This window comes from Benincasa hispida, chromosome 2, assembly GCF_027475165.1.
Source record: "Benincasa hispida cultivar pf3 chromosome 2, pf3_genome.v1.1, whole genome shotgun sequence".
Taxonomy (NCBI): Eukaryota; Viridiplantae; Streptophyta; class Magnoliopsida; order Cucurbitales; family Cucurbitaceae; genus Benincasa; species Benincasa hispida.
Window position 1 is genome coordinate 68,890,237 of NC_143479.1, and position 72,089 is coordinate 68,962,325.

The 72,089-nt window shown below is 34.1% G+C and overlaps 4 protein-coding genes, 1 long non-coding RNA gene and 3 other non-coding genes across 16 annotated transcripts; 2 read left to right on the forward strand and 6 right to left on the reverse strand.

Moving 5' to 3' along the window:
* Positions 1-5,658: 5,658 nt before the first annotated feature.
* On the reverse strand, positions 5,659-6,342 carry LOC120071980 (putative invertase inhibitor). The gene has a single exon (XM_039024409.2). It carries the CDS (start codon positions 6,223-6,225, stop codon positions 5,659-5,661), a length of 567 nt encoding a protein of 188 aa, XP_038880337.1. The 5' UTR covers positions 6,226-6,342.
* Positions 6,343-22,455: 16,113 nt separating this feature from the next.
* On the reverse strand, positions 22,456-24,707 carry LOC150038120 (uncharacterized). Its single transcript, XR_016527773.1, has 4 exons — positions 24,191-24,707; positions 24,022-24,091; positions 23,839-23,904; positions 22,456-22,666 (listed from the first exon to the last, which is right to left on the reverse strand). It is a non-coding gene; the product is annotated as an uncharacterized LOC150038120 (long non-coding RNA).
* A 4,594-nt stretch (positions 24,708-29,301) lies between these two features.
* Positions 29,302-31,985, forward strand: LOC120071439 (epoxide hydrolase 3-like). The gene is made up of 3 exons (XM_039023725.2): positions 29,302-30,003; positions 30,832-31,073; positions 31,549-31,985. The coding sequence occupies exons 1-3, from the start codon at positions 29,539-29,541 to the stop codon at positions 31,793-31,795; spliced, it is 954 nt and encodes a 317-aa protein (XP_038879653.2). The 5' UTR covers positions 29,302-29,538; the 3' UTR covers positions 31,796-31,985.
* Positions 31,986-33,572: 1,587 nt separating this feature from the next.
* On the reverse strand, positions 33,573-39,187 carry LOC150038121 (uncharacterized). Its single transcript, XM_090311145.1, has 11 exons — positions 38,816-39,187; positions 37,934-38,715; positions 37,320-37,782; positions 36,909-37,139; positions 35,947-36,243; positions 35,707-35,905; positions 35,445-35,550; positions 35,159-35,351; positions 34,974-35,106; positions 34,376-34,571; positions 33,573-33,624 (listed from the first exon to the last, which is right to left on the reverse strand). The coding sequence occupies exons 1-11, from the start codon at positions 39,185-39,187 to the stop codon at positions 33,573-33,575; spliced, it is 3,024 nt and encodes a 1,007-aa protein (XP_090167271.1).
* A 1,956-nt stretch (positions 39,188-41,143) lies between these two features.
* On the reverse strand, positions 41,144-43,418 carry LOC120070687 (Ribosomal protein L18e/L15 superfamily protein). Of its 9 annotated transcripts, none has more exons than XR_016527504.1 (5): positions 43,305-43,415; positions 43,141-43,228; positions 41,948-42,069; positions 41,682-41,864; positions 41,144-41,606 (listed from the first exon to the last, which is right to left on the reverse strand). XR_016527504.1 is itself a non-coding variant. In XM_090310571.1 (5 exons), exons 1-5 carry the CDS (start codon positions 43,305-43,307, stop codon positions 41,562-41,564), a joined length of 381 nt encoding a protein of 126 aa, XP_090166697.1. In that variant the 5' UTR covers positions 43,308-43,418; the 3' UTR covers positions 41,144-41,561. The 9 variants fall into 9 exon arrangements, 6 of the variants coding, with proteins under 6 accessions (XP_090166697.1, XP_090166699.1, XP_090166698.1 ...); XR_016527505.1 differs by having other exon boundaries at positions 41,682-41,801; positions 41,894-42,069; positions 43,305-43,414; XM_090310571.1 differs by having other exon boundaries at positions 43,201-43,228; positions 43,305-43,418.
* On the reverse strand, positions 42,425-42,505 carry LOC120072396 (small nucleolar RNA snoR53Y). The gene has a single exon (XR_005480457.2). It is a non-coding gene; the product is annotated as a small nucleolar RNA snoR53Y (small nucleolar RNA).
* LOC120072392 (small nucleolar RNA snoR69Y) lies at positions 42,767-42,857 on the reverse strand. The gene has a single exon (XR_005480453.1). It is a non-coding gene; the product is annotated as a small nucleolar RNA snoR69Y (small nucleolar RNA).
* Positions 43,419-69,605: 26,187 nt separating the features above from the next.
* On the forward strand, positions 69,606-69,686 carry TRNAL-CAA (transfer RNA leucine (anticodon CAA)). Its single transcript has one exon. It is a non-coding gene; the product is annotated as a tRNA-Leu (tRNA).
* Positions 69,687-72,089: the final 2,403 nt, after the last annotated feature.

Here is a 72,089-nt window from a genome sequence, read left to right on the forward strand (position 1 = left end):
AAGTGTCAACGAAAAGGTTGATAACTGTTGCGGTCACGCCCTTTCCCAAGCTCAGAGGGAAGTCTGGGCAGGGTGTGACAACTGATCCCTCTAATGAACCATACAACATTTTCCTACTATGTGAGGACACCTCTCAGGCCATGAAAAAGTGTGTGGCGCCACATTGTTCAAGCCTCGGAATCAGCCCTTAAGGGAGCAATCTATCTACTTACCCTTGCTTCGAGGAAGGAGTAAATTCCATCTTGTGTAGCTGAGTTCCCAGCTCCTAAATCAGACGAATCTCCAAGGTGGTAGGTTTGAGTCAGTGATCTGGCCACTCGCACCCATGTAAATCAAAGGACCGCCCTCAAAGGCAGGAGTTCTCAACTCACTCAGGATTGAGATCGTGTTACCTATGGTCATCCTAGTGAAGTGAAGTCTCTATCATGAACGACGTTATATAACGAAATACTTCGTAGTCCAGTCTTATACAAACTCCTTTGTATAGGACGCCCCCGCACGCATGTCTCGACATGAATAATCAAGATCAGACCATCTGTAGCAAGTCACAACACTTGTAACTATTCTACAAACCGGGCCGCATCCGTAGCATTACCAAGATAAGGTTTCCTTTCTATATCCATATACTACATACCATTTTCGTTATCACTTAAGATATGATCTACCTGTATGTCTCCACATACATGCTTAAGTTAGAACGATAACCGGGGATCTTAATTTATTGGTTTATGGTAAAGTAAATAAAACATCCATTGTTCTATAGACAAAAGTAAAGAAAATATCATATATTAATACATCACAAGCGTTTGTTTAAAACTGTGTTTACAAATTACAGGACCCAATGAGAGTTTAGGGCATCATCCCCAACAACAACGTCCTTTGGAAGAGATGATACAGACTTTGAACATTGTTTTGAGGGCAAAATAATCTATTGTTAGGGTTGATGTTCTAAATCTAGTGTATCTCATATTTTATAGTTTTGTTAACACAAATTATTATCTAATAAAATCATAGATATTTTATTTGACATTTAGACAACATTAATTTAATCCAATAAACTAAAATCCAAAGTTATTGATGTCACTTGACCAGTATGTGGTTGACATACAAGTGGTTCATGTTCAAGTAATAACCTAAAAGGTCTGCAATAGTCTTATCCTGATAACACTACAGATACAACACAATTTGTAATTGTTACACGAGATGTAAGTGTTACAAACAATATGAATTGTATTGTTCATGTAAAGACATGTGAGTGGGGCTATCTTGTATAAAGGAGTTTATACATAGATTGTACAACAAAATAACTAGTTTCTCTTTATAACACTTTTACTTGAAGAAACTAATATTTCACTAGGATGACCATAGAAGGCTTGATCTTAATCTTGAGTGAATTGTGAACTCTTATTTATGACGACAGTTCTTTGATCTGTATGGGTAAGAGCGGTCATGATAGCCGACTCAATAAGTCTATCATTTTAGGGATTTGTCTTATTAGGGAGCTGGGTACACAGTTACACAAGATGGAATTCACTCCTTCCATTTCCTTGGGAAAGTAGATAAATTACTCCCTTAATAGCTGGTTTCGGGTCTTGAATAATGAGCCCTCAACCTCTCACTGGCTGGAGATGTGTTAATCTATAGTTGGACTATAAACTGTTTGTTCATTAAAGGAATCAGTGGTATTTAAGAAGTTAGATGTAACTGTAGGGGTAAAATGACATTTTGATCCAACTATAGTTATGAGTGAACGGTTATCGCTTTGTTGATTGGTTATATTCATGAACACAAAAATATATATACGGTGCAAAGAGTATAGCTATCGATCTTTAGTGGAGTGATTGATATTTAATGAATATTGGTTAATTAGATTAAAGGAGTTTAATCAATTAATCTCATATCATTGGAGCTTCTAATCTGTAAGTCCATAAGGTCCCCTTGTTAGCTCACTCAAGGATAGTAATGAGGAATGATTGAAATTGTTCAAATCAAATAAGGGAAATTTATATTAATGATATTATTATAATGGTTAATTATAGATATGATCTATAATCTAAATCATGTAAGAGAGATATAGTTGAATAAGGTTTAAATATTAGATTTATGAATTAGATTCATAAATAGATGTATACATATAATGTGACATTTATTTGTTAATGAATTCCATATTAAATATGATTTAATATAGTTATTTAATTGATTAAGAAATAATGGAGATTAAATATTAGTATAAATATATGATATTTATGATAATTAATTAAATGTATATTAAATAAGATTTAATATATGGTTATTTAATTAATGTGTCAATTAATTAAATAAGAGTTATTTAATTAATTAGCACTAAGGGTATAAAGGAAAATAGTTCAAGGGTTTAACCCTTCTCCATATAAATATATTCTTATAGCCCATTTAGGGCAAGCAATTTTTATTATACAAAATCCTAACCTCCAAGTCTCTACCTTGTCTCTAACTTCTCTCAAGAAATTTTCTACCATTTTCCTCCTCAAAAATTCTTTCTTTAGAATCCTAGAGAATAGCAATGTAACTTTGTTAGTAGTGTTCTTCAACAGTTAACACTTAGTTTAAATATATGAACAATAATAAATTTGAAAATAAATTTTTTTTTGAAAAAAAATCAATATTAATAAAAAGGAAAAAAAATACATTTTTGGTCCATGAGATTTAAAGTAGGTGTCTATTTGGTCCTTGATATTTCATAGTTGACATTTTTAGTCCTTGAAGTTTAAATAATGGCTATAAATGGTCCCTAAATCCACTTGATCGTTAGTTGACCTAATGGATGATGACTAAGCCGTTAAATGTTGAGGTGGACTTGCTTACTTGTCGACATTTACTCTAAAATTAGATTAATTAGAAATTTATTAGGTTAAAAAAAAAATGAAAATTTTCAGAATTTTACAGAAACAGTAAAAAAAATGATGTCTATATAGAAATCTATCATTGATAGACATCAATGATAGATTTCTATTAGTTTATAGATACTAATAAACTTCTATCAACTATCAACTTCTATCAAATAAGATTAAAATTTTTAAATAATTTCTTTTATTTTTTTTGTTTTTGAAAATCTCAAAAAATTGAGATAGTTTAAAAGAATTTTTTAAAAAAGAAGATTTTATTTTTCTTAGTTTGTTATACTTCGAGATTGGAAGAATCTCAACAAGTGATAAAAAAATCTTTGAAATGTCGGGCCCATTTAGATTGACTTGAGAAAATAATGTTTTTAAAAAAGATTCATTTTTATTTAAATACGTTTGATAAAAAGAGATTAAAATACACTTGAAAAACTATTTTGATTGGTTGTCATATACTCCATTTTCTTCCAAATTGACCTAGTTTTTAAATTAAACCGTTGAAAATACATTCCAAATACACCCTTCGACAATGGCTTGGCCAACAACTTCTGCTGGTGACGTTCAACATGTAGCTCAACTATACTATAACCGCAACAACAAGGTTTTTCATTCACTCATATTTGTTTTTCATTTATGTCCCATTTAGTAACCATTTTGTTTTGTGTTTTTGTTTTTTAAATTAAATCTATTTCAAAATGTTGCTTTTATTTTAAAATTTTAATTAAGAATTCAACTATTGTACTTACAAATGATACAATAAAAAATATAGATGAAATATATTTTAATTTTAAAAAACAAAAATACAAAACTAAATGATTAGAGGACCTTAAATTTTTAAATGATTAGAGGACCTTAAATTTTAGCAAATCATGAACAAAATTTTAAAGAAAAGAAAATCTTGTTGTTGCTAGGTAGTCACCAGAAGTTGTCGCTGGCCATTGAGGCGTAAAAGATTTTTATTTATTTATTTATTTTTTGCTGTCTTTTGAGATTCTTCTAAAGAAAAAAATATTTCTTCTTTTATTTTTATCTTTTAGACTATCTTAATTTTAAACTAATAAATTTATAATGGATCTAATCTTAGAGTAAAAATTGACGAGTAAACCACCTCAATGTATAATAGTCTAACCATCAATCTATTAAGCCAACTAATGGTCAAATCGATTTAGAGACTGTTTAGAATCATTATTCAAATTTCAGGGACTAGAAGTGACCACTATAAAAGTTAGGACCAAATAAACATTTACTTCAAACCTGGATAAAAAGCTATATTTTATTTTAATAAAAATGTTTAAATCTTATTTTAGTTTATGGATTTTGAATTTTGTTATATTTTGGTCTATAGACTTTCAAAAACATTTGTTATAGTCATAAACTTTTAAGAAATGTTTATTTTGGTTCCTATTATTAAAATTATATTAACTCTTCAACAAAAATGTGAGAGAACTTTATTTTTTGATGACTAGGCTCTAGATATATTGAACTAAACGAAGATTGAAGTAAAACCAATATACACTAAAGTATGAACGATTTGAACGACCAAAATTTTGAATTAAAAATGTCTTTTGAATTCTCTCACTTTACCACCTTATTCAAAATTGAAATTTTAAATTTTTTAGTCTAACTAATTTTAATAGTCTAATTATCTAAAAATACAAATCATCTTACCATTTTATTAAAAGATTAATAAAATCTTATATATCAAGAACCAAAATATGGTTCAGGAACAAAGATGATCGTTCGTAAAAGTTTAGAGATTGAAATAGAACTTTATATTCTGCGAAAAATGTTTCTTAAATATTTTATTTTTTAAATCTCGAATCAGGGGTGCTGTTGTCATTTCACAATATTCTTCCCCCGGCCCCTTCTATAAAAGGGTTTTGCGTACTAGGGTTTTATAGTAAGTATTCTTCATAGATTCATTTGAATGTTCCTTTCTGCGCCGTTGTAGTCTTTCAAATTTTGGGGTTCAATGTCTAATATTTCGCACAAAGTTCTTCATGGAAATTTGTTTCTTCGGAAAGTCGTTTCCATGATTTTATTTGTGCGTATAGCAAAATCATCCTTTCTGCTTGAGCCCTCTCTTTCTCTTTTCCATGGAGATGTGCTCCAATGTAACTGGATTATATCAATTTCATTCCACCCCATATTATCTTTTCATCTTTTGCATTCTGTATTTCATTATTTTTCCGATTAGTTTAGAATTGCGTGAATTCCCATCTGTAAGCATGATTAACTTTGCTATTTTCCGTTGATTGTTTCTTTAAATGGTTAATCTCCCATGATTTCTTGGTTTTAATCTAGTATCCGACTTAGTTTATATAAATTTAAATCGATGTGTTCCTAGGCGTGAATTGGGTTTTACAGGAGGAATCGATTGTTTTCCCCCCTTTTAAGGGATCTGAATTCCTCTGCTGATGTTAATTTGTTGGTTCAATTCATTAGAGTTCATAGAAATCGTTCAATGGATGGGATTTTATTTCGATTCTTTCTGTAAATGGTTAAGTTCTGATGGTTTCTTGTTTTTCACATTGTATTCAATATATGAAGCTTTCTCGATTTGTTTTGAAACTGAAGATCCAGAGGTATGTATTTAATATTCACTATAAGAAATTATTATGTTTGGATTCTGAAATCCTTTTCATGATGATGTTTATCTGATCTCTTGCCATCATGGGGATCTTGTTTACATAATCATATATTGTATGCAACTTCAAAGTGAAATAAGGCTCTTATTTTAAGAGCCAAACAAAACAACCAAACTGCTTAGCTGGTGACGTTAGTTAATCTTCTCTTCACTTAAGAGTTGAGTCATGGACAAGATAATGTTGCAAATCTGATCAAAAACTGCAGTCATTTGTGCAATCGGAGATTGATAGCCTGGTTTTTCTTTGAACCCCATATCACATGTAGCTGCATCACTCATGGCAGCTGAAACCCATGTCTTAACATCATTATAGGCTTTGAATTCCAATGCTGTTACTGAATCTTCAATTTGATCAATGGCATCCTGATAGCTCTCCAAGCAATCTGTCAAACAGTCATCCAAGAAACTGTCTACCGATGTACCATTTTGTAATTGGTTTATGCTTTCATATATGTTGCTAACATTCTCTGCTGCAATTTGTATTACAATTTGTGCTAGGCCATAGAGATCTGCTCCATTGCTGTTAGGAGATGATAGTAAGATTGATTTGCACATATCATTGTAAGGGGTGCTGCTGCAGGTTTTGGTGATGAGATCATTGCCTCCAGAAGTTGATGGAGTTTGTGGAGTTTGGGAAAGTATTTGGAACTGGCAAAGTGAAAGAACTAAGACAACCATGACAATTGAAATGGGTTTCATTGTTCAACTCTTTTGCTTGAAAATGGGAGTCTGAGTTCTTTTGTTCTTGAAGATGATTTGAGAAGTGTGGATAAATGGGGTGTTTTTAAATGCGTAATGAATTTGTTTGATTGTAGAGAGAGGAGCGGATGGCCTGTGGACGCCAATGGTTGACCGCTGCTTTTGGGCTATTTTCTTGGTGAAGTTGAAGCCTTTTGGGAAATTGTTGTTGGCCTTGTTTTTGTGTTCCATTTTAGGCATTTTTCTAAAATAGTCTTCTTGTCTTTGTTTTAATCAAATGGTTTGTTTGTTATTTTTACGAGGTTTATTGTATTTATTTATTTTTATATAGGGTGAATTTTGTTTTGTTTTTGAGATTACCCCTAACATTTCTGAGGACTTAATTAAATTTTGCAAGTTTTTAAAAATGATTAATCACAAGTTTACTTGAAAACAAAAATCGTAAAATGATGCTTGGTCTATCATTTTGGATTCCACCCCCCCCCCAAGGAATCAATTTTAGAGTAACTCTTAAAAAGTAATTTTTTTACCATTCTATTTCTTTCAAAGTAAATTTGTATCTTTTTTTAAGTGGTCCTACAAGACAAAAGAAATTGAGCGAGAATTTTAGTGATATATTTTGGTTGATTGGTTGATAAAAGAAATTGAGCACCAATAGAGAATTTTAGTGATATATTTTGGTTGATTATATAGGCTAGTGATGTGAAATTGATGATGTAATCAATGTTTAAATGTAGCATCTACTAAATTCATATCTTATGGATTGTTTGGTGAGAATTTAACAATTTCAAAATCATAATTTAGGTTCTCCATGGGTCTTGTAAAGATCGCAAGTGGGTCCTCTTAATTGTTGAGTCATCTATGAGTCTTGGATGAACATGAACTTATGTTTTATAATAAATAAAAGTATATTGTACTTTTTTTTCCATGACCTAGTTTAGTCCTTTAATGGGTAGCATCGACTTTTTTTTTTTGGTCGATTTTAAAGGTGTGTCACTTGTCATTTGTACCGTCGTTCCATCTCGTTTTAGTTTTCAGGCCCATTGGTTAGAGATTGTTATAAATAAAGCCTATCTTTTTAAGTAAATAAATTCATGTGAACAAAATTCAATTTTTTTATGGCATGTTCAAGTTTTAAGCAAGTAAACCCATGTTTGAGTAAAATGTAGGGGTTTCTATAGATGTAGCCTAATTAAATGAGATAATTGTCTAAATGATCCATTTTAAAGGTTTAAAAGGGCAAATAACCTTGATTTTGAAAAAAAAATGTCAAATGCCCCTTAGTTGATGTTATGATTGTGTGATGTTACGGTATTGCCCTTTTCTGACGTTAGGGTGTCTTGATATAATTTTCTTTATTTCTCCAGAGCGAGAAATCTTCCTCTGCATGCCTTCCTTATGTACTTCGATATGTCGAGTACACACGAGTAGCTCAACTCTGGTGAGATTGCTTTTTCAAAAACCGGATCATTTCACATTTTTCGTCTATTTTTGGGTCATCCATTTCGTGGACTCTAATTAAATAGACCAAATTACAAAAATGTCTTAAATTCCTTATTTTTTTTTCATAAATAGTCTAATGAGAAAATATTTCTGACCCAAATATCTATATCACCCTCCATGAATTTTAGACATTTTGAAAAAAAAAAATAGAAATAAGAAAAGACACAAATGTTTTTTTTTTAAAAAAAAAAACATATTCAATGCCTTAAATATTTTTTTTTTCCAAAATTGATTTATTTTCAAAATCCAAACACAAAAGTAAATTTTTCTTAGGCCTCCCTTTGATAACCATTTTCATATGGGTAAACAAAAAATCAAGGTTATACACAGTATGTATATCATTTGATAAACTAAATCAAAATAGAAGAGATATAAGAGAGTATAGAGAATAATACAAATATTTATAGTGGTTCAACCAGAGGTTAAAAAAAACCCTTTTAAAAAATAGTTTGGAGAACACCTACTTGGTTAAAGACCCACGACCTCAACCATTCGAAACTACTTCTGGTGACTTCTGAAATATTATGTTACATTTAAATCAGACGTCCTCGAATACCCTTTGTTAATTTAATTGAAGTCAATCATATCGCAGAAAAACCAAAACTTTAACAAAAACCTACAAAAAAAAGTCCATGATAATCACCTAAATATCACAACTGCTGGTCGATTTCTGAAATAACAACGTGAGGCGGTCGATGGCAAATGGAATGACAGGGATGATGGCTTTGTGCGACAATTATAGGGTTTTTTTCCTCCAATTTTTTAAACTTTCTTTAATTATTTATATGTCATTTTAACCTAAAAGACTTATTTAAATATGTTTATATAATAATAATTACATTTTAACTTCCAAATATGTCCATACGTTCCCTTATCTTTCATAAGATAATCTTCTCAATAAACTCAGTTTTGATTCTAAAAATTTTAAATTAAAATAAATATATTAAACTTCCAAAATTATGAAACTTACATTCAAAATCTCTAATTTAAAATTTTGAAAACTATAATATTTTAATTTAATTTATTGTAAATTTAATTTATTAGATCTTGGACATCTATTAAAGTTAAATTAAGTCAAGTTTTGATTTTATTGAACCCACACTTATTCCAAAAATAAATAAGCAAGACAAAATCCATGATTAAATATGAATTGATTGAAAATAACTATTTTTGAAAGGTTGGGGTGTCACATAAAACCTCATAACTTACATTATAATTACACGGTATGCAAATGAAATAACTATTTTTGAAAGATTAGAAGATACATTATAGAGATGTCCAAGCCAATTAGTTTATATCACTAATGTGAGAAAATTTTAATTAAATAATTAATCATTAAATTGTTTATTATGGTTAGTTTTATATGACAATTTGAATTTAAAGATAAATTACTCAAATTTTGGCCTAAAAAGGCAATTTTTAGTAGAAAAAAATAAATATAAATCAAATTATTCATATATATAATCTAAATTTAAACATTCAATTTAATCATAATAAATAATCAAATTTGAAATTTAAATGTAATATTTATGTAATAATAATAATAATAACATAACATTAGATAACTATACTATGTAAAAGCTAATTTGGGGCGGGGACGGGAAATGCATTCCCTGTCTCCGTTTAGCTTAGGGAAATTTTTTTCCCCATTCTCTCCTCCATTCCTCGCCTAATAGAGGAATCCCGCCCCATTCGAGGCTGGACATCTCTAGATGCAATATAGCGTTATAATTGGGAATCATGAAAAATGATGGTTAAAATTCTTATAGCTTCACATTACAACTACCCTATATGTATAAATATATATCAATTAAACTCCTAACTTCATATTGATAGAATATGAAATAATACATGATAAAATTACAAACGAATACATTGGAAAAAGATGAAAACAAATAAATAATATGTAAAAAAAAAATGAAAAATATTTAGATAAACAATGAATCTTATAACAAAAAGAAATAAAAAAACTAGTTAGATAAAATTAAATCTGCAAAGAAAATAGAGATACGTATGAGATATTTGCAGAGAAAAATCAAGAGCGATTATTTGTTTAAATGGAAAAATATATTAATCAAATTCTGAGATTTATTCGAAGAGAGATATTTGGAGAGAAAAACTAGAAAGGATGATTCATTTATATGCAAAAATATGTTTATTTTTTTGTTTTTATTTAGTCAAATTCGGATGAAAACTAATAACTCGATAGTTAATAATTACACTATATATATAAATGTTAATAAATCACTCATCAACAATTACATGTACTACAAATCAGATTGAGAACAAAAAAAAGAATTAGAAAAAGTCAGATTATGTACTCCACAACAGATTTGCTAAAATACTTATTAAATTTCGATTTTGCCATTTTTCCAATTAAAACCTAAATTTTGCTATATACTCCAATTCCCTTAATTTAAGCCCAACATTTAAATAATAAGATATGCTTGAGTCAAATCATTGGTCCATATTAAGTTTATAGACTTTACTTCCACCTTCAAATTTCTTTTCTATTATCTACATTTTACCAAAATTTATTTTTATTTTTGAAATTTAACTAAGAATTCAACTATTGTAATACAAATCATAGTAGAAAAGAGTACATACCTTAAATTTCAAAAATCAAAAACAAAAACGGAATGATTACAAAATGAGGTCTTGATTTGTAAAATATTTTTATAATTTCATTTGAATCAACTTTCTCTTTCTTTGTACTTGAATTTGCCGGATGTCGTCCTCCCCTCTCATTCACCTAATCCCATTTTCTTAACGTGAGTGGTACATCCTTGGCCTCCCCTGTCAGTGTGGCTTCTACAAGTCCCTTCCCTCAGCCTATCCCCATGGGCAACGGACCCTTTCTTTTCTATTATGGTCTATATATTATATTATAAATATTAATATCTTAAATCTATACTTGTTCCAAATATATATAGAATAAACTTCATATACTTAAAATAAACTTTATCTTCATATCATTATTACTAAATATGTTTTGAATTATTTTTAATATTTAGATAGTGTATTACAAGATCTTGTTATGAAATATAATTAGGGTGTGTTTGGTATGTGATAAAAATAGAGAGTTGAGTTGAATTGAGTTGGTAATTATTATTTAAATTTTCTAGGGAGTTAAATTGTTATGTTTGTTTGCAAAGTTGAGTTGAGTTGGTAATTATTGTCTATATTTATTGTGTTAGTTGAGTTGAGTTTGAGGATTTGATGCAGTTTTTTTTTTTTTGTGAATAAGATTAGTTCTATTTTTTTTTCTGTTTGTTTTTCCATTTCATTCTTTTATTTTTTAGTTTTATGCTTTGCTATTGTTGATTAATTTTCAAATATACACGTATTTTCTCAAATCATTTATGACATAAACGGGACAATCTCAATTTTTTTTTTCTCAATTTGTAGAACATAGTATATTATTTTTCATATATTCTTTTCAAAAACGGTAATAATTTTAATTCTCTTCAATCGATAAAACATACCAAAAAAATATATTTCATATTGTTGCTCAATTAATTGGTATATTGTATATTGTATGTATATATATTGAATGTATGTATATATATTGAAGGTAATTATCCCAATTACTAATTGGTATATTGTATGTATATATATTGAATCTTGCTAACTTAACTTTATTATTTCACATATCATACAGTTTATTTTTATATAATGTGGATAGTATATTTGGGGATCCAAACGGCAAAGATGAAGGAAGGGAGAAAGAAATGAAAATAGAATCCAAAGATTTGACGATAAAAAAAAAAAAAAAAAAAATCAGATCTGAATTCAAACGGCAAAGATGAGGGAAGAGAGAAAGAAATGAAAATATATTGATTTTTAGGGTTAGTTTTGAGGGATTAAAAAGGGGAGTTTTGAGTGGGTAAAAAATGGGTTTTAATAATCTATAGGTTTGACGATAAAAAAAAAAAAAAAAAAAAAAATCTGGTTCCAAATGGCAAAGATGAGGGAAGAGAGAAAGAAATGAAAATATATTGATTTTTAGGGTTAGTTTTGAGAGGATAAAAAATGGAAGTTTTGAGTGGATAAAAAGGGGTTTTAATAACTCATAGGTTTTCTTTATGGCTTACCAAACATGGGTAATAAATACTCACTCAACCCAACAACTCATAATTTAAAAATATTTATAAAATATTACTCGTGAAGTAGGTCAATTCTATAAAATTTTCTATAATATATATATATATATATATATATATATATATATATATATATTTATATTTTGCTATGATCATGGATCGGTCATTTTTTAAGGAGGAAGCATTGGCCCTTTGACATCGGTTTTGAAGGAGTGAGAGCTCCATTCTCTATCCCTCAAAAAGACAAATGGAAAGAATGCTATGAAAAAAGTTGAGCCCCATGATTTTAGTAAAAAAACACATTTTAAATTTATTTTGCTATGGATTAATTTTCGATAAATTAGTCAGAGATTATTCTAGAGATAAAAGTTAAAATATTTAAACTCATAATCGTTAAATAAAAAATTCTAGCACCCACAAAGAAAGAAAAAACACCACAAAGGCTAATTGAAAGCAAAGTTTTAAAAAAAAAAAAAAGAAAAAAAAGAGTCATGGTCATCGTTTTTCAATTTTACCATGAGATGTTCAAGTTTGATGAAAATGAAACTATCAAATCTTTTCACTATGGCCACGATTTGATCATTTTTTAAATGGGATAATGTTGGATTTTTTGTATGGATGACCTCATTTGGGGGCCAAATGAAAAATGCTCGTCTGTTGAAAAAGTAATGGAAAGTGGCCTTCTGCTTATGTCATTCATATGTGATTTTACCGCTTCGCCCCTGAGATGCACCCTACACGACGCTATCAAGGAATCAATCCTCATTGGCTCGTCATTCGATCCTCGATGCACGGTCCCTCGACACCCCAATGCATAGTCATTTGATATGACCATGCCATTCAAGTCGAAATTGCTAATGTCCAATTTCTCTTCAGAAAGTCTTCTTTGGAGAATGTTACAATCGTACCATTCAAACCAAAAGTCATTGCATCCTTCCTATCGTCTATAATTTCCCTCAATAGAATGTAGTGGACCAATGGACTTTTGAAGATAATGTCCATGTCCCCAAAATGGCCAAAATACCATCTTTTTGAAAGGGAAGCTGAGTGAGAGTAAGCTTCTCTTTCACTATCTTCTTAGCCGTCCCAATGTGAGAGGATAGATTGGTCGCCTGGTCTGAGAAATGATCCTGTTGGATCGATAGAGGTGGGTGAATAGGGTTTAATTAATTTTTTTTTAAAATTAACCCAATTAAACTAATTAATACACTTTTTATAAATAATAAGAAAAATTCAATTTATGCAACAAATAAGATGACAAAAATGTTATAATTTAATTCTATCAAATTTTAGCCAATAAATAATAACAAACTAAAACATACAATAAATTGCTTAAATTAATTGCAAAAATAAAAAGGAAAAATTTAGAGAAGAAGACACCGTAATTTTTATAGTGGTTCAGTCAAACTCGACCTACTCCACCCCCCAAGCGCCTCTTAGGAATTTAAATAAAATCTATCCGACTCTTTCCACGAATTAGAGCCAACCGTTACACCACCGCTCCTTTTATGGGTTCAAGAGCAAACCCGATCTTTTCCATGGTTTAGGATCAAACTATTACAAATGTTGGAATTTTTTAAGAACACAATACAACTCTCACTAGAGTGGATTTACAAGTTTAAGCACTCAACAAGTTTATCCTCACAATACAATAATACCCTCTCAAGAATAAGATGAAAAGAAAAAAAATTGGGAATTTAGAGAGAGCAACAATAGAACTTTTGAGTTTTGAGGATTATGAAATGTAAAATTTGGAGAGGAAGATGGTTTATATAGAGATGGAAAAATTTTTAGAAACCACAATTAATTTGGACTATTGGATTTTGGAAAAGAAAAATTGATGGTGGAGATTTTAAACTAAACTAGTCGTTAGATACAAATAAAATATAATATTAAATTCCTTTTCTTTTGAAATTCATTTTCTTTTTAAAATTAATCAAAAAAAATAAAACATATCATATGTCAAAAACTAGCCGTTAGACACAAACATAAAATAATATTAAATTCATTTTCCTTTTAATTCATTTTCTTTTTAAATTCATTCTCTTTAAAGTCAATCCAAAAATAAAAAATATACCATGTGTAAAAAACTAGCCGTTAGACTCAAACATAAAATAACATTAAATTTATTTTCCTTTTAAATTTCTTTTTAATTTCAATTTTTTTTTATTTTAAATCAATCCAAAAATCAAAAGTCCATCATATGTTAATCTCTTAATGATCTACCATTCAACCAATATGCTGCCACATGTCTACATGCAAATGGTATGGTTATGCCACGTCATCCACCACGGTATTTTCTCAATAGACTTGTTTCGGTCAAATCGTCTTCGTTTTAGCTCTGATTTGAGTGATTCAAGAGGTGTTGGAATCGTTGTTCTGAGCTCTACGCTATGGACATATTAAAACACTAAGATTTTCAGTAATTAAAAATTGAGTTTGTTATTATCAAAACATTGATTAATTAATTAATTAAAATTAATTAATTTGAGATTAAGGGCCAAAAAGCCAACAATCTCATGATGAAAAACCATTCAAGAAAAATAGCTTGAAATACATGTAAATCATATGTAGCATATAATAAAATTCAACATATCACCATAAAGATCATTCTTGAAATTCACTCAGAAAAAATAAATTCTCCCCCTAATTAATACAATCAAAATTATAACAAAATTATAGCATATTTTTCTTAAACTTCTTGATTCACTCAAAAAAAAAAATAAATTCTCCTCTTAATTAATACAATCAAAATCATAACAAATTTATAGCATATTTTTCTTAAACTTCTCCACTTTGGAATCATCAAAAAGAATAATTAAGAAAAATTTAGAACTACATAAATGTTTCCCTTAAAAACATGAACATAAATTTAGCACAACTCCCCCTAAGAATATTAACACATGCTTTCCATATCTCCCCCTATCAAAATGCCTTCTAAAAGATTTAACAAGTAAAATTATAAAATCAAGAGGCATCACAACGAATAATACCGAGCTCAAGCCTATTTTTGCAAAAGTTTTCTTCATTCAAAGGCTTGGTAAAAATATCCACTAATTGATTATTAGAGCCTACAAATTCAAGAGTAATATTATCATTTTGCACATGCTCTCTAATAAAGTGATGCCTAATATCAATATGCTTAGTCCTAGAATGATGTATAGGATTTTTAGTCAAATTAATAGCACTAGTATTATCACAAAATATAGATACATTATCAAACTTTAATCCAAAATCACAAAGAGTTTGTATCATCTAAAGAATTTGAGCACTAACAACTAGCAACTGCAATATATTATGCTTCGGTAGTGGATAAGGCAACCGGGTTTTGCTTTTTACTAAACCAAGAAATTAAGGAACTACCAAGAAATTGACAAGTCCCACTGGTACTCTTATGGTCAAGTAAACTACCCGCAAAATCCGCATCGGAATATCCTACCAAATTAAATTCAACATTTCTAGGATGCCATAAGCCTAAATCAATAGTACCAAGCAAATATTTAAAAATTCTTTTAACAACATGTAAATGTGATTCCTTAGGACAAGATTGAAAGCTAGCACAACATACACTAAACATAATATCGGGTCTACTAGCAATTAAATAAAGAAAAGATCCAATCATACCTCTATAAGTTTTTATATCCACACACTTACCTTTTTCATCCTTGTCAAGCTTAGTGGATGTGCTCATAGGAGTTTTTACAATTTTACTTTCATTGAATTTGAACATTTGAGCAAATCCCTTGTGTATTTTTCTTGACTTATGAAAATACAATCCTTGAGTTGTTTGATTTGGAGTACAAGGAAGAAGCTAAGTTCTTCCATCATACTCATCTCAAATTCACTATGCATACACTTAGAAAATTCTTCACACAAAGATGGATTAGTAGAACAAAAAATAATATCAACCATATATATTTGTACTAAAAGCATATCATTTTCTTTAGTCTTAATAAAAAGAGTAGTATCAATTTTACCCATTTTAAATCCATTCTTAAGCAAGAAATTACTAAGTCTATCATACCAAGCTCTTGAAGCTTGTTTTAAGTCATAAAGAGCCTTTTTCAAGTGATAAACATGATTAGGAAAATCAAAACTTTCAAACCCCGGAGGTTGTTCTACATAAACTTCCTCCATGATATAACCATTTAAAAATGCACTTTTCACATCCATTTGATCCAAAATAAAATTCTTATAAGAAGCAAAAACAAGCAACATTCTAATAGCTTCTAATCTAACAATGGGTGCAAAATTTTCTTCATAATCTATTCCTTCCTCTTGACAATAACCTTGAGCTACAAGTCTAGCTTTATTTCTAATGATATTTCCGTTTTCATCCATTTTATTTTTAAAGACCCATTTAGTTCCAATTATAGAAGCATGAGAGGGCCTAAGGACTAACTCCCAAACTTTATTCCTTTCAAATTGATTTAATTCTTCTTGCATAGCTAAAATCCAAAATTCATCATTTTTGGCATCTTTAAAACTTTTTGGTTCAATTTGAGAAACAAAAGCAAGATTATTAAACATATTAAGAGAGGAATGAGTTTTCACATCTTGTTCGGGATTACCAAGAATTAATTCTTTGAGATAGGAAGGAGCATACCTCCACTCTTTAGGCATGGATGAAGAACCAACTTCGTTCTTTTCGATTAAGCTCACCTCTTGCTTACTTGAAACAATTTCCTTGCCTTTGTCACTAACAAGTAAATCTCCAAAATTTCCTTCTAAAACATCACTATAAATAGGCTCATTAGAAATAACATTGCAAGATTCATCAAATACGACATGCATAGATTCCTCAATTACTAAAGTTCTTTTATTGAAAACTCTATAAGCTTTACTAGTAGAGGAATAGCAAAGGAAAATACCAACATCCGTCTTATAATCAAATTTTCCAAGTTTTTCTTTGTTATTCAAAATAAAACATTTGCAACCAAAAACTTTGAAATACCCAATATTTGGAATTTTGTTATGCCAAAGTTCATAAGGAGTTTTATCCAAAGAAGGTCTAATTAAAACTCTATTTAAAACATAACAAGCGGTGTTAACGGCTTCCGCCCAAAAGTATGTAGGTAAACCATACTCATGCAACATTGATCTAGCAAATTCTTGCGAAGTACGATTTTTCCTTTCAACTACACTGTTTTGTTGAGGAGTTCTTGGAGCGAAGAAATTATGAGAAAAACCATTTTCTTCACAAAAAGTTTCAAAAGCATTTCTATCAAATTCTCCTCCATGATCACTCATAATTTTAGAAATCAAAAAACCTTTTTCATTTTGAACTGTTTTTGCAAAACTAGAAAAGTTTTTCAAAGCATCATCCTTATGTTTTAGTATCAAAACCCAAGTAAATCTTCAAAAATCATCAACTATCACAAAGGCATAATAGTTCCCTCCAAAACTAGCAATTCTAGAAGGGCCAAATAAGTCCATGTGTAATAGTTGAAGGGGTCTAGTTGTAGAGATTACATTTTTAGATTTGAAAGAGGACTTAGTTTGCTTACCCATTTGACAAGCATCACAAACTGTCTTTTTCAAATTTAAATTTGGGAAGACCTTTAACCAAAGAATTCTTAGAAATATTTGAAATTAAGTGCATGCTAGCATGTCCTAGTCTTCTATGCCATAACCAAGAATCATTATGCAAAGCCGATAAACATTTATCATTAATAGGACAATCATTCAAATCAATAGTATAAACACTTTCATCTCTATTTCCAACAAATATAACTTTTCTATCACTAGCATTTTCAATGATGCAATTCTTTTTATCAAACACAACTCTAGAGCTTTTATTACACAATTGACTAATACTAAGTAAATCATGCTTCAAACCATCAACCAAAAGTACATTTTCAATTAAAATAGAAGATTCATTACCTATACTACCTTTACCAATTATTTTATCTTTCTTGTTGTCACCAAAGGTTACAAGATCTCCATCCTTTTTAGAGAGAGAGACAAACTTGGATCCATCATGTGCCTCGAGCAATCACTATCCAAGTACCACTTGTTTTTCTTAGAGGGTTTCAAACAAACCTACAAACACAAATGTTCAAGTTCGATTCTTTGGTACCCACACTTGTTTGGGTCCTAGATGGTTAGCATTGACAAACTTGGGAATCCATTTCATTTTTGCATAGACATTTAAGGCATTGGATTTAGACAAGTAACAAGAATAAGTTATATGTCCAAACTTGCCACATGAGAAACAAACAACATTATGCAAAGATTGATCTCTTACAACAAATTTATGCACTCTACTTTTCTTGGAGAAATTATTCCTTGGAGCATTGTGAAACTTTGCCTTTTGAGAAAAATTTCTTCTTGGAGAAGTAGTATGAGCATATTTCAATTTAAACCACTTAGGTCTAATATGGCCTTCAACACCACAATAATGACATATAGACACAAAGTTAGATTTAACATGCTTAGACACAACCTTAAGCATATTATAAGATGCTTTAACAAAGATAGTTTTAGAACTTGAAGGAGTAGAACATTCATCAATATAGCCTAAACCTTTTTTATCACAAAAAAGATTGCCTACTTCAATTATCTTGTTTAATCTTTGAGCACCTATTGTCAACTTTTTAATAGATTCTTTAGCCTTATCGAGTTCTTGCAGTTTCTTTTCTTTGAGTAATTTAAACAAATTATCTTTTTCACAACTATCATGCTCAAGAAATTTAACTTTGTCAAGCAAGGCATTTTTCTCATCACAATCAAAAGCATGCTTGTCACAAGAGATATTCATTTCATCAATATGCATAGCATCATGCTCATTCTCTTTTAAGCAAGCAATTTCTTCAAGTAAAGACTTATTTTTACTAGATAAAACATTGTATTTCTTTTTAAGCGCAACATACTTAGAACTAAGTTTTTCTAAATCATTTTGCATATTTTCAAAAGCTTCGAAAAATTCATTATAAGAAAGAGGTTCTAGAGTTACCTCATCATTTTGTTCATCCTCTTTGTCACTATGAGCCATGAAATAAAAATTGGTCACTTCTTCATTATCATTCCCACTTTCGCTTTCATCGCTATCATCCCAAGTAGCTTTCATTGCTTTCTTCTTGGATTTCTTGGATGATTTGAGAAAAGGATAATCAGTTCTAATATGACCTGGCTTCTTGCATTCATAGCATATTACCTCATCCTTTTTGCTCTTTTCACCTTTTGACTCTTTTTGGTTGGAGAGACGCTTCTTGAATTGCTTCTTTCTCTTGATGAAGTTCTTATACTTACGTGAAAGATAGGCAACATCATCTTCATCAAGGTCATCTTCATCTTGGGAGTCAACTTCTAAAGAGATGGTCTTTAAAGCTATACTCTTTTCTTTCTTTTTCTTCTCATCCTCCATGTTTTTCTTGATCTTTATCTCATGCGTCAACAACGAGGCCATGAGTTCATCAATGGAGAGAGATTTGAGATTCTTTGCCTCTTGAGTGGCGGTGACTTTAGGCTCCCATTGTTTAGGCAAAGACCACACTAGCTTCTTTATCTTCTCAAGATTTGAGTACTTTTTCCCAAGTCCTTCTAAAGCATTGACAATGTTAGTAAATCTAATAAACATATCGAAAATAGCTTCATTTTCATCAATTTTAAATATTTCATATTGATGAACTAATATGTCAATCTTTGTTTCTTTTACTTGACTAGTTCCTTCATGAGTAATTTCTAATTTATCTCATATTTCTTTAGCGGTTTTGCAAATAGACACTCTATTATACTCAACTTCATTCAAAGCACAAAATAAGCAATTAATATCTTTGGCATTTAAAGAGCATGTTTTCTTTTCATTTATTGACCATTCTTCCTTAGGTTTTATAGTGCTAACACCATCAACATCTTTTGTTGGAATTTTAAAACCTTCCTCAACAATATCCCATAAATCATAATCAATAGAAAGCAAGAAAAATCTCATTCTATTTTTTCAATAACTATAATTAGTACCATTAAAGAAAGGAGGCTTTGTAATAGATTAACTATTGGTAAAAGGGATAAAACCTAAAGTTGACATAGCTCAAAAACAATTAAGTTTATCAAGAAATAAATATTTCAAGAAGAGCAACCCGTTCTGATACCAATTGTTGGATTGATATGGCAACCCTAGAGGGGTGAATAGGATTTAATTAAACTTTTTTTTTAAAATTAACCCAATTAAACTAATTAATACACTTTTTATAAATAATAAGAAAAAATCAATTTATGCAACAAATAAGATGACAAAAATGTTATAATTTAATTCTATCAAATTTTAGCAAATAAATAAGAATAAACTAAAACATACAATAAATTGCTTAAATTAATTGCAAAAATAAAAAGGAAAGAGTTAGAGAAGAAGACACCGTAATTTTTATAGTGGTTCGGTCAAACTCGACCTACTCTACTCCCCAAGCGCCTCTTGGGAATTTTAATAAAATCTATCCGACTCTTTTCACGGATTAGAGCCCAACCGTTACACCACCGCTCATTTTACGGGTTCAAGAGCAAACCCGATCTTTTCCACGGTTTAGGATCAAACCGTTACAAATGTTGGAATTTTTTAAGAACACAATAAAACTCTCACTAGAGTGGATTTACAAGTTTAAGCACTCAACAAGTTTATCCTCACAATACAATAACACTCTCTCAAAAATAAGATGAAAAGAAAAAAAAATTGGGAACTTAGAGAGAGCGATAATGGAACTTTTGAGTTTTGGAGGATTATGAAATGTAAAATTTGTTGGTTTAAAATTTGGAGAGAAAGATGGTTTATATAGAGATGGAAAAAATTTTAGAAACCATAATTAATTTGAACCATTAGATTTTAGAAAACAAAAATCAATGATGGAAATTTTAAACTAAACTAGTCGTTAGATAAAAACAAAATATAATATTAAATTCCTTTTCTTTTGAAATTCAATTTCTTTTTAAAAATAATCCCAAAAAAAAAAAATACCATGTGTCAAAAACTAGCCGTTAGACACAAACATAAAATAATATTAAATTCATTGTCTTTTTAAATTCATTCTCTTTAAAGTCAATCCAAAAATAAAAAACATACCATGTGTAAAAAACTAGCCGTTAGACACAAACATAAAATAATATTAAATTTATTTTCCTTTTCCTTTTCAATTTCAATTTTTTATTTTAAATCAATCCAAAATTCAAAAGTCTATCATATGTTAATCTCTTAATGATCCACCATTCAACCAATATGCTGCCACATGTCTATATGCAAATGGTCTGGTTATGCCACGTCATCCACCACGGTATTTTCTCTATAGACTTGTTTCGGTAATATCGTGTTCATTTTAGCTCCGATTTGAGTAATTCAAGAGGTGTTGGAATCGTTGTTTCGAGCTCTACGCTATATACATATTAAAATACTAAGATTTTCAGTAATTAAAAATTGAGTTTGTTATCATCAAAACATTGATTAATTAATTAATTTGAGATGAAAGACCAAAAAGCCAATAGATCGTAGGGAGGAATTTTGAATTGTCTAGCCATACTACATAAAATAACAAAAAATTTTGTTTTATACTCGATGCATGATACTCGATACATGACTGCACGATACTCGATACTCGATGCACTACATACTATCCCTTACTCGCTACATTACATGTGACTCAATGGTCGATTATCGAGCATTCGAGTTGATTTTCCACCTACATGACTTATCCTACTCAAACCCTAAACTCTAGACGATCCAAAATACCAAAAATATGAAAACCGAAACGAAAAAAATTTGAGCTCTAGCCAAACATGCAAGATATGAAAACCGTATCGGTCGAATATCGAGGAACATGCAATTGCATATCGAGGAACATGATGATGCCAAAATATAAACAAAGAAAGAAAGAAACATGCCAAAATATAAACAAAGAAAGAGACAAATGATGCCAAAATATAAACAAAGAGAAGAATGTTACTTGATATAGAGAAAATCGAGAGAGTTTCGACTCAAGAGGTGTTGTTGTTGAGGGATATAAAATTGCAAGACGAGAGAGAATAGTCTGAGCAACGAGTTGAAGTGGTGAAATAATGGACTTCAAATAGGTTAATAATTCAAAAGTTTAAAAGGATCGAGTATAAAGTAATCTAGTATCGAGTATGACATGGCTATGATCGAGTATACACGTGTCGATTGTCGTCATATCGAGTGATCATGCATCGGGGTATCGAGTGACAAGCCATCGAGGATCAAGTGACGAGTCATCGTGGATCGAGTTCCTTGATAGTGGCAGGCGCACGGAGTGCATCTCAGAAGTGGAGCGGTAAAATCACACGTGGATGACGTAAGCAGAAGATAACTTTCCATTACTTTTTCAATACTTGACCATTTTTCATTTGGATCTCTCAAATGAGACTATCTGTACAAAAAAATTCGTTAACATGCATTGAACTTTTTTTCGTCAGTTTTAAAGAGGTATCTTGGGCCATTTCTAAAGAGATACCATGACTCTTTTGTCGGTTGAAAAGAGATATGTAAGGACCCGACCCCTTAGGACTTAGGTAAGGCCGTTACTAAATTAAATGCTTGCAAAGAATTTAAAACGACGCTCAGTTATTTGAAATAAATGCTAATTAAAACAAGAGAAGTTCAAAAGACATTTATTAAATGCAATTGTTAAAAACAATAATAGGGTACCCATAAATTATAAAGGTTAATAAATACATATGAAAAACAATTCTTAATAATAAGTTTCAAACATCAAAACTAAACGTTAAAAGAAACATAAAAAGAACTCTAAATCTCATGATGCGGAAGCGTAAAAACTAGTCCCAGTGGCTCGATCATGAATTCCGCTGCGCCATCGCCGGTGCATCTCTACCCTTACCTGAAACATCAACATAAGAAAGAATGAGTATGAAATACTCAGTAAATAGTCCCACCACTGGGGTTAGGCTAGGCATCTATGTCCTCTAGATACCCGCATATGGCACATAAATACATGTAACAAAGAAGAGACTGAGTCCTATCCTATTGTAGTTAAGTATGCCCACAAAACTGGTGAATCCCGAAGGAAACACAAAACTGGTGAATCCCGGAGGAAATACAAAACTGATGAATCTCGGAGGAAACACAAAACTGGTGATTCCCGAAGGAAACACAAAACTGGTGAATCCCGAAGGAAACACAAATTGGTGAATCCCGAAGGAAACACAAACTGGTGAATCCCGAAAGAAAACACAAAACTGGTGAATCCCGAAGGAAACACAAAACTGGTGAATCCCAAAGGAAACACAAACTAGTAAATCCCGAAGGAAACACAAACTAGTGAATCCCGAAGGAAACACAAACTGATGAGCATCTAACTAATCAATGAGGATATTCACACAGTCTTAACGTGCTATGATTCAACATTGTACGGTTCTAAAACATACATAAAAATCCTTGATACCATGGCTACATCACATACACATAATTCTTAATAACATATTATACATCATCCATGTATAACTTATATCATAAATCCACAACATGCAAGTATGCCTCAACACCAATAGATCAGACATCGACATATGAAAACACATACTATCACATACTAACGATCAAGCACTTAGGTGTGTATGTAAACAAATCAGAATTTGTGCTAGAACATACTTTGATTCAGGTCATACTGTCAATCAACATGCTAACATTTACCATAACATAAACTTATCATGCTAGCATGCAACTAAAACCAAGCCCGTGGGCAGTTCCAGTAGTAAGATTACTTACCTTGAAATTAAATCCAAAGAAGCCCAAGCAAGCTTATCCTTTTCAAGACAAGCAACACTTAAGATAAATCCAATATTTAAATCAATATTTTGGGTCTAACTCCAATTAACCAAATTATTCAAAGACCTCCAATTTTACTTCACTTAAACTATAGCTCGGTCTAAACTTAATTCCAAAACCCACTTCTGTTGGTTACCTGAACATATACAAAGTTCAAAATTAATACCTTAATTCTCCAGAATTAATCTTAATTCAAAATAACCACCCAACAACTTACTCCAAACTTACCAAACTTCAAAAGATAATTGGCCTTTACTTTGATGAGCAATACCCTAAACGTCTCAAGTCTTGAATCTAAAATCCAAACCAAGGAGATGTTAACAATTTTAACCCAAAACCAAAACATATAAAATTTAATCTAACCATCCCCAAACTGATTGGTGTTCAAGAGTAACCACAAGAATTGCAAACCTTATACAAAACACCTGTCGAACAACCTTGAATCTGGTGGATGGTCGCTTCAACAATTTTCAACTCCAATCTAAAGTCAAATAATGCAACTAAGGTTAACACTCATTCCAAACTTAATGGGCATCCAAAAATCCTTTAAGAAACCCAACCCAACAAGAAATGATCTTACCTAAATCCAAGATTCCCTTGAGATCACACAATGGCGACGAGTGAACTCAAGCGATGGTCGAGGCTTCGACGGCGACAAAAACTTCGATGGCTGAATGTGGACGGCTAGCTAGGGTATCGAATGGCCTCATAAAGGCTGAGAAGGGAGCGAGGCACGTGGCTGGACGACGTTAAGCGACGACCGGACGACTCCACTCGACGAGCGACCTGGCGTAAGGGCTGGGCAAACAAATCGAGCGGTAGACGCGCGGATCCGGAGGGTGGGCCTTCGAATGCGGTCGGGCCTCGCCGAACGGTAGGCATCAGCTGTGCAAAACCTCGGCGGCAAGCGGCTAGGGTCGGACCGACAGCGTCTGGATGAAGGGTTGAGGAGATCAGCTGCTGGTCGAGGTCGGCGACGGGAATGATGCGGTGTGGTAAGGCGTCGTTGGCGGTTAGAGTAAAAAGAACTTTAGGCGGGGGGGGGCACCGGATGCTTGACGAAGAAATGGGGGTTTGATTTTATTTTTTTTATAAATAATAATAATAATAATAATAACTAAAAAGGGAAATAAGTATAATTATACTTTATTCTTTTTCCTTATTCCACTTTATACTATTAAATTCCTTTTCTTTTCAAAAGAAAATTAATTCCTGCCATTAATTTTCAAATCGAATAATTTCACGCCAACAATTAAATTCCGCAACTACACTTGACTTCCAAAATTCCACAAATACCTTCAACAATAAAGGGAAATACTGAAATTACATAAAAATATAAAAAAAAATATTTGGGGTTGTTACAAGATACCTTTTTCGTTGGTTTTAAAGATATACTTTTTCCCTAGGCTTAAAGGGGGCAATATTTGGCCTCATTTGTCCATTTGAAAGAGTTATCATTGACCATTTCTAAATGTTCACTTTTCGCTTTAATTTTTGGGTAAATTGGTTCGAGATTTTTCTAGAGATAAATACCAAATGTCTAAACCCATAGTTCCTAAATCTCACAAATGAAAGTGAACTCATGTTTTTAGTTTAAAAAAAAATTTAAAAAAAAAATTAAAATGTTTGCTATGGCTACTTAGTCACTTTTGAAAGAGAGTAGCATTTGGCTCTTTTTATTTTTTTTTATTTTTTTTTATTTTTTTGTCTATTTTAAGAGATACCATTCGGCATTTCTAGAGTATTTCTGCTTGTTTTAAGTTTCGGGTAAATTAGTTTGAGATTCTTCTAGAGATTAAACCCCAAATGTTTAAACCACAAATGTTCTATGAAAATGAACCCATTTTTTTAGTAATTAAAAAAAAAACATCTTTCAAATATTTTTTTGCTATGACCATGGTTTGGTCACTTTTTAAAGGGTATCGTTTGCCCTTTTTCATAGGCTTTCAAAGGTATCATTTGTCATTTCTAAAGAGTTACTTTCTCGTTTTAATTTTTGGGTAAGTTGTTTTGAGGTTGTTCTAGAGATATAATCCTAAATGTTTTAACCCATAATCCCTAAAAAAAAGTTGTAACATCGGAAAAGAAACAAGAAACTTCAAAATATCAAATTGAAAGCATACTTTGAAAAAAGAAAAAAAAACAAAGGTAAGATGAACGTTTTTTAATTTTATTGTATGGATGTCCAAGCTTGATGAAAATGAATTTGTGTTTTGATTAAAAAATAAATTTTAAATATTTTCCGCTATGGCCATGGTTTGGTCATATTTTAAAGGGGGTAGCATTGGCCTTTTGTCGTCAATTTTAAAAGGTATCATTCACCATTTTTAAAGAGCTCCATTCTCGTTTTAATTTTCGGGTAAATTGATCCGAGATTATTCTAGAGATAAAATCCAAGATATTTAAATTCATAATCCTTAAATAAAAGAAATGTAATCCTTAAAAATAAATAAGAAATCCTAAAACAGAAAATTAAAGACACGCTTTATAAAAAAATTGAGTCATGACATCTATTTTCAATTTTACTATAGATGATGTTCAAGGATAATGAAAATGATCTAATGTGTTCGCTAAAAATCATGTATGTGACTGACCATGATTTGGTCATTTTTTAAAAGGGGTAACATTGGTCTTTTTTCCATCCATTTTTGAAGGGGTATCATTGACTATTTCTAAAGAACTCCTTTCTTGTTTTAACTTTTGGGTAAATCGTTAGAGATTGTTCTAAAGATAAAACCTCCATAAGTTTTGGCAATGTTGTTGATCAATTTTATAATTAGTATTGTTTTACCATTTCAACCTCTCCAAATAGTCTTGTTTTTTCTAGATGTCAATAAAGGGCTAAAAGATCTAATGCTTTCATTCTTGTTTCTAAAATCGAGAATATTGTATCACTAGCCATTTTTAAAAGTTCTCTTCTTATTTTAACTTTTGGGTAAATTGATCTGTTCTACAGATATACTCCCACATATCTAAACACATAATCCCTAAGTTAAAAAAAATGAAGCATAAAAAAAGAAACAAGAAACCCCACGACGGTAAATAAATAAATAAAAATTAAAAAGAGAGAGAGAAAGAGAGGGTCAGGGTCATTGTCTTTCAATTTTATTGTAGGGCCTCAAGTTTGACAAAAATGAACTTATGTTTTCAGTTTTTTCAAAAAAAAAAAAAAAAACAAAAACAAAAAAAGACATACACACACTTCAAATTTTTTTTCATTATGGCCATGGTTTGTAATTTTTGAAAGAGGCAGCATTGGCATTTCATCGGCTTTAAAGGGGTACAACTTCCATTTTTAAAGAGCTCGATTCTTATTTGACTATTACGTCCTTCATAGGTCGTATTGAGATCTTTTATAGATCCTTTAAGGTCCTCCATGTGACTGTTAAATTCTACATATTGTCATATTATGGTCTTTCATAGGTTTTTCAAGATCCTCCATGGGTCCTACTGACTACTGAGTTCTTCCATAAGTCTTTCAAGATCTTCCATGAGTCCTACTAAAGTCTTCCATAAGTCCTCCAAGGTTTTCCATGAGTCTTTCTGAGAGGTCTTCCATGTAACTCGTAGGTCCTTCTTGGGTTCTTCTATAGCTATTCCAAGGCCTCCTATGTGGCTTTTAGGTCTTCCACGGATCCTATGAGATCTTCCATAGATCCTACAAAGGTCTTCCACCAAGCTGTCTCATGGGTCCTCTAAACTACCTCTGAGCTCTCTAGGGGTGTCCTGGGCTACCACTAGACTCTCTCATGAGTCTTCTAAGTTATCGCTAATCTCTTTGTTAGTCTTGGTTTGTTATTTCTGGTCTCTATCTTTGTCCATAGGCCTCCTTTCTCTCTAGATTCTCAATCTCAATCAATCTCGATAAATCTCTCCATAACATTATTATTACTATTATTTTTTGCAAACACTCTAGTTTTTTTTTTTTTTTTTTTTTTTTGAGTGAGATGATCAAATTATTGTCTAACAAAATCTTGAAGTTAAAATATCACAATAGAACAAATTTTAAAGTCAAAGACCAAATTGAGATTTAGATCTAAAATAGTTCTCAAGTTTTTTTTAGAGGAACGAGATTTTAGGAGTAAAGATTTTTTTTATAAAATAATTTTCTACCGTATACATTAACGATTATTAAAGATGATAAATTTTTAGACTTCAATCATATAAATTTTCTTCCTCGATCAATTTATAGAATCAACTGACATATCTAAAAAGATAGATTACTTATTCAAAGAAAATTTTACTCATCATTAAATTCAAACCTCAACCTAAAATATTGAATTTGAAAGCTAAAGAATTCAAATGCAACCTAACTCGAAGTCAAAGACAAAAACAATATTTTACTCTAAATATGTCTCTCTATTCTTGCATTTTCGCAATTTTTTTCTTCTTATTTCATTAGTTTCAATTGATTAATTTAGTCTAAATATTTTATTACGCAACCTTATTCATCTATTTAGTTTTGTCATAATTAATGCATAGTTGAATTATTAAGATTGTACATCTCTGATCAAGAAAGTCAAATACTAGAATGTTCTACTCTATATGAACTCAACAAAAATCAAATTTAGGTTAATACTATAAAGTGTTGTGATCGATAACTACTCATTATTAATGGCAAGTAGTTCATCAAATAATAAATGAATAACTGATCAAAGTAAATGTACTTTTCTACTATTAGTCAATTTACTTAACTATTATTAATTATTGGTCATTTTGTAATATTTTACCTACCAACATATTATTTTTTAAATAAAAATATAACCCATAAGAATCAGTATGATATCCCTATGTTCCTAATAAGTTTTTGAAATTTATATATATCGACAATAAGTTTTAAAACTAGTAATAATTTAAAAAAAAAAACCTAATATTAGAGTTATTATTAAAAAAAAAAAAAAGTTTAAATACTACTTTGGCCTCTTGTACTTTCAATTTTGTTCATTTTGGTTATTGAACTTTAAAAAAGTATCCATTTTGATCCCTTAAAAATGAAGTAAAAATAGAAATGGGGAGACTAAAATGGTCACCTTTTAAAAGTACAAGAACCAAAACGAATATTTTGAAAGTATGAGGATCAAAATAAACAAAAATTAAAAAATATAAAGACTAAAATGAATATTTTGAAAATAAAAAGACCAAAATAAACAAAAACAAAAAAATACAGAAACCAAAAGAGTATTTAAAAAAAAAAAATCTAAATGTTTATGTTTTTTTAAAAAAGGAAAAGTCCATTTTTTTAATCAATCATACCAAGTTTTCTTTAGAGGGGCAAAAGGGACATTTCATACACGTCTATTTATCCCCAAATTTTACTCTTTTTTTTTTTTTTTTGGCAATTATCCAATAAACAAGATATTTAAATATTAATTTAAAGGATGTGTTTATAATAACTACATTTTGCTACAATAAATACATATTCTCTAATTAGTTACTGTAAGCACTCTTTCAAAATCCTCATTTGTTACGTATTTACTATTTGCTATAGTTTTTACTATTTTATATTGATATTTTTTTATTCATAACTGTCATTCTTACTGTTCCTTCTCAAACAAAATTAGTTTACGTCTCAAACACAAATTATTATAGTCCATCTAAAATTATAATAACTAATTTTTTTTTCCCCAAATGCTTCCAAAAGATATTGGGTAGTTTTCCTTAAGGCGACGAAAAAGTTAACGCTCCCAAAGCCCCAAAAGCAATACTCCATTTGTCAGCGATCATTTCATCTGTCATAAAAGATTAAGCAGGAGATGAAAACTCCAAGGTCTTCAAGAAACCCATTTATTGCCTTCCATCTCCTTGGCCAATTTTCCTCCGTCCAACCACCGCCCCTTCATTCAATTTTGTTTGCCGCCCCATTATAAAACATACCCATTTCTCTGCAACTGATCATAAATCCAAGAAAACCAAAATTGACCCATCGCCATGGACACAATCGAGCACAGAACTGTGAGCGTTAATGGCATAAACATGCACATAGCCGAGAAGGGTGAAGGCCCAATTGTTCTTCTCATCCATGGCTTCCCAGAGCTTTGGTATGCATGGCGCCATCAGATTTTGGCCTTGAGCTCACTTGGGTATCGCGCTGTGGCGCCGGATCTTCGTGGCTATGGCGATTCTGATGCCCCTGATTCCATTTCTAGCTATTCTATTATGCATATTGTCGGGGATCTTGTCGCTCTTGTGGAGAGTCTTGGGGTTAAGGAAGTTTTTGTTGTGGCGCATGATTGGGGCGCTTTGATCGCATGGTGTTTGTGTTTATTCCGAGCGGAGATTGTTAAGGCTTTTGTGTGTCTAAGTGTGCCGTTTAGGCCTAGGCATCCGTACATGAAGCCTGTTGAGACCATGAGGAAGTTTTTTGGAGATGATTACTATATCTGCAGATTCCAGGTTGGGTTCTTTGATTTTTCTTTTTCTGAATTGTTGAAAATCTTTGGCTTTGAGAGTGCTTTTTGCTATGGTAATAATTCAGTTTTTGAGTCTTTTCCTGATTGTTTCATGTTGAGGAAGATTTGAACCATGGTTTCTCCTAGTTGTCAAATAGTTGAACAATGGAAATAAATGAATATAGATGGCCAGCGAGTTGAGTACCTAATAGAATTGATCACAGGTGAGAGTTACAAGATCTCATACTTTGAAATTCATGGTTATGTATGTTACCGAACCCAATTAGTATGGAACATTTTCTTTTGATCATCTTAATATCTATGTTTGAAAGTGATGTTGGCTTGAGTTTGGGATGACTTTTTGAACAGGATCGAATGGTTTCAACCAGTAAAAATTGTTTTTCCAACCTTTTCATAGTGTTTGGTTGAATAAGGGAAAGTGATTTTGAAATTTGTAAGAACACTTAGAACCCAACTTTTGAAGTATTTATAGTTGAAATATTTAACTAGCACTTCCATAAATGCGCTACTCTGAAAAGTCAAGAACACGCCAAAGTGCATTTATAAGAAAGCTCTTAGCCCCCAAGTACTTGACTAAAAGCACTTCTTTTACACGTATGAACTTGAATACAGGGTCTTAAGCTCGAGATTGTGAAAGACTCTTGTGGTTTTGCCAATAGTGGACTGAGAAATATTGAATAGTGATTTATGTGGTGGTTTTCTAGGATTACAAATAACCTCCAGTTCTTTTTTTAAGGAGATGATCTCTCTTTTTGTGCTTTTTGCTTCGAAATAGAGCTACCGAACAAGAGTTATTTTTCCCCCCTTTTAGAATCCAGGAGAGATTGAAGAAGAGATGGCTCAGGTGGGTGCCAAAGAAGTACTGAAAGGAATATTGACAACAAGAAGAGCAGGCCCTCCCATTTTGCCCAAAGGACAAGCCTTCAGAGCCAGGCCTGGATCCTCGTCTCCCTTACCCTCTTGGCTTTCAGAAGAAGATCTTTCTTACTTTGCCTCCAAATATGAGCAGAAGGGCTTCACTGGACCATTGAACTATTACAGATCGATGGACTTGTAAGTTACAAACTACGTACTTGCTGATTTAAAAATATAAAAACCCCAAGCTTGGGGCTTATTTATGTGTGGTTAGATTGCATTTTTAACCCATATATTTTCATCGTTTTAAAATTTTCATTATTGTCCTGTATCTATACTTCAAAGCTCACTCCAATTTCTCTGTTGAACTTGACTTATATTCTTCAAACGAAAATAATGGCTTAAAATCTAACCAACATTCAAGTTTTAACTTCTATCCATAAAACAAGACATCACATCATGAAATTTATCATCGTTCTTGCTTTCAATTTCTCTACGGTTTATCTAGGGCCTCATTGGCAATACTGATCTAAGTCATAGAGATAATGATAGAAACCTCTAAAAGTATAGGGATTAAATTGACACTTAACTCAAACTACATGTATAAAACATAAAACATAACCTTACTCGTGTCGAAAGTAAAAGACTAATATGTATTTGGATTCTTGTGTAGAAACTGGGAGCTGACAGCCCCATGGACAGGGGTGCAAGTGAAAGTGCCAGTAAAGTTCATAGTTGGAGATGCTGACATGGTCTATACAACACCAGGGATTAAGGAGTATGTCAATGGTGGAGGTTTCAAGAAAGATGTGCCATTTCTGCAAGAAGTTGTGATAATGGAGGGAGTTGGCCATTTCCTCAACCAGGAGAAGCCTGAAGAGATTAGCACTCACATCCATGACTTCATAAGAAAATTCTGAGTCTGATTCAACAAAGATTATAGAAAGTTTTTACTTTTACAAAATACGTGGTGTGTTTTTTCAGTTTATGGTGTTTGTTTCTTCTTTTAAGTGATTAGTATAGTATGTTTGAGAGTCCAGATGGTTGTTTTGTATGGGAGTTACTTTTTACAAAATGTATGTTTTGCAAAATGAAAGTTGTTCCTAAACATATATGGTGCTTGATAATCTTTCATGGACAGTTTGTTTTCTAGATTAATAGGTCATTGTGATTGCATAATAACTATAATAACAGGAGCGTACGGAAAGTCGAAAAAGTATTTAGATAAATAAGTGTACTTCTAGTTGTATAGATATTATTGATAGACTTTCATTACAAAGTATGTAGTCTATTATTTACAAACTTCTAAGGGGTGTTTGGGGTACTGAGTTGGTTATTATATTTAGTGGATTATGATAGTTAGTGAGTTATAAGTAGTGTTTAGAGTGTAAACTATTTTAGTCTGAGTTATTATAGTTTATGTTTGAAGTGTTAACTATTTTTGTTTAAGTAGGAAATAATAAGCACTAAAATTAAAAAAAAATAGTAAATATGGTAGCAAACAATAAATATTTTAGCAAATAGGGTTTTGGAATAATATTTATTATACTTAATTGTAGACTATAAATAGTTGTACACCACTATTATACTTGGTGTCCCAAACATGAAGTGGAGTATAATAACTCAGTCCACTAACTTCTAGCTAGTGTCCCAAATGATTCCTTAATGTTTGTATTGTGATTGAAGTATATCACTAATAAAAGTCTATTATTAATATACTTCAATTATAAAACATTATGTATATCACATAACATGTGATCTATTCGGAATCATCACTAATAGATAACATGATTGAAGTTGGTAGACTTCTATCACTAATTGAGTTATTAACTCCTGTCTGTAATGATCACTCTTAAGGTTGGATCTAGCTCGAATTTTCATGAGAACAATCTAGAAAAAGCATCTGAAAATATATATTGCTTTTTGTACCTACAAATAGGACAAAAACCTCTAGAATCACAATTTTTCTTTTATTTTCTTTTCTTTTCTTTTATTTTTTCTTTACCATATGTGAAGTGAAACAATCGAATTTTTGATTTCGAGGTTGATAATACAAGCACTATGTCAATTGAGCACGATCATTTTGGCTAGAATCACAAGGAGTTGTTTGCTTGATTTATCCAAGTAAGAATTAGTCTTGCTTAGGCGTCTAATAGTTCTTGAAAGCTATTTATATGTCTTTAATCTAACTTGTTTATTATGTATAATGTATTTAAATGTATATTTTATAGGAATTTGAGCAAATCATGCATTTTGGAGGTTTGTGGGCTATTCAGGATTGATTTGGAGCTATTAAAAACGAAATCATGCATTTGGAGCTTCAAGAGCAGTGAAATGAGCATTTTACCCCTAAGGTTGGTGAAGCGGTGTTGTGCGCTATGTTTGAAGGTAGAGGACACATCAGGCAAGAGCGTCGTGACTCTCTAGAGAATGATGAAAGGGAAAAGTGCCCACACGTGCGCAAGCACAACGTGCGAGTGTTGTTGCGTGCCAGGCCTGCACTCCAATAAAGGGTCTTGGCGTCGTGGCGCTCTGCAAGCTTCTATAAATAATCTCTTTGAAATTCTAGGGATTTTTTATGGTGGAAAGTCATGGAGGCCGAGGAGAGACTCAAATCTCTTCTTCTATCATTTTTTTTAGAATAAGTGATATTATTATACAACAACAAGGGGGATCCCATAGCCTGGGATCAAGGCATCAAAACATCAAAGCACAAGCAAAGACAGGGTAACAAAACCCAAAACAAAGCCTACAAGATAAGAGACCAAAACAAAACTAACACAAAAACGCAAACTTGCAAATCACTAGGGGGAAAGCCAGAGAAAAGAAACCAAAACCCCACAAATAAAGGACAACAGCAAAACAAAGAATAACGGAAAGTTCAAAAAGAAAAAACAACCATAAACATACTATATAAGAACAAGAAGATCAATCCGCCAGGAAGAAGTACGAGCACGAACCGTAGAGACCATAAGGTGAACTAGAGCAGATACCTACCACAGTTGACTTCCATGCAGTCGTTGGTTACGCTCCTGCCAGATGTAGTATATGGAAGTACACCAGAATACACAAAATAACTTACTACGCACCTCCTTACCTGACCCCACTCGGCATAACCAACTCAACTCCATATCCCAACCCGCCACCCGATGTGACGAGACCAACTGATGCAATAGACCAGACCACACCTCTCTCCCAAACCCACACTAAAAAAATAAATGATCTCGCGACTCCACACCTCCCTCACATAGAAGGCACCCTCCCTCTTGACACCATACCCCAACTTCTCAACCAATCCCGTGTACCCAACCTGTCCCTCACAGCTAACCACACACAGAAGGAGTGACGCGGAATACCACCCTCGCCCATAAAATAGCAGCCCAAGACACCCTAGGACGACGAGGACGCAAACTCCCTCACACACTAGCGATAGAAAACCGACCACTCGCATCCGGCACTCAAACCCAATAATTTTCCCCCCTCGCCCTAGGCCCCACTACCTGAATAAAACCCCAGATCTCAAGAAGCTCCCAAGACACCGTAGGCCACCTCCAACCTCACCATCCATAAACTCCGACAACCGCGCCTCCAAACTACTCCTTGCATCATAAACCACCATAGACCCATATGAATCCAAAATCGCACCCTCAAGCAGCCAAGGATCCCACCAAACAAAACAAGACCGACCATCGCCAACTAACAAATGAACCAAATGCTTGAATCTATCTTTACTTCGCAAGATAGCCCTCAAGCATCAAGGCCTCCCAACCTCACTCTGAACAACCCACAAAGACCGTCCACGAAAAACATAAGCCTCCACCCACGCCACCCATAATGAACCCGATTTAATTAAGAGAAGTCAGAGCAGCTTCATAATAGCAGCTTGGTTCCAAGAGTCCACATGTTTTACACCCAACCCCCCCTCCCCCCTCGCCCAACGACAAGCACACCTCATCCCACGCCACTCGTGCACCATCCCGACTAATCGCACTACCCTTCCATAAATAACTACGTAACAGACGATCAATCTCATGAGTTACACACGTAGGCAACACGAAGATGCTACACCAAAACACCTGAAAGGATTGTAAAACAAACCTAACAAACTGCAACTCCCAACAAAAGAGAGGGACCGTGCTGCCCAGCTTCTAATACGAGCTGTAATCCTCTGAATCAAAGGTGCACAATCCCCAGCCCTCAACCAACCGCCAACAAAGGTAAACCCAGGTACCTAACAGGCAGCGAACCAAGAGAGAAACCCATAATGCAGCTAGTTCCTCCACCTCCCTAGACTCCACACTCACGACAAACATGGAACTCTTTCCAACATTAGCAACTAACCCAGACAGCCCTGCAAAATATGCTAGGACCTGCCTCACATACTCCAAAGAATCTCTCTCAGCTGCACAAAAAATCATCAAATTGTCTGCAAAAACCAAATGAGTCAGGCTCACACTCTCATACCGATCATGGAACCTAAACCACACAGGAGGATTATTCAACAACCTAGACAAGACCTCCATCACCATCACAAACAAAAAAGGAGACAACAGATCCCCCTGCCTCAACCCTTTTCTACTAGGAAAAACCCCCTCAAGGGAACCATTAATCATCACAGAGAACATAGGCGAAGTAACACAAGCCCTCACCCAACTAACAAACTGAAGGGGCATACCTATAGCCAGCAACACATCAAATAGAAAATCCTAATTGACCGAATCATATGCCTTCTAAAGTTCTACCTTCAATACACAACGCGGCTTCCCTCTGCCCTTGTTACAACCCCCCACAAGCTCCTGACACAGTAATATGTTTTCGAAAATCAACCTACCTAGAACAAACGCAGACTGGTTACCACTGATAAAAGCAGGCAACCACAACTGTAATCTCTCAGCTAAGATCCTCGAGATACACTTATACACAACATTGCAACAAGAAATAGGACGAAACTCCTCCATACGTTCAGCTCCCCGCCTCTTTGGGATAAGAGTAATAACAGTAGAATTAACTCCACCAGGCAGGTAACAGGACTAAAAAAATTCAGCACAGCATCAAAAAAATCATCCCCAACCACATTCCAAGCAGCTCTGTAAAAATCAACCGAAAACCCATCAGGCGCAAGAGCCTTCTCATACTTCATCGAGAATAAAGCCTTCTTAATCTCATCCCAACTCACTAAGTGACCAAACGCCTCCACCCCCTCCTCGGACCAGCTGAATTGCACAATATCCCCTATTCGGGCAGTAAGATCCCTATACCCCACTGGCTGAGACCCTAAACAACCCCGGAAGAATTCTACTGCCACCCCTGCCAGCCTGTCATGCACCGTCTGGCGAGTCCCCCCAGCATCCACGACTGTAAATAACCACTGCAGGTACGCTAAGAACGAACACAGCGATGAAAGAAAGTTGTGTTCATATCACCTAACTCCAGCCACTTCACCCTGGCCTTCTGCCGGAGCGACGCTTCCTCCACTCTCGCCACTGACCAGAACACCTCAGTGGCCCGAGCCGCCTCCACACACACTGACTCTGAAGCAGGATCCCTTTCTACCTTCGCTTGAGCAACTAAGGGTGGAAATGGTTTAGTTCGGTTCGGTTTGGTGGTCAAACTGAACCGAATCAAATTTTTTAAAATATGAAACCGAACCGAACCGATTTATTGGTTCAAATCGAATCGCATATATGCGGTTCGGTTCGATTTCAAATTCAGTTTTGGCATTTTTAAAAAAATCCATGTTATATTCTTTTTTTAATTAAAAACGGTTCGATTTTAAATTCGGTTTTACTCTTTTTTTAAAATATATAAATAAATATATATATATATATATATATATATTAGTTAAAAATGGTTCGGTTCGCTTTCAAATTCGTTTTTCGAAAATGAAATCGAACTAAACCGAATTAATTTGGTTTCAAAATTTCTTCAAACCGAATCGAACCGCATTTTTCGGTTTCACTGAGTTTTCGGTTCGGTTTGGTTTTTAGAAACGGTTCAGTTTTTGTGGTTTGGATGACCACCCCTATGAGCAACCTCCATAGCATGCCTAGCCGCCCTCACCTCATCAGCTAACACAGAAATATGCCTCCCAAACAAAGCACGTAAAACTCTCTTCATTGCCTTCAAATTTTGCACAAAGCTAACCATAGGAGACACATCCTCAGACCTTCTCCACACTGACCTGATAGTATCAATAAAACCCTCAGCCTCCACCCAATGAGAAAAATAACGAAAAAGTGGGAGGCGGCCTACTCCTCGTCTCCCCTGTAGAAACCAGAAGAGGGTATGTTCAGAAATCCCCCACTGACCAACCCTAACCTCCTAATACAGAAAAGCTACCTTCCACGCCTTATTAGACAAACATCGATCCAACCAGTGCAAGATACCATTCCCCTAAATTTTACTAGTCCAAGTAAACTAGTTACCTGTCACACCTAATTCAACTAGATCTGCCTCTAGTAACGCCCCATCAAACTTCTCCATCTCCCTCAAGCTAGGGCAACCACCAAAATCCTCCGAACTACTACGAATAACATTAAAATCCTCCAAAACAACTCCAGGAAGCTGCCATGAGACACACACATCAATCAGCTGAGACCACAAGTTCCTCTTCTCGCTCACGTGATTAGAGGCGTACGCAACACCAATATGTATCCTAGCACTAGACACAATATCCACTAAGGTTCCAGGAATGAATTGATCCCAACTGACATCAATAGAAAAATCAAAGACACTCTTCCGCCACATCACCCAGATCCTCCCAACTCCCTGCACACTATAGCTACACACATAACTCCACGCATCATTAAACCTACCCATCACCATACCAAAATTTTCGCAACGAACCCTCGTCTCAAGCAAACAGCAGAAAGTAACAAAGGATGAAGCTAGAAAGTCTGCCACCACCCTACACTTAACAGGGTCATTCAACCCCTAACATTCTAGGAACACCAAATCATGGACCTTGCAACAGATCACACCTACCACCTCCTATTAGGCCTTTGCCCGAACTCTCGAACATCTCATCCATAACAGACAATGGATTAGGATCTGCCTACACTAGAGCCAAAGCCAATGAGCCTCTCCCCTCATCACACAAAATATCAAACTTATTGCGATCATCAACATGATTTACAAATCCTATAATTCCAGGGGACCCATAAACTGCTCTGTTCCTCAAGGGCACCGAATCCGGTGACCCACTGCCACCCCTATGCATTACACCTCTTCTATCCCGCCTACGATGACTGACCATAGTAAACTCGCCAACACTCCCCACATCCTTACTCCCATCCATTGGGCTATCTCTCCTCGCACCAATACCCACATCCTGCCCCTTTCTCACACTTTCAATACCCCTATTCTCCCCTAAACACCCCCCATTCACCCCCACAATACACAACTCTTGACCCTTTTCCATACCCTGCTTCTCACACACAGCCCCAGTATGCCCAAAGGATCCATAGCAAGCACACCTACGAGGTTTCCACTCATACACTACTGGAATCATAAACTCTTGACCCCACATTCTAATAGTGACTAAAATGGGCATTAACGAATCACCATCCACCTGAACACAGACCCTCGCATACGATAACTGCCATCGCTTTCTTGTTGCAACATCAAAAGAAACAGGATTACACATGACACTAGGTAACACTGTTAAACCCCTATCCGTCCACAACTCCAGGGGAACACGCTCCAGTTTAATCCAGATAGGAACAGAATAAAAAACCAAGGTTTCAGGAACAATACCTGGGAACCACTGTCGTAATAAGATGGGTTTGCCACCCAACTGCCACGAACCATTCTCCAACACCCAATCCCTTGACTCTACCTTCTGAAATTTAAAGATAATCAAACCGTTCTCCAACAAGGTAATAGTTGGCATCTCTATGCGTCCCCAAATTCTCTGAATAATTCGACAAATAACAGAATACGGGAGTTTGGCATCCAAAATGACCAACCAAAGATTTCTCCCACAGACAAACACCCTCATCAATAATCTCCTCACAGGGTTCAACAATAACTTTATCATCTTCAACCACTAGGGGAATGAACTCTAAATTTCCCCTCAACTTCGACCCAAAAAGGGCCGTCCACGAATTACCCCTTTCACGCCGTGACCAAAACCACCAGAAACACCCCCCCCCCTCTAACATGACCGACTTAGGACCAAACCCCCTAGCTAAACCGGTTTTGGGAACCGTCTCCTCCCAATCACGAACCGTCTCCTCCCAATCACGAAGATCCCATGTGTCCACCGAACGACCCTTATTACCAAAAAGCCCAGCCCAATAAACCCCCTTCATGCCTGACTTCTGCCCTCCCGAGCCTCCCAGCACCACGCAGCCCACCCACCAAAACCCCACTCCTTTTGACCCTTTCCCTAGCTCCCCCTACACCAGACCACTCCCTTCAACTCCATTCACCCCAATTCCCTAAGGCCCAACCCAACACCCCTCACAACCCAATTTTCATCCGAGTCGCCAACATCTTCAAGGCTCCCAGACACATATTTCAGACCCTGTTCCCCAACTCCACATGAGCCCAAACTCCCCTGCCCATCAACTAACCCAAAACCCAACCCACCTAGATCAACCCCCATAACTCGACTTACTACCAATTCTAGGTTATACGACAAAGGCTTCCTTTCGACCACCTCCGAAACACTCGACCTCCCCAGCCCTACTTTGTCAACACTCCTCGTACCAGACCTTTCACCCTCTTCAGAACGACCGTCAAACAATCCTAAATCCTTCACCTCCGAAGATCGAGCATCCAGACCCAAATCAATCTCCAGTCTAAGCAAATGAAAGGGTTGCCGAGCAACTCGACCTCCATTCTTCTCCTTCAATCTTAAAGGCGACCTCTTACATACCATCACCACCCAATACCTAAAATCTTCATATCAAAGGCACAAACAAACACCTCGGATCAGATTAGCAACGAACACCCCAAACAAACCCAACCAGCACCTCGAACCATCCACCTCGACTTGAACACCTCAGGCAAATCAACAGCGATCGACCAGAAAGAACCAGTCTGAACGGACGAACGACCTAGTAGTCATTAACCGGCGCAGCTTCGAATGGAGATGACGAACTGACGAACTGGATGCTTAAGATTTTAATTTCTTTTGGGTTGTAATTGAAGATTGGATGCTTCTCTTCTCCATTTGTCCATGAGATATTGAGGTTTGTAATTTTATTATAGTTAGGGAGCAAGAACTCGTGTATATTTCTTGATATATTATGTGGACTAGACATAATGCATGTTGATTTTATGCCTTCTTTAAATCTATTTCAATTTCTAGATACATGTTTGGTGTTGACTATTCCCTCATAGATATGTATCGCCTTGCTAATTGATTTGTAACTTCATCAGGTTCGCCCTCAAATGTCTTGCTCAATCACCGAAGTATGGCTAACCTAGAATGCATGCTTTAACTAGGTTCAAAGATAAATTGATTAATTGGTTAGGCTACCCAATCGGATAATCACACATTAACCAAAGTCAATTATTGGAATTACACATGAATCCCTCTTGCTTTCAAAACTAGATAAATCCAATCCCCCTCCCCCATTTACCACTCTGATTAAATTGACTTAACAAAAATATATATGATAACACTTCCCTACCGATCAACACAAACTTACTAAGGGTAGGATTTGATATTATAAATTTCATTTGATTGGTAAAAGATTGTAGACGACAATAAATCTCTACTATCAACCGCTAGAAGTCCTTAAAATAAAGATGAAATGAGTGCTCAACTCAATTCACCATTGTAAAAATAATACATAATCCAATCCAAAGGGGTGGGATGCATGAGCAAATAGGCAACATGTCTTTGATATTTATTCTAAGATTGGTGTCGTCCTATGAATTAAGTTACTTTAGCCTTTCGAATCCACATTCATCCTTAGAAAAACATTTGATTTGGATCTCTAAGGTTAGAAGTTGACGTGAGAATTTTATAAAAGAATAGAACAATAATAATAATAAAACCGAAGTAAAAATTCCATAAAAGAGGAAAATAAGAAATAGAGAACCCACCTAGAACCCAATGAGACTGTGACACGTGGCATTTAAAAATAAATTTTTAGAACTTATTTATGTATGAGAAAAAGAAAGGGAGGGTATGGGATAGGTTCAACCCTAGCCTAATCGTTCCCTTTTTTTCATAATCAAGCTCAAAATAGATTGGTGAAGCAGCATGGCAGTGAACATGACCCCTACACATTAGATTATAAGAAAAAGCACTATTGCAAGTTCAAATGACAATATCTCAGCCTCCATCTTTAATTACACACAGTTGGTTCGATATATCTTAAATGAACAGAACAGAAAATGGCCATCACACAATCTGGCCAAAGAAACTCTACGAAGTCCCACTTATTCGATCGATTCATAATCAACAATATTACGGCAAAACCCTAAGAGATGAACCAACAGACACGCAACCAACATCTAGCAAAATTTGGATAGTGAATTTCGAATTAACACACTGGCATTGAATTAGCTTGAAAAAGTAAACATCAAATCAAACCCTAGATCCCCTGGCTGTTTCTCTTTCCTCTAGATCTCTCAAACTTCCTTCCATTGGACCTCACATATGGCTTGGAGTGGCTGTGTGGTACACCCGGTGCAGGACCGAAATGCTTCACTGCCTCCCGAGAGTTCTTAGGACCTCAAAGTGCAGATGGAGCCAATGGATGATTCAGACCCCTAAAACACCAGTAAATCATTGTACATGGAAAAGACAATCCAGCAAATTCTAAAAAAAAATGAAAACATTCATACCGTGTTCTGACCCAGATGAGCCCTCAAAGCAAGCTTGGTCAAATGTCGAACATTTCCTGCCAGCCTTTTCGATCCTTGCCCTGGCTGTCTCAGTATACACCAGAGCTGCAACTTCCAATGCTGGGACTTCATAGACATGAATATCATCGGTAATAGTCCCAACAACGACAGCAATCTACTTTCCTATTAGAATACTACACAATTTAACCAACCTTTCCTTTCATGAAATGGATAAGCCTAGAAAGCGAAAGTGGAGGCTTGTTAACCTTGCTCATAAATAAGCGCTTGAGAATCACAACATTGTAAGTGTGTAAGCAGGCAAACAGAACGACTTTATTCAAGTAAATGCACGTGCAATAAGCTTCTACTCCCAGCATGACCAGTTTAACTGACATATACACGAAGTTCATAACCAAATTGCACACAAACAGAAAAAAATTAGAAGATTCCGGGATAGAGTGAAAACTAAAAAGCATAAAATTTAAGGTCTCATTTGATAACTATTTCGTTTTTAGCTTTTTGTTCTTAAGAAATAGTCCTATAGACACTGGTACCTCCACCTCCAGAATATGACTATTCCAAATCATTGTAAGAAATGGAAAAAGCATAAGCTTAATTTTCAAAAACAAAAAAACCAAAAGGTCACCAAATAGGACCTAAGTTTTAGAAGTCGGAAGATGCATAACCACCTCGCTCTAAAGCAAGACATGCCAATGAGCACAAAAACTTGAAATCTTGGAGCCAGTTCCCTCAGAAAAATTAAAGAAAAGTTTAATCACAAAATGATCAGCATTAGCATGGTCAGGTTAACAATCACTGGGAACATTTTTCCGTCCAAACACATGGTAAAAAAAAAAAAAGCAAAGTATAGCTTATGCTTATCGGTGTATGTCTGTATTCCCTATCCAAAAAGGGGATATAATGTAGGTAACACAGCATTTTATATATCTTCAAAAACTAGAAGGAGAAGAGCAAATGCAGTTAACGAGTGAACTAACAATTGGGTGCACAGTAACCAATTCGAAGTAAATTCAATAATTTACATCAGCAGTAGAAGACAATCCAGAAAAGACTCTAAAGCTGGACTTTAAGCTCAGATATTTAATGAATAAGACTATTCCCCGACCTACAAAAGATCTCATCGAGCTGGGATTATTAAACATCATCAAAGCAAAAAGACCAGCCATCAAGACCAATTCATTGGAGAAAAAAATAGGCATTTACAAACTGCTTAGCAATTTAAAACAGATCTGACAAGCGCAACGCAGAGAGAAGAAAATAAAAAGTTGAAGGTTCATCAAATGTGAGGACGGTGCGGAACTCCGTTTTCAGAAATCCAATAAACCAACCGATTGACATTTCAAAATCGGTTTTCAACCCTTAAACAATCGAGCATATTTAAGCACCAATAGATCAAACAAAACTGAATTTGAAAGAGAAATCTCGGTTAATAAGTAACTTGACGAGTAAGTTTAGGTAGATATCATCTGATTTGGGTGCAGTCTCTTGGTCTTCTTACTCTTTCCTCCTGCAACGAGATCGATCCCCTAATCACCGGAAGAAGTTAAATCCAAAGAAAAAACAAAATCGATAAGCTGGAGAGAGAAGAGAGTTAGAAGGTACCATTGCAACGCTCTCCAAGCTTAGCAGCCGCCGCCGGTGTGAAGGAAAGATGAGGGTGAAAGTCAGGGTTAAACCTCTTTATAGTGTTGGATGGCTCCTTTTCCATTCTGTGGGTTGGATCGGCCCGGCGAAAATGATTCGACAACGGCCCAAATTTTTAAATTTAAGAAAATTGTGATGATGTACCTATAAAAATGCTAAATTACAAATTTGGTCCATATCGTTTTAAAAAAATTAGCATTTATTATCTCTAATTTATAAATAGAGTTTAGTCTATATGGTTTAATAAAATCTTCATGAATGATTGTACTTACAATCAAACTAATCCAACCAAAATTTGATACATGGTTTAATAATATATATTTTCTATTTATTATATATTTGTAAAAAATGAATGATCTAAAAATGAGAATACTTTTATATTAGGACGATAATGTTGCGACCAGGCAAGGTAGCATTGCAATGCTACCACAAAAAAGCCTCAATGCTCTGCAATGTCAAGCAACATTCTTTATCAACCTAAGCATTATGACGTTACACCTATGTTTTGCAGCATCAAGCTACAATGTTGCTTTGAGTTGCGACACTATTATTCATAGGTATTGTTGATACCAATTTTGGCCAAGGAAAAATGCACCTGACCTTCACGTGACATCAATGGTAAATTTGTAACTCGGGGAAGAGAGGACCTACAAACAAAGAAAAAAAGACTCTGATGCCTAAGTTAGTAAGAGAACTAGATAATAGAAAAGAAATCAGAAATTTAAGTTACCTCATACAAAGTTATGATGGTCTATTTATAGGAGATTTGGTCTAGGGTTTAATCTTAATCCTACTAGGATTAGGATGTGAATTTCCCAATCTCTAGCATGCTAGGATCAAATCTCATATTATATTATATTATATTTTACTATCTCGATTTTTCGCTTCATTCTGCTAGGTCAAATCCACACTCTGTTGGGATGTATGTCCTAAAGCCTCGTATTTTATGTTAGTTGAATCAATGGTTGATAGATTTTATATTACTTGTGCAATAATCTATTAACTTAAGATCTAAGGTTATTTGATGTAACTTAAACATGTATGTAGAGACATACAAGTGGATCATGAGTGATAACCTAAATGGTTTATAGTATATAGATAAGGTTGGGTGCCTTATCCTGATAACACTACTGATATAGTCCACTTTGTAATTGTTACAATTATTGTAAAGTACTATAAATGATCTAATCCTGATCATTCTTGTAAAGACATGTGTATGGGGGTATCTTATACAAAAGAGTTTGTATAAAGACCGAACCATGAAATGTTAAGTCTCTCTTTATAACGTCGTTGTTAGAAGAGACTTACATCTCACAAGGATGACCATAGGTGACTTAACCTTAATTCTGAGTGAGTTGTGAACTCCTGATTATGATGGTGATCCTTTTATTTGCATAAGTGAGAGTGGCAAGATTCGCCAACTCAATAAGCCTATCATTTTGGGGATTCATCTGATTGGGGAACTGAGAATACAATTATACAAGAAAGAATTCACTCATTCCCTATAGTTAGGGTAAAAAGATAAATTGCTCCCTTAAGAGTTGATTCTGGGGCTTGAACAATGAGATGTCTCACCCTCTCCTGACCCGAGAGGGGTTTGGTCATAGTTGGACTATGACTAATTATTCATTAAAGGATCAGTGGTATTTAATGAGTTAAATGTAACTACAGAGGTAAAACGACAATTTAACCTAACTGTACTTACAAACTATTTGCGAAGGGTCGACACACTATTGATTGGTTATATCTAATGGACACAGAAATATATCTATAATGCGAATAGGTCAACTGTCGGTCTTTAGTGGAGTGAACGACAGTTAATGAATGTTGATTAATTTGATTAAAAGAGTTTAATCAAATAATCTCGTATCATTGGAACTTCAATCTATAGGTCCATAAGGCCCCCTCGTTAGCTCAGTGAGAATTGATGAGAATCAAATTATTTTTTGTGTGAATTGAATTGTTCAAATTAATTGTATAAAATACAATTAAATAATATATATTGATACATTATATAATATAATGTATGTTAATATATTTTTATGAGAGAAATAAATATTTGAATATGATTCAAATATTAATTATATGAATATGATCATATAAAAATTATATGTTAAACAATTTCTGACTGTCAAACAGATAAGTTTTTATGATAGTGGGAGAGTTATGAGATAACTCGATCTTTACGACAAGGCTTACCTAAAGTGGAAGAGCATTTATGAATCTTTCAATAGTGGGAAAGCACTTATGAATCTTTCAATAGTGGGAAAATCATGTGGTGACTCAACCTATGCTATGACTTATTGGAAGTCAAAGTTGTCATACTTGATGACAAGTATTGAAAGAAGTTGACAAAAGTTATTAAAGTCATAATTATGGGATGCAGTACTGTACTTAATCTTAATCAACATTTTTGTAGACTTTCATTGATAGGGTTACCTCATAGGATATGTAGGGGTCTACAAAAAAAAAAAAAGCTTGAAAGTGTAGTATTTGGAAATATGGACCTTCAAAATAAGACTCTTGGTGTCAGGTGAAAACCCAAGCTAGAACTGATGGGTGAAAATAGACTATGAGTCAATTTTCTACCTAGTTTTACAATAGAGTCTTAGTGCATTCGTTATTGCATATGAGATGAGTAAAAATGAATACCTTTTTTTTTATGAAAGGAGTTCAAAGCGTCTATACAATTTCAAGAAATTTTATGATATAGTATCCTAATCAATGGCTTTAAGTGATGACGATATTCTTGTACAGACAAGAAAATGAAATGTGGATATTTATCTGTTCTATATTGATATTTGCTCATTATGAATGAATGAAAATCAATATACAAGTTTTGACTATTCAACCAATTTCAAATAGTTGATTTGAAGTGATTTTGTATATTAAAAGTCCACATGCAGATGTTTAGGACATGCTGTTTAATTTGTCTCATGCATCTTACATTTACAAAGTAGTTGTTAATGTTCGATGCGATTGCTAAAGATGGAATGGTAATGTACCAATCTACAATGACGTTGATATGTCTAAGGAAAATGTTTCCCAAGACACCTCAAATTTTGAAGGGATATCAATTTTACATGAGACTTCATTAACATTTAATATATAATTGGTTGGTTTAATCGGGGAATTCGATGGTATGACCATTGAGTGTTGAAAATTAAAACTTACGAATAATGGAATGCCAGTATATATAGTTTAAGATTTAATCTTTTACGAGTTACACTGTTTCATATTGGATTTAGAGAAATCCATGTTTTATCCTGGATGATGTCTATTGGGCTGAGAGGTAGTATTTTGCTTATGAAGCAATAATTTGCCTATGTTCAGTGTTTCTTGAGATATTTGAAAATTGTTTCAAATATAACTTAATCTATTTACTTTATGTGATAACATGATTCATGGATTAGGTTGGAGACCATATGTAAGCACCTAGTGGAAGGAATAACATGGAATGTGGGTACATCTTGTTGGTGAACAGATGATTCTTATTAACATAACTGTTTGTATTATATAAAAGGATTCTTTAGGCTAAAGTGTTAGAGGATTTCCTAGACTGTCTAGGACTACGAGACATGTCTTTAGTATGCTAGGGCAAATGGGAGAGCATGTTGGGTATAGTGTATGCCCTAAGATACATGTGTCATCGGCTCATATTTCCCCGACTTTAGTGCAAGTGGGAGATTATTGGGGTGTACGCCCTAAAGCCTCGTAGTTTTATGTTAGTTGAATCAATGGTTTATTAATTTTATATTACTTGTGCAATAATCCATTAACCTAAGATCCAAGGTTACCTGATGTAATTTAAACATGTATGTGGAGACATACAGGTGGATCATGTTCAAGTTATAACTTAAATGGTCTGTAGTATATGGATAAGATTGAGTGTCTTATCCTAGTAACACTACTGATACGACCCACGCGCTTTGTAGTTCTACAATTGTTGTAAAGTACTACAAATGATTTAATCATCATCATTCTTATGGAGACATGTGAAGGGGTATCTTATACTAAAGAGTTTGTATAAAGACCAAACCACGAAATGTCAAGTCTCTCTTTATATCACCGTTACTAGAAAAGGCTTACATTTCACTAGGATGACCATAGGTGACTTGACCTTAATCCTGAGTGAGTTGTGAACTCCTGCCTAGAGGGCGATCCTTTTATTTATATAGATGAGAGTGGCCTGATTCGCCGACTCAATAAGCCTATCATTTTGGGGGTTCGTCTGATTGGAGAGTTGGGAACACAGCTACATAAAAAACAATTCACTCCTTCCTTATAGTTAGGGTAAAAAGATAAATTGCTCCCTTAAAAGCTGATTCTGGGGCTTGAACAATAAGACACCTCACCCTCTCCTTGCCCGAGAGGGGTTTGGTTATAATTGGACTATGACTAATTGTTCATTAGAGGGATCAGTGGTACTTAAGGAGTTAGATGTAACTATAGGGGCAAAACAATAATTTTTTACCCAACTATACTTAGGAGCAATTTGTTAAAGGTCAATATGTTGTTAATTGGTTATATCCAATAGACACAAAAATATATCTATAGTGCAAAGAGTTAAGTTGTCAGTCTTTAGTGGAGTGGTCGACAGTTAACGAATGTTGATTAATTTGATTGAAAGAGTTTAATAAATTAATCTCGATCATTGAAGCTTCAATCTATAGGTTCATAAAGTCCCCTCATTAGCTCAATGAGGACTGGTGAGAATCAAATTAATTTTGGTGTGATTTGAATTGTTCATATTAATTAAAGGGAATTAATTATATAAGATATAGTTAAATATGTATATTGATACATTATATAATAAAATGTATGTTGACACATTTTTATGAGAGAAATAAACATTTGAATATAATTCAAATATTAATTATATGAATACAATTCATATAAAAATTATATGTTAAAATTTAGTGTAAATATGATTCTTGTTAAATTTATATAATTTTATGGGAGAAGTAAATATTTGAACATGATTCAAATATTAATTATATGAATATGATTCATATAAAAACTATATGTTATAATTTAGTGTGAATATGATTCATATTAATTTTTATAGTTTTATGAGAGAAATAAATGTTTGAATATGATTCAAATATTAATTATATGAATATGATTCTTATAGAAACTATATGTTAATATTAATATGAATATGATTCATATTAAATTTATATATTTTATTAAGAGGTGTTATAATTTGAATATGATTCAATTATTGTTCATATGAATGTGATTCATATAAAAACTATAAGTTAAAATTAAAATGAAGTTGATTCATATTAATACCTTAGGTTATTTCAGAGAACAATAAATTATAGTTTATGTTATGTGTGATATAATATTAACTATAGGTTATATGTTATATGTGATATAACATATAGTTTAAATATATATTAAAGTAATTAATATATATATTAAATTCAAATTTAGAATTAGAATTTAATTATTTTAAATTTAATAAAGGGGAGAGAGTTGTAACTTCCTCACCTCTTAATATCTCATTCTCTCACGTAACAAATGAGAAGAGAGAAAGCTCTCTCCCTCTCACTCTCTTTGGTTCTTCTTCTTCTCTTTGTGTTGTTTACAGAGAAGAATTTTTCTCTCAATTCTTTTCTTTATCCTTCTTGCTAAACTTATGTGCAAGCGCACATTTTTGCACAGTTCCCCCCCATGAGAATAACGGAGAAGACCTCGTGGTGGTGTTTGTGGGATTAGGAGAAGAAGACATGAATTGGAGAGGACGAAAAGAATTGGACTTCAACCGATAAGTGATTTCTTAATTCCCTCCTTTCTAATTTGCACTATAGAAAGCATGCTTAGGTTTATGTTTTCCATGGTTTCTATCACTCTGAATTTTCTACATTCTGTAAAATGAAATTTAGAGATTAATGCGTCCAATTGCTTCTGCTGCGGGGGAATTCCAATCCCTTCAACCTCAACATTAGCCTCCACTCCTAAGTTTGGTTTTGTGGACCGACTACCTATTAGTCGTGTGCATTGATGCAAACTACGAGTATTGCTCTAGTCTTCATTGCTTCTTTGATTGTCCTGTTTTCTTTATTATATAGCGTACTGGCCTTTCATGCGAGTATAATAATATTTCTTATTATATCGCATACTGGTTCTTCCTGCTAGTACAACTACATTGCATTTAGCACCTCCGAGATCATTCTCGGATCTCTAGTCATGCCGAGAATATCTAACCAAGCTTCTTTTTAAAGGCTTGATCAGGTTTTAGAGCGCGCATTCACCACTTAAACAGCGCATGGACACACAAACTTAACATTAACAAAGCCTTTTAAAGTTTTATGTCGTGCTCATCCTTTTCTCGAGGAGCATGGACACACGAACTTGACTTTTTGCCAATCAAGGATCATTCCCCTCTTTTTGTGACACACCAAATCAAGAGTGTTGATTAGATCGTCATTGTATCTAGTCAGTTTTCTGGGTTTCATCCTCCTGCACTTAAGTAGAGTTTACCTACCTATTTTTTGCAATGGGCTTTGATATATGTCTTCAGTCTAACCCGAGGTGGTCCCTAGATTTTGGACTTTGAAATTTGGTTAATTGACTGTAGGGTGGCCAACCCCTAGTTTATTACCAAAATTTTTACTTAGAAAATTGTTTGTGTCCTTCATGGGTTCTTCATGACAATTTTCCCTTTAGGGAATAAATAAATCTCCAGCTCCCAGTTGTTGAAGGATATTTCATAATCTCTTACATCTAAATAATTTATTATATAAGAAGTTGTATTGATTCACATATTCTTTTGCACATTCTTTATGTATTCCAATTAATCTATAATCCATAATATATGCAAATTGATTATTGAATTGAAGTATAGCATTAGAGAAAATCTTATCTCGTATTTTGCAATTTCGTAGAGGTATATAGAGTTGAGGCTTTAAGACCTACTCCAATGATCATTGTCTCGAACTGGTTATGATCTTGAATTCTAAATGAATTATCATCATCTCTCGTGCCTGAATCTTTTATCTTGTTATAGCCCAACTTCATCGATGTAGAGTTGAAAGAGGTACCAACTTTCCCATTTGATATCTTTACCCTCAATAAAATTTTTCTGGTAATCTCCACGTTAAATTGTCTGTCAACAAATATAGAACATCCAAGCCAATAGTTCATAAATTGACATATTTTTTAGATTATATGGTAGAATATTTGTTAGACATCAACTTGATTTGAATATATTCTTATCATTGGTGCAACATAGATTTCTTCAAAATTGTCTATAGAAATTACTAAATGATTTTGATGTTTTTATGTTATCACGGTAATCTTCAATTCACATTATGCTCATATTAACCGATTTGGAGTAGAGATTCACAGGTATAAAAGCTAGAGAATTCCATACGTATAAAACCTTTTGCCTTGTTTCCTTTTTTTTAGGGTGTGGTTCAATAGGTGAACCAGTGTATCTCAACTAGATTGACACACACCTAGCATTCTCATCATATCCCACTCCCAATCACTCATTAATATAACAAAAAGAACAAAGGGGAAGATGAACTCTTTTTTTTTATGTGTGGATCAGCAAGTGCACCAGTGCATCTCAACTAGGTTGACACACACTTAACACCCTCATTATATCTCACTTCTAATCAATCCTGTTTAGTTCTAGAACTAACTCCATCAGCATAGAGTTGTATCTTGCTCACACCTTCTTCTGTACTTGTAAGTAAAGCTTTCAACTTATAACTTTCAACGACTTAGAATATTTGATTATAGTTTGAAATTCTCAGTTTGTAACAATCTTCTACTTCTTTCGTGGCTAATGCAACTTGGGTATTTTGAACTCTATCAATTGTTGGTAAGTATAATCGTGTATGCAGTGACCATGCATTCCTATAACAAGTTTTCTTGCTTTCTCGCCAAATATAATGAGAACGCAAGTTTCTCAGGATGATCTAAGGTCCAACACAGGGACTGGTAACTAAATGATGTTTGTGAAGTAATAAGTTTGAGGCAGTGAATAAATGTAAAAATAAAGAAGTTAATGGATTATATGCTACTCCTACTTCTAGCTAAACAGATAAAGCAATGGAAGTTTGACCATGAGAATTGGTAGAGATGCGGCAGCTGTTAACGCGTAATAAGGTGAATGAAGAAATAGAATTGTGGAGGGAATAAATTCACCACATCATTATACTTGGTCGTTAGAGTAATCCTAGCTCGCCACACTAACGCATCGCACACTTCTCGGTGGTCAGCCATATGCTTATATCTCTATAACACATGGTTATATTAAGCATAAGATCGTTCCTATCTCTAGGAACACTGCTTACTTTACTTAGTGTGTTTTACTACTTACCCTCTCAGGCAGTTGGTTGTAGCTACTTGCCTTGCGAAGCCTCACATCAAGCAAAGAGGATTAACTCATTATATCCGGCAACACACACCTCTCGGTAGTTTGCTACATGCGTCATATCTCTAGGCCACATGATTGAGTATGCGACTATTGCATTTAACACTTAACTAAACGTGAGTAAGATGAAGAAGATGATGCTGAAGAACGAAAGAGATGCATTGATTACAAGATGTATTAAAGTCTTAAACCAAAATATAATACAATACAGAGGTAAGAGGAGAGGTGGAAGGCTAGATGTAGGCAATCTCTTGCTTTCATCCGAAATGTGTTAAGGCTGCTGGTGGTGCCATGGATGGGTGGTGGAGAAGTCTCTTTCGAGCTCTATCTCCGACGAAGCTCCGGTCGTCACTTGCAAGGGGTTGTGGAAGTGAAGAACTCTCAAAGAATGTCTTGGTCGTGCTCTCATCTGTGATCACAAGAATCTACCTAAGCCAGAAACTCCTGATGGTTTGAAGTTGGGCTTCAAGGCTCTATTTATAGAGCTCAAACGCCGACAACATTGGTAATCCCACTCTGAATCACTGCCACTTCTGACGCGATAGGTGAATTTCAACATCACCTTATCTTGTTGATACTCCCAAGATATGCGTTCATGCTCCTTTCTCCTGAAATATCAATGCATTCCACCCACCTTGAGATCAACCTTCTATCACGGTTATTACTCTTTAGCTGCAACATTCCATGAGATGAACTAGTCTTCATGAAAATTAATGCATGCGATCAACTTTGCGATGGTCTAGGATCAATGCATGCAATCGATTCCTGCAATTACTACAAAAATAGACATTTTGAAGCATAATAACGCATGATATAGGGTTAACAAGGATTTTTAGTGCTGGTCGACACAAGCTCACTTTTCCACATGAATTCTTAGTATTATCAACACATATTCTACTCATCAGCCCTCATAATTCTAAGTAAAAGGCTACAATAGCTTGTATTTCTACAAACTATCACACTCCCAAATTTAGAATCATGCTTGTTCTCAAGCATGTCTCATACTAAGGAAATTCAAAACTTGCCCTCTGACTCTTCCTTTGCGTTGACCAACTTCTTAAAATATAATTCATTTGCACCTCTAAACTTGGTAGCAGCACTCTCCTCAAACTTAGCCACTTCTTTTAAAAAATATTTTCTAAGTTCAATTATGGCAAGCCTTCGCTCAAAAACTTTTTACTCTTCGCAGACAACTTTGCTCTTAGATTTTTTTTTTTTTTTTTTTTACATGCAATCATTTAATACGATTCAAAGTTTTATGATTCATTATTAGATTGATGCGTTGAACCTGATTATACTCTTTGTTTTGGCTTACCCTCACAAGTGTCATGCGGGCATCCAACTTCGGTTGCATTTCATATTCAACTCAACTCTTGTCTTAGCTAATTTTAGCTTGTGCCAGACAGAGGAGTTGTTATTATGTGTTGATTCTGGTCATCTACTTTCGTGTTGGTTTACCTACATGGGTGTCATGCAAAATATCCAACTACAGGTAAGTGTCTTTCACAACTTTAACTCTTATCAGCTTGGGTTTCCCCTTTCCGCTGATAGTGGAGTTTTTTTTAATAATCATCGCAATGTTTAAAATGGACGCATTTACCCGGGCCACTGCCACCCCCACCCCCAAATTTAGAGAGTGGTAGGGTCCTTGCCAAGAAGCTAAAAACAAACTTGTTTAGAAATGCGATAAAAGATGTTTGAGCAGAGATTTGCATATAATAAAACTTAAGACTATCAAACTTTGAAGAAGTTACTAAAGCGAGGTGAGCCATGCGATGTTTAGTTAGTGGAAGTAGTGAATTTACATAAGTATCATCATGGATGCTAATCTATCAATGCAAAAGAAAGCAAGCAGACAAAAGAGAATTTCAAAAGGATAACGCATAAAAGATTACAAGAAAAGAAACATACAAGCATAATATCAATTGCATTAATACTTAGAACTCATGCAGAGGAAATAGCCATGCGTTGAATGATGGAGAGAAGTCTTCTTTCGAAACAACGCACTAAGAGGAAATTATCATCGCACTCACAAGGAGCGAACACACACCACATTCAAGAAAGCAGCCACAAATCCAAAACGAAAATCAAATAAATAAACGAGGAAAGCAGAGTAAAGATAGAGTAGAAGACGTCCCTAGAGGAATTAGAGTGAAGTTACCATGAGGACTCTTTCATGCATGAGATTAAACTCGACTGCTTAGGTAAACGAACTCGTTGTCCTGACCATCAGAGCTTTCAGCATTCGTTGGTCGCATGGTGGTTCCTAAGACTCCTTCCAGCTCGTGCGACAGATAGCCTTTCGATCTCAAAGTCAATATCGAATTCAGGTGTAACACCTTCACTCAAACATCATTTGCAACTTGGTCGCACAAGCCACAATACGCCTAAGATCAAAAGAGGTGCCTGCGAAAACACAAAACTTAACAAACTATTAGCTGTCAAGTCCCCGATAACGACGCCAAAAACTTGGTGAGAGAGAACATGCACTCTTCTTTTGACATGTGTTAATTTTTATGCGTTGATGGTCAGGCGTTGGACTAAAGAGTATGCAATATGCGTTAATTGTGTATGCGATGACCATGTGTTCCTGTCACAAGTTTTCTTACTTTCTTGCCAAGTATAATGAGAACGCAAGTTTCTCAGGATGATTAGGGGTCGAACACAGGGACTTGTAACTAAATGATGCTTGTGAAGTAATTCATTTGAAACGATGAATAAATGTAAAAAGAAATAATTTAATGGATTATACGCTACTTCTCCTCCTAGCTAAACAGATTGAGCAATGGAAGTTTGGCCATGAGAATTAGTAGAGATGCGACAACTTTTAACGCGTAATAAGGTAAATGAAGAAATAGAATTGTGGAGGGATTAAATTCACCACATCATTATGCTTGGTTGCTAGAGTAATCCTAGCTCGCCACACTAACGCATCGCACACCTCTCGGTGATCAGCCACATGCTTATATCTTTATAATGCATGGTTGCGTTGAGTATAAGATCATTCGTATCTCTAGGAACACTTCTTACATTGCTTAGTGTGTTTCACTACTTACCCTCTCGGGTAGTTGGTTGTACCTAAGCTCATAGACAAGCATTGCGATAGCCTCACACCAAAAGAGGATTAACTCAATATACTCGTGCAACGCACATCTCTCAGTGGTTTGCTACATGTGTCATATCTCTAGGCCGCATGATTGAGTATGTGACTGTTGCATTGATTACAAGATGTATTAAAGTCTTAAACCAAAATATAATACAATACAGAGGTAAGAGAAGAGGTGGAAGGCTAGATGTAGGCAATCTCTTGCTTGTTGGGATTGGTGTCCTAATTCTCCTAGAGTCTCGTTGTTTGTAATGATACACATTGTTTTATGAATAAAATAACTGTTATTTCATTCTGGAATTTACTCATATCCAAGAAACAAAGCTCCATGGTTATCTTATGTAAACTTAAACATGTATATGTGATATACAAGTGAATCATGTCTTAAGTGATAACCTCGATAGGTCTGTAGTATAAGGATTAAGATGGGATACCTGATCTTGGTGACACTACGGATATGACCAAATTGCCAATTCAACATGCCCACCTTTTTGGAGACTTGTCTGATTTGGGAGTTGGGAACTCAATACACAAGATGGAATTCACTCCTTCCCCGAAGTAGGGGTAAGTAGATAGATTGCTCTCTTAAGGGTTGTTTCCGGGGCTTGAACATAGTGGCCACAACTTCTCTTTGGAAGAGAGGACTCAGTCATAGTAGGACTATGACTTATGTTTATTAGAGGATTCAATGGTACTTAAAGAGTTAGATGTAACTACAGTGGCACAACGGTTATTGGCCGAGTTGTACTTACGAGCGATCTGTGAAGGGTTATCGCACTGCTGATTGGTTAAGATGGATACATAATATATTTGTAGTTAGGAGAGTTCAACTGTCGATCTTTAGTAGAGTACCTGGCAGTTAACGGATGGTGGATCCCGTAACTAAAAAGTTTAGTCAATTATTCGCGTATCATTGGAACTTCGAGCTACAGGTCCATAAGGTCCCCTGGGTAGCTCAATGGATTCAATTTGAGGATTAGTTCTTGGTATTTATTTGAAATGTTCAAATTGACAAGAGGTAATTCGATTATATATGATATGATCGGTATGATGTATGAGATATATCTAGTGGAGGATTAATATAAATGAGATTTACATTAAGTGCCATGGAATAGAAAAAGAGCTATAGTTTATATGTTTCATGAGATGAAATATTAAAACTATAGGTTATAATTATAGTATGATAAGTTGGTTATCATTTATATTTATAATAATATTAATTATTGGATAATTATCTCTTTTCTCTAATAACCAATTGAGTGGGAGGTTATTGGTGGTTTCATGGTAACCGTGAGATAAAAGGAAAAATGTTTTCCTAGTTTTTATAATGAAGAAATTTGTAAATTTGAGATTTCCAATCTCGGAAAATACTCACGAAGAGTTGTCAAGTAAATTAGATTTACTAAGCGACAACTTGGAGTTAGCTAAACGATCGTGGGGTGTTAGTAGGTGATAGACACTCAGCTAAGCAATTAGCTAAACGATCGCATAGATTTTGCTAGACGATCGCTTAGCTAAATGGTCATGCCATCGACCTATACGATAGGTTCTTCCATCGCCTACTTGCTCAATCGTTTACACAATTGTGTTTCCTCCATTTTTCTGCCTCAAACCAAGTTCACACAGAGCCCACCCTCTGGATTCTCACATCAAGAATATCAAGGTAGCCTTCTTGGTGGTTTCATACTCAATTCGACATTGTCGAGGTTCTATGAAAGTCGTTCATGGTGTTTGGGGTGTTCGTGACCTTGGCAATCGCTTAGTTCAAGGGCACGGTGTTCGTGCAGTGTAGTGGTCGCGTTGGACGAGTGTTCGTGTGTTGCTGTGTTGCTTTGATCGAGCGTTCGTGATCAAGGAGCTTGAAGATGATTCTGCAAAAGTGTGTTACTCTTGTCCTTGACAACATGCTGGAATTTCAGTATTTTCGCATAACCGTATGTTTCTTTTTATGATTGTAATTGTCAAGTTCATATACGATTATAATTTGGAATGATCTTTTCGCTGCTCATGGAAATCCTCATGTTCGATTTCCTTCATTGCTTTCATCCGAAGTGCGTTAAGGTTGTTGGTGGTGTCATGGATAGGTGGTGGAGAAGTCTCTTTTGAGCTCTATCTTTGGCGAAGCTCCGGTTGTCACTCGGAAGGGGTTATGGAAGTGAAGAACTCTCAAAGAATGTCTTGCTCATGCTCTCATCTGTGATCAAAAGAATCTGCCTAAGGCAGAAACTCAGATGGTTTGAAGTTGGGCTTAAGGCTCTATTTATAGAGCTCAAATGCTGACAGCATTGGTAATCTCACTTTGAATTATTGCCACTTTTGACATGGTAGGTGAAATGTCAGCATCACCTTATCTTGTTGATACCCCCAAGGTATGCATTCATGCTCGTTTCTCTTGAAGTATCAACGCATTCCACCCACATTGCGATCAACCTTCTATCACGGTTATTACTCTTTAGCTGCAACATTCCATGAGATGAACTAGTCTTCATGAAAATTAATGCATGCGATCAACTTTGCGATGGTCTAGGATCAATGCATGCAATCGATTCCTGCAATTGCTACAAAAATAGACATTTTGAAGCATAATAACGCATGATATAGGGTTAACAAGGATTTTTAGTGCTGGTCGACACAAGCTCACTTTTCCACATGAATTCTTAGTATTATCAACGCATATTCTACTCATCAGCCCTCATAATTCTAAGTAAAAGGCTACAACAGCTTGTATTTCTATAAGTTATCATCAAGCATGTTAGTTTAGGCCAGGCCTAAGTTAGCTCCTTTTTCTTAGGCCCATGTTTGTCCTTAGTTGCCACTTTTAGCCTATATCATGCTTCTTATTGATCTTGTTGTTCCTATTTGTGCTAGATATCAATTACACCATTCGATCAAAAATCACCCATAACATTAGCTCCACCCTTTAAGTTTCAAGGTTTTCTATTTGTACTTATAAGTTAAACATGAAAGGAATTGAATCCCTGCGAAAGCATGTGATCACATTTTTTGATTTTTTGAACAAATTAAAAATACAAATATATAAGAAAATGTTAAGCAACATACCTTTGTTGATCCACAAATACAGTTAAATTTTCTCCTGGAGCCGATAGTCTTCTCTTTGTAATCTTCCTTTCCACGTGATCTTCTATGCTATGACTCCGGCAAGGATCTATCTTGTAGGAATCGCTCTTGAAAGATGATAGGGAAGAAGAATTTTTAGAGAGCCCTTCTCTAAAATTTGGGAGAGTTTTCTTGGGAGAGAAACCTTTGCAGAATGACTGTAAAGATGTGTGTTCCATGAGGTCTCCCTAGGGCTCTATTTATTAATCTCTATTAGGTCACTTCTAATCCTATTAGGAGAATCCCTCTGCATATATTTTAAATTAAATATTCAATAATATCTAATAAAAAATATCTTTCCATTTAATATCTCATATTAAAATATTTAAAATATTTAAATCATATTTAAATGTTTATCTTCTGCAGGTTCTCTTTAATTTGAATCATATTCAAATAAATTAATTTGATTCTCCCAATACCTTTTTAATTATAATCTTATTCAAATTAAATAATTTATTTATCTATATGGACTCATCAAAATAAATAATTAATTATTTAAATCATATTCAAATAAACTAATTCTCTATAGCATAAAGTTATAATTTGAATCTCATTCAAATAAACTTTATAATAAATCATGTTTTAATTGCATCCAATATAATTGATATTTTTTCTCATAAATCTGAACATTTCAAATTTTCTTTCAATAGATTTGATCCTTGTTGATCCCTGAAGAGCTAGCAAGGGGACCTTATTAAGGTTGGCAATGGGGTTGGGGCAAGGCGGGACAAGAGGGGATTCCCCTCTGGGGAAATGGGTCCCCGTTGGGACCCATCTCTAGTTTTTCTTTTGTAGTATATATAATTATATAAATATTTGTAAAGTTAATGTGTGTGTATATATACATATATTAAATAAATAAATAATTGATCGGGGTTGGGGTCGGGGTTGGGGACAGGGATGGGGTGGGTATACCTTCTGTCCCCACCCTGTCCACGATTGAGGACCCGGTTGTAATCCCCAGTTTGACCCCCATCCCCGGTCAAACGGGAGATTCCTCGCTCCAATCGGAGCGGGGACCCGCAGAGATTTTTGCCAACCCTATACCTTATAGACTTACAAATTATAAGCTCCAATGATCTAAGAATAATTAATTCAACTTTTTAATTAAATTAACCTTCATTCATTAACTACGGGGCAAACTACTTTAGACCCATAGTTGAACTTTTATGCACTGTAGGACAAATTCTATTCATGGTTATAATCAGTATAAGCAAGTTGATCCTTCACGAGTAGTTCATAATTACAATTGGGTCAAGCTATCTGTTTTGAAGAGATTGGATCCTGTAGTAGAAGCGTATGATTTTTTTTTTTAAATTTTGGGAAGATGAAATTACAAAAAAAAATAAAAATTAAAACACACATCAACATGCTATGATTAATTTAAAGTTAAGCATACAATTGAGTTGAAGAACCTGTTACCTTTGAAGAACCATTTTTTCCAACAAATATATCTCATGAATAGTGACACCTCTATAGCTTTTTTGTGAATATCTTGTGAGAGAGATGAATTGGGAGTTGGGTGGGAGAAGTAAAAAAAAAATAATCTTTGCAATAACAAACCCTTTAAAAAAAAACTTTCCACTCCCTTAATACGTAAAGCGGAAGAATAAGTTTCACTTCCTTTATTTAATTAAATTAGAACAAGTTAATTTAATTTAAATAATTATTAATTAAAATGAAATAACATTCATTTAATTAAATTAAACAGTTAATATTTGAATCATATTGAATATGTTAAATCTCCATTTATTATATAGTTTAATTTTGAATGTTATTCAAATTAACTTTATATTATAATGTATCTAAATACATTATATTAATTGTATCATATACAATTAATGTTATTCCCTTAAATAATTTGAACAATTCAAATTCTTTCAAAGCTGTTGGTCCTTGTTTACCCATTGTAAGTTAGTAGGGGAGCTAATGGACCTACAGATTAGACGCTCCAATGATTCAACATTAACTAATTAAACTCTTTAATTATGTTAATGAAAATTCATTAACTATATGTCACTCCACTAAAGACCCCGACTCCATACTTCACATTGTAGAATATTTTTGGGTCCATGGATTTAACCAATACAGTAAATAATCCTTCACGAGCACTTCCTAATTACACTTGGGTTAAATTAATGTTTAACTCCTGTAATTACCTCTAACTCCGTAAATACCATTGATCCCTTTAATGAACAATCTATTTATAGTCCTACCATAAACCAAGCCCCTCTTAGACTAGTGAGAGGGCAAGTACGCTTTGTTCAAGACCCGAAATCAGTACTTAAAGGAACTATCCTCTACTTACCCTAAAGGCGAGGAATGAGTGAATTCCATCTTGTGTAGCTATGTTTCCAGCTCCTTACTCGGACAAATTTCCAAAATCTTAGGCTTATTGAGTCGATGACTTGGGCCACTCTCACCCATACAAATCAAAGACTGTCCTCATAGATATAAATCCATAACTCAATATTAAGAATGAGTTACATAGTTATCCTATAAAATATAATCTCTTTAATTAACAACGTTAGAATGAGAGATTAAGTATTTTATGGTCCAATCTTATACAAACTCATTGTATAGGATACCCCACTCGTATGTCTTTGTATGAACGATTTGGATTGAATTGTTTATAACACTTATAACATTTGTAATAATTACAAGTGGGCTGTATCCATAGTACTACCAAGATAAGGCACCCAACCTTAATCCATATACTATAGATCCTTTAGGTTATTACTTGAAATACTATCCACCTATATGCGCTACATACTATTCAAGTCTCATTAAATAACCTTGAATTTTTTCCATAATGGATAAATAATTATTTCATGTTTAAAATAATCAATTACTGTATCAAATAACTAATTAACTACGAGGTTTTAGGGTATAAATCCCAACAATCTCTCACTTGCAGCAAAGCCGATAAGCCAATAAGTGAGACATGTAACCTAGGGCATACTTTATACTTAATATGTTCTCCCACTTTTTTTAGTGCATAAGGGACATGTCTTGTACTCCTAGACATTCTAGATGACCCTTCCAAATTTTAGTCAAGAGAAAATCAAGAGGCATGTCATAAAATCATCTTGGTCATTACCATGACGATTTCTCTCATTGTACCTTTGCTCTAGATTCTGGTATTACCAGTATCCTTAATATTAGTCTTACACCACTATATAAAGTGTGATAGACTAAATTATATATGAAACAATTTTTAGATGTTTAAGGATATTTATGACTACGCAAATTATTGTTTCATAACCAAAACAATTGCCTTGTAATCCATGCTACACGCTCTAGAATAAAACTTAACATGAATTTCTCTAAATCCTTGTAAGATCTAGTGTATCTTGTCAAAGATCAAATCTTAAACTCCATATACATAAATATCTCATTATCCATAGATATTTTGAGAGAAAAAATTATTTTTTTATACTCAATGGCCATATCATTGATTTAACCAATATAGCTAACCAATTGTATATTTAATGTCAATTTAGTCTCATTTATAATTGTCTCCTACTTAAAGAAGATAATTAATCATATATTCTTAATACTTAGACGTGTCTTAAGAAATTTTTCTGTAGACTTTATCAACTTCACTTTAGAACGATACACTATCATTCTATTTAAATTTCTTGCATCAAACATTTAATAAACAATTTTTCGTAAATGTAAGATATTTGAGACAAGTTTAACATTACGTCCTTAAAATCTCTATTTGGAGATCTAATATACAATACTTGGTTAGATAGTCAAACTTTTATGTCAAAATTTTACTTCATTCATAACGAGTAATTAGACATCAATGATAAAATTTCCATTTAACATTTAATAATTTTCTTTTCTGTACAAGAACATTATTATTTATTCAAAGTCATGGGGTATCAATATCAAAACTTTATATTCAAAGATTCTAATTGTTCAAGTCATTTCTAAAATAAATATATACAATTCTGCAAACATTTTGCTATTGAGTTTTGAAAATTTGTAAATTTGTGTAGATGCATTAAATTTTTTTTCACAAAAGAATTCATACATTTTTTCATACCTCATATGCAATGATGAATCAAATAATGCATAAAGATTCCATTGTGGGAAAAGGTGAGAAAATTGACTCACAGCCTAATCAATTTCACTTATTGTCATGAATTTTATTTAGAAGATATGTATCTTCTTAGCTACACTTCCTAATATGTTTTGTAGAAATATTCATATACTGTGAGTTTTACTCCGTCAAGAATATCTACAAATCTAGACTGTGATGAAGTACATAGATTTTATCTCATGATTTATGACTTTGACATATTGCCTACTTGTCAACATCTTTTAATTCTTGTTATCTAATATGATAACTTTGACTTTCATTAAGTCATTGTAAAGGTTGAGTCATCTCATAACTCTCCCATTACTATTGAGGTTTATAAGTTTTCATCTTGTCATCTAATAAGATAATGTAGACTTCAAATAAGTCTTTGTAAAAGTTGAGTCATCTCATAACTCTCCCACTACAATGAAGACTTACCTAGTTGACAACTAGAATTCATTTGACTCTCAAATGTAATTAAATGGTTGATAATACTTATTAACAATTAAGTGGAATTACTTGGAATCAATTCATCAACACTATTTTAACTCTATTACAAGTTTACAGCCTTTTATAAGTCATTTCCAATAAAATCAGTATTTGTCACACAAATACATTATTTTATATGGGACTCCTCTAGGACGACCTACATTTTAGCGTATCTTTGAACATTTATTTCGTCACAAATGGGAGTTTGTTTTAATACGAGTATCTTAACATATCCAAAAACTGAAAATGTTGTAAACAAGTTTTGCAACACTTCCATAATCCAAAATAGTTTCTCAAACTGTTTTGGAGGAAATAATATTCAAAATGCAATTTATATTACATATCCTACCCAAAGTATGACAATGATATGTAACTTATTAATGATGTGATCTTGTCGGACAAAATATTTATCATTAATATGATCAACTCTTAACAAGGTCTTCGTTCTCTATTACAGTACAATTTCATCCAAATTGTACCTAATGCTTAAGTTGAGATCTAATCTTATTTCTATCAATTAGGCATAGTACACTTAATTTTCTGTACTATTCATTATGATCTGATCATAATGTCACAATAGGCTTGCCTAAATGACTTAAACTTTAGTCTAATTTCTTTTGAACATTTCAATATATTTTCAATGTCAAGCTTACTCTTTCATTCACTAGACCACTTGGGTCAAAATGCGTAAGCTCGGCGTGTTTTTTGGCCATGTAGCCTTATCTAATAGGATCCAATGAATTTCCTGCATGATAGGCAAGATCTTTTGACAGGTAAAGTAAATTAAATCTAACCCTTAGAGAATTATCTATAACAGTCATAAAAATTGATGATAATCAACTTTAATTGTCAAAGACAAGTATCTTTCTAGGAGAAAAGATTTGTCATTCTTTCTGGATTCATTAATCCTGAATTTCTCCGTGTAGTATTCAGATGTGTTAACTTTTAATACACATAAAATTATATTTATTGAAAATTGAACATATTTTGAAACAATTTTTTAAAACATACTTTAATACTAACACCATTCATACTCTATGAATTATGTAGTAATAAAGTTTAGAGAAATTAAATTTCTCATATGGTGATAAAAACACCATTTTTCATCTTAAATAAACGACATCTTAATGTCTCCTATTACATTAACTGAGATGAGCTTCCCATTGTCAACTACTAGAAGCTATTCTACAGATTTAAGTATTCTCCAAAAAAGACAATGTAATTGTAGTGAAGAAAAAAAATTGACAGTGGATCCAAATTCATCTATCTAGGTGTGAATCTTTATTTTTCACCAAGAACTCAGTAAATCAAATTTACCTTAATTCTAATATTCTTCCATTTTGTGACATTTCTAAAATTCCTCATAGTATGACTTCTCGAGCTAATTTGAAAAAAAAAATCCTTATTAGCTTCAATCCCAGAAGTTATATTTTCTTGTACTATCATAATACAAAATCTTGAAAGTATTTAGATAATTATCTAAATTAAACTTATATTGACTTCAACATCCTATGTTGTTATTCGATCCTTTATCATCTAATATGTCTATTAGAAGATAAACATAAATTCTCTCAATTTATGATTCATGAACTACTCATGAATTGACAATAGTATTTTGAGAATGTTTTCCAATTCAAAGACAAACTTTAAAAATTACACTACTATTTAGTGTCAATGACATTTTCCAAGAATATTTTTATCTATTTATTTGACTTATATTTCGGTAAAAAAAAAATTAAAACACGTGAGAGAAATAGACAAAACTTTGAAATATATAAAATATATTATTTGACAATATGCAATCAATTATCCATTCAAGTTCAGAATAGAAATTTGAAATGAACCTTATAGATATAATATGAATCTCTTTCATATTAATTTAAAATCTCTATTGCTATGATACTCTAGTGATTTAGAACAAGCACCACCAAAAGGTGATCAATTTTTCTACCACTAGATTGAGACATTCTCAACCAATCATTATATCGGAATAACTCTTATTGTTACCATTTATTTGGTCAGAAAACCTATTTTAGATTCTATAGTTCCACCCAATAAGCCTGCTGAAGGAAAGAACAATAATGGTGTAAAAACTATAGCAACTCTATCCATTTCATTGCTATAGTTTACTCTGATATTGACTCTATGCAAACACCTTCCCAAGGGAGGTCACACCCTGGGTGACACGAAGTCGAGTATAAAGTCTCACATTGTCCACCAATGAAGGAGACTGTAGAATATGTTGACACATGTCATTCTCCCACTTACTATAAATATTTTCTCCATACACCTTGATATTGTCCCATGAAAATACCTTCGGAAGGGATGTAACGCCAAGGGTGATATGAGACCGAGCATGAATCTCACGGTGTGAACTTATCTGGAGAGCATAGGAGACAATGACATATCATATACATCATTTTTTACCACTAAGTATTTTAAAGTTTGAGGGCTCAAAACATAGACAAATTAGACTAATATATTTATCTAAGTTGGTTTTGTTTTCCTAATATAAAACTTATATTGGAAAATTATACTATAATATTTTAAATTATTAAACACTTTAATAAATTAAGATATTATTGCATGCTTAATAAAAAAAATGACTAATTCAACCCCCAAATCGATTCCGAAGGAGGGGTGTTCCCTTACGGTCAGCTTAAATACCCCAATCCTAGGCAGAACTTTCATAGTGGGTTCCATTATAGGCAACATTTTATTATTAATATTTTATTTTCTCAATTTAATCCTATTAAAATAAATAAGAGATTTATTTTATATATATTCCATCCAAAGACATGAAAAAAAAGCCAAGTATAGTTTTTTTTTTTTTTTTTATAACAACATCCATCGAAACAACAAAACTAAGTTCGAACAACAAGCCTCCTCATAAAAAGCCGAAGAGAACCACAAAGGCACAATAAAAGAATTCCTATCATCTTCTTCAAAGAGGGAATAAGAGAGATCTACAAAAATGTTTCAAAACTCCCATAAGACAGCGCCACACGTGTAAGGCGATACGCCATCCCATTAGCCAACCTTAGACACCAAACAAAGGAACTCGGGCAGTAGAGGACAGATGGATAATCTCCTTAACCGACGAATGGAATTTTGACACATCGTCATCACCATGATTTAGACAATCCACCAACTTGGCAAAGTCAAATTCGACAATCAATGGGGGCAAAGAATAAATCCTCACCTTAGCCAGAGGGCCGATAAGCCCTTGAAGGTAGCAACCGCTTCCAAACTTTAAAAGGACCACCCCTCCAACACTTTCTCGTAGCCAACACAGATTGGAGATCCAGTAGAGTCATGAATAACCCAACTAGTGCCACCAACTTGCATACGATCACACCAAAAGACATCCAAATTAAGATTCCAAGCATGCCCAACTGGTAGCACCTAGCGATCATGACTTGGAAGGCTCTCCAATGGGGAGGGAAGAGAGGAGGAATTCTGCTGATGCAACTCCTTGATATGGAAACAAATTTTAGCGATAAATGAATCACTATTTGGGGGAGAGTCGCCAGATTTAACAGTATTCCGAGAATTTCAAATATTCCACAAGATGATGGCAACAATAATCCTTTTAAAGCCTCTAAGAATCTCCACCATGCCATCCTAACAGTCAAAAGGGTTCCACCAACCCCTACAAGAGTCCAAAAAGCAACATAAGGAGGGGAGAAAATTTAGCCAAATACCTTTGAAGAACTTAAATTCCATGAAAACATGAGCAGTAGTCTCCATGTATTTCCTGCAGAAAAGACAAAGGATATTAGTAACCACTCATCTTTTAACAATATTATCAAGAGTTGGGAGAAAATCATTGATAATTTTCCACACTTTCATTTTCACCCACGGGATCACATCGAGCTTCCAAACCACCTTTCATTTGGGCTTGAGCCTAAGAAAGTTAAACCCAGAAGTCAAAGTCGCTCTCTTAATGTTGATCACCAATCTATAAGTACTTTTAACAGAAAAGGCAACCATTTGGCTCCGCACCCCAACTGATTTCATCATCTCTATTGCACCCCTACGAGGCATTTTAAGGATCAAATCCACATTTCTAGGAAGGAAACACTTCTGGATAATATGAGAATTCCAAGAGCCATCCTCATGTAATAAATTACAAACTCTAATCACTCCAAGGTTCTTATTCACACACAAGGGGGTTTTGAATCCTTCAATATCAACCAAGGGGTACTTATCAATGTATATTTTCATTTCTCTGCCAATTTTTCATCTACAAAATGCTTCTCCACATGAAGGATGGCATATTACCAATCTTAGCATTCAGAAAACACCCATACTTAAAATATCTCCCCTTCAAAACGAGGTCCAATAAGCTGTTAGGATATCAAATGATTTTCCAACTTTACTTGCCCAACATTGCTTGATTGAATAATTGCAAATCTCTAAAACTGAGACACCGACAATTTTTAGCGTCGTTCTGAAAAGCATCTAAAAAGTGTTTTTATTACCTTCAAATTTAGAACTAATATTGCTAGTTTTGTTTAGTTTGATGTGGTTTATTGAGTAATTTCAGAAAACTAAGCATCATGAGCAATTTGTGTGAAAATGATTTTAAAAAAAAATCGGGGCAAAACTCCAATTTTGAGCAATTATGAGTTGCCTATGAAATTAGGAAGAAACCAAGGACCCAAGATCAAGAAAAGAGGAAAATTTGGAAGGCAATTTGGGGAGCCAATATTGAAAGAAGGTTGCAACGCTGCTTCTTGACGTTATTGACCTGAGACCAATTGGAAATAGAATAGCGTTGTAACGCTACAATTTTGATGGGTGGTTGGCATGACGCCAGTGTTGCAATGCTACGAGCATATTATAAATAACAACGTTGTGCCGTCAAGTCTGGAAAAATAAAAGGAGAGGAGGAGAAAAAGTAAGCCAATTTTGATAGATTTTACTTAAATTTTAGTCAGTACAAGATCCAAAACAGAGCAATTCTGATCATTTTTGGTTGAAGACTCGAGATTTCGATTGAGAGTTGATCTGAGAGCGTTGCTGGATTGATCATGACTGGAAAATTAATCGTGATCGTGCAGTTTTATTGAAAAATAATCCAGTATTCAAGGCGGGAATCAAGAAGATCGTGATTGGGATTTGAACCTATTGAGGAAAGATCTTTCTTCTTTGTTAATTTACTTTTCGCCATAATGATTGTTTGTTTATTCAATACTGTTATCAGAATCATGCATGGCTAAACTCTTTTATTCTAGGATGTTTGTGGATTTTAGGGATGTTACTTTGAGTATTTGAATTTACAGTTGATTGATTTTGCGTAGATTTCTAAATTATTTGTGCTTAATGCTTTTGATTAACTGGCCATTAATTGAATGAGCTTAAGTTAATTAGATTTCTCGAGAGAGAATTTAATTCGCTGGACCCAATAATTTAGATTGTTATTCAAAATTCCATTAGAGTGAATTTAGAATAATAAAGGGTGCAATTGAAGGGTCTTAATGATGTAACTATTCAAGCAATAGAAGACATTCGAGTCGATGGGTAGTTATTAGGATGGTTTGAGCTCGAGAGAAGATTTTCTGATTTTAGAACTTCTAGTCTCAATTTATCAATTTCAATCAATTGTATGTCATATTTATTGTATCTTCTAAATGAAACAACACTCTGGAATTGTTTTGCGTTGTTCTTGTGTGTGCCTAAATTTTTGTTATCCGTCGTTATAGATAAAAATCATCTTTTGGTTGTCTGGATAAAATTGACAAATAGTTATGATAGCTAAGTTAGGAAAATTTTGCTCATGTTAGTCCCTGAGGACAATACCCTATTTGGGATTTATTACTTTGATTGCGTGCACTTTCGCATACCATCAAGTTTTTGGTGTCCTTGACGGGGACTGGCACGATAATTTTTCCCGAGCTTAATATTGCTAAAGACTGAATTGATCTTAATTTGGACTTTTTTTTTTGTAGTTATTGCAGAATCCTGTGTATGCGAAGAAGTCAACAAATTGAACTTGTTCCTTGTGATCCAGAACTTGAACGGACTTTGAGGAGAGAAAACGTGAGAGTTGAGTACGACGCCATGGGAGACCAAGGGGAACTGTTAGAACCATTAGATATTATTTCCAACCAGCTGTCCCTACAACCCAGATGGGTATTGTTGAGGCCCGAATTAATGCCAATAATTTTGAGTTAAAATCGGGTTTAATTCAGATGGCACAAGACCTTGTATTCAGAGGAACTCCACATGAAGATCCACATAAACATATCCACTATTTCCTAGAAATTAGCAGGATGGTAAAAATATGGAGTCTTTTCTGATGCCATTAGACTTAGATTGTTTCCTTTTTTTGTGCAGTACAAGACCAAGGACTAGTTGGAGTCACTTGCAACGGGAAGAAAAACAACATGGGATGAGTTGGCCCAAGCCTTTCTGAACAAATTCTTCCCTCCAGCGAAAAAAAGCAGACTGAAAACAAAAATTGACACATTCAGACAAAGAGAGGACGAGCAGTTATTCAAGGCATGGAAGCGCTATAAGGAGTTGCTACGGAAGTGCCCCCAGCATGGATACCCTGACTATTTACAAATCCAGTTGTTCTACAATGGGCTGACCAGTACAACGAAATCCACTGTAGGAGGCTCAATTTTTTAGAAGAGTGTTGATGCTGCTCAGGCATTATTAGAGGACATGGCTTCCACGAGCTATAATTGACCCTCATAACGATCTTCATCTAGAGTGGTTGGAATTTATGAACTAGACGAGGTAAATGCTTTAAAGACGCAGATGGCTACTTTGACTAATGTCATTAATCTTTTGTCCACAAGTACTTAACCATCGATTACATCGATGGTAGCTTATAATGCACTTATGTTATGGGAGGTACCTAACCTTGAGCAGGCAAATTATGTACGCCAAGCGAACCAATTTCAAGGAGCCCATCAAAATTGGATGTCCGACTCGGGCATATATGACATGATCGATCAATAGAAATACTCTGACACTCCACCTTTGTCATATATTCCATACATCACACGAGATCGATATCATATGAATGGAATATGATTCACTTTCGACGATGCCTTGGTGGTGAAATGGTAGACACGCGAGACTCAAAATCTCGTGCTAAAGAGCGTGGAGGTTCGAGTCCTCTTCAAGGCATAATGTTGAGAATGCCCGTTGAATTGGAAGGAATCAATTCGGCAACGGATCACGAAATCTTGGCGATCTTCTCGATCTCATGAATGGGGAGTCCGCTTTGAAATCGTCCGCACTGCACCCAAGGTTTAGTATCCTCTCGATACTTGGAATAGGACCCACGGGGCAGTAATATCAGATGCAGCAAAGAAAAAGGAAAGGTTGGTAGTGAAGGCTATTCTTGTTCGAAGTTTTTTCCTTAATTCGATCTAGAGAATCTGATTTGTCACTCGCTTCTCTCACTTCGTGACTTCACTCTCCTCTCGCTGTCAGCTTTGGTTCTTGTTCCAGGTTGGGTGTCACTGTTTATTATTGATTGTCCCATGAGCTTTTGGTCTAGGATACGCTTTTTTTAGCTTGAGACTTGGTTATCTTAGAAGGGTTAGCTACGTCCCGTTAGGAACCATGAAACAACTAACACCCTATCTTCTACTCCGTATTATGAGATAGAGGCAAGGCAGAATAAGCGATGTTGGAGGCAGGGCATTTTCTTCAACCATGTCTCGAAAGAAAGTAGCCAGGCTTCCTTGCCTCTATCTCTATCTAAGTCGATTTCTTCTTCAATCGATTCATAAGACCTCCCATTTGAAATAGCAAAAGAAAAGGACTAGGCCTAGGTTCCTGAAAACATCTGCAAATCGGAGTCGTTCAACAGTAAGAAAGTCAAGCTTTCCATCAGTCAAGCAGCAAAGATGGATGGGGGTTCAATCGCTGCGTATTTTCTGACTCTATATAAGATAAGTTAATTTTTGAAACAAGAAATTCCTATTCCAGTCTTCGAACCTCTCCTTTCAGTCGAGCTACTTCGTTCCTCGCCCTCGGGCTGTTAGCTGCGTAGCGACTACAATACAGAAAGGAATTTGGGTGAAGGTTCCTTGAGAACAACGACTAAAAGCTGTTTACCTAACCTTTGAAATTCTTATTAGATGAACCAACCCACTCATTATCACCTAGGTTTGCGCAATCATGAGAAATTTTCATATGCTAACAATAAGAATGTTTTGCAGGCACCTCCAGGTTTTTCTGAAAAGAAACCATCTGTGGAGGCTTTACTTAGGGATTTCATAAAGAAGTCAAGGAGCTGAACCAATTTTTTGGAGAGCACAGTAACAAGTCATGGGAAAGCTATCCAGAACCTTGAGGTTTAGGTTAGCCAGATCACTGCTACATTGAATACTATGAACAAAGGAGTTTCCCTAGCTGTATGGAGAAAAACCCAAGGGAAGAGTGCAAAGTAATTATCTTGAGAAGTGGGAAAATATTGTGCATCCTCTGACAAACCAGACAGAGGAACAGGTAGTATTGAGTCCTACAACCAATAATGTGAATCAAGGGAAAAAGAGTGATGTTCCTGTGTCATCCAAATCAGGGAGTAATTTTGAACTTTCACCTACTATATTGAATAAAATCCCCTATCCCAAGCGCTTTCAGAAAAAGAAATTGCATGATCAGTTTGTTAAGTTTTTAGATATTTTTAAGAAGCTTCACATTAATATTCCTTTTGCAGATGTGTTAGAACAAATGCCAAACTATGTGAAGTTCATGAAAGAAATGTTGTCTTCAAAGAAGAAGTTTGAAAAGTATGAGATGGTTAACTTACCACGCCACCTCTCCTTCGTGCGGACTGGAGCCGAGTCGTGAGACCCATCTGCGCTATTAGCCCTCGTCCGCCGTTTAGCCCCGTGTCGTCGTCGAGCTGCTCTACCTTCATCTTGGCCGGATCTGCAGCCGTCCACCGACTCCCAAGCATTGCCAATTCATTTGCTTCGTTCTTGGTCGCCACCGTCAGGTTCATAAAGGTTCCTTCAGCTCCAGATCTGGACGCGCGGCAGCTAGAGTTTCCACTATTTTAGGCCATTTCTGTCGTAGTTCTATTGTCTGGTCAGCAGTGTTTCACTAAAATCTTGAATTAAGGGTAAGTTTAGTTAAATAAATTGTGTTTATTGGAGATTTTTGATTACCCAAAAATAATAATGTTTGGTTCCAAATTGTTAATGCCCAATGGATTTTGGGATTTTAGATTGGAAGATTTAGGCATTGTGGATTGTTATCCCGCAAGAGTTGTGGTCAATTAACTTAGGTTGAGACTTTTCAATTTGACTTGTGTCTAATTTGAATTTCGTATTCAATGCTCGAGGGTAGTTCTAACTTAAGAAAATAATTCGGGTAAGTGTTTTGGATGTAATGAATGCAAATTTTTTACTGGGTTATATTTTTAGGTTTGAAATTAAATTTTGACTTTGACTATAGAGTTCCATTCAATATTCCTTTTAGGCAAGGAAGAGGATAAATTTGTTTGATTGAGCTTAAATTTTGAGGTAAGTAATCTTACTATTGGAACTGCCTGGGTGCCAAGCAATGAAATTT

Excerpts from the sequence above, each read along its gene's own strand:
- LOC120071980 (XM_039024409.2), bottom strand. The coding sequence starts at position 6,225 with ATGAAACCCATTTCAATTGTCATGGTTGTCTTAGTTCTTTCACTTTGC.
- LOC120070687 (XM_090310569.1), bottom strand. The coding sequence starts at position 43,410 with ATGGAAAAGGAGCCATCCAACACTATAAAGAGGTTTAACCCTGACTTT. Across the intron at positions 42,070-43,304 it reads GCTTGGAGAGCGTTGCAATG|TTAAACTGGTCATGCTGGGA; the intron begins GTACCTTCTAAC and ends TGTATATGTCAG. Across the intron at positions 41,865-41,947 it reads AGCGCTTATTTATGAGCAAG|GAAAGTAGATTGCTGTCGTT; the intron begins GTTAACAAGCCT and ends GTATTCTAATAG.
- LOC120071439 (XM_039023725.2), top strand. The coding sequence starts at position 29,539 with ATGGACACAATCGAGCACAGAACTGTGAGCGTTAATGGCATAAACATG. Across the intron at positions 30,004-30,831 it reads ACTATATCTGCAGATTCCAG|AATCCAGGAGAGATTGAAGA; the intron begins GTTGGGTTCTTT and ends CCCCCCTTTTAG. Across the intron at positions 31,074-31,548 it reads TATTACAGATCGATGGACTT|AAACTGGGAGCTGACAGCCC; the intron begins GTAAGTTACAAA and ends ATTCTTGTGTAG.
- LOC150038121 (XM_090311145.1), bottom strand. The coding sequence starts at position 39,187 with ATGAAGGGGGTTTATTGGGCTGGGCTTTTTGGTAATAAGGGTCGTTCG. Across the intron at positions 36,244-36,908 it reads CGGCTAGGCATGCTATGGAG|TGGTTATTTACAGTCGTGGA; the intron begins GTTGCTCATAGG and ends GCGTACCTGCAG. Across the intron at positions 33,625-34,375 it reads AGATCTGGGGTTTTATTCAG|GCTTTGTTTTGGGTTTTGTT; the intron begins GTAGTGGGGCCT and ends CTTATCTTGTAG.